This window comes from Schistocerca americana, chromosome X (genome assembly GCF_021461395.2).
Source record: "Schistocerca americana isolate TAMUIC-IGC-003095 chromosome X, iqSchAmer2.1, whole genome shotgun sequence".
Classification (NCBI taxonomy): Eukaryota; Metazoa; Arthropoda; class Insecta; order Orthoptera; family Acrididae; genus Schistocerca; species Schistocerca americana.
Window position 1 is genome coordinate 377,589,693 of NC_060130.1, and position 72,089 is coordinate 377,661,781.

At 42.1% G+C, this 72,089-nt stretch overlaps 1 non-coding gene across 1 annotated transcript; it reads left to right on the top strand.

Moving 5' to 3' along the window:
* Positions 1-37,075: 37,075 nt before the first annotated feature.
* Trnat-cgu lies at positions 37,076-37,148 on the top strand. Its single transcript has one exon. It is a non-coding gene; the product is annotated as a tRNA-Thr (tRNA).
* The last annotated feature ends 34,941 nt before the right edge of the window (positions 37,149-72,089 follow it).

Consider the following 72,089-nt stretch of genomic DNA (forward strand, 5'->3'; position numbering starts at 1 on the left):
CGCCAGCATGCTTTAGGAAGGAACTACAAGAATTTTTACGTATGCATGCAGAGGTCTACTCAAATGCATCTGGACTAATGAAGGGATGTAAATATCAACTTAAAGTGCGACCACACAACCCGTCAAAAATTAAATCGTATTCAGTATTACCCGCTAGAAGAGAAGCTGTATGTGAAGAAATCAAACAAATTACAGAAAACGACGTAATTGAGAGATCAGGTAGTGAATATTGCAACCCAATTCGCCCAGTAATTGAGAGGGACGGATCAGTTAGACTTGTTTTGGATGGTCGAGCAATCAGTCATGTCACTTTGCCTCAGCTGGATCAGCTAGAAAGTATAGAAGAGTTTCCGCAGAAGTTCACTGGCACTTCTTGTCTTAGTAGTCTAGATGCAAGGAGCTACTGGTGGTTACAACTGCAGGACTCAAGACGAAAATTCACTACATTTTTATACAACGAACGTTGCTTACAGTTTAAGAGGAATCCGTTCTGTTTAAATATTTCATCATTAAAATTTGTGAGAGCGTTGGATGAAATTCTTGGGGACTAGCTTTTGCAGAATGTAAGTTTGTAAAGAGAATCACTCTCAGTCTGAACAGAATGGGAATTTCCGAAGAAGTATATACGATTCTTAGGACATGTTATATCTTCAGCCGTGTTCTATCCAGATCCGAAAGAAACTGCATGCAATTTTAAATTTAAAGGTACCGACTTGTAAAAAACAATTTCAGTCGTTCTTGGGTTTCTGGAGATACTATCGTCGGTTTCTTAAAGGACATTGTTCGTCATAAATTGCATTGTTGATTCTATTCAAATATCCCCGAGAGATGGGATAACGAACTGCCTGAGTATGCACCCTCTGATTTGTTGGAGAAGTATTAGTAACAGTGAACTTACCAGTAGACGATTACCTTGTGAGTGCTGTGGAAAATATTTCATGTTTACTTTCGAGTGGTATCAATTTTCAGAACTTTGAACTGTTGAGGAACGTATTATTATTATCGTCACAAGTGAGTGTATTTCAAGTTACATCGTTGCAACATCTTAAAGTAACCGTTTGCGTGTGGCTATTTATTCATTACGGCGTGGGGCAAATTTTTGTTTTTAAATGATACTGCCACTGTCCTCTACTGTGTTTTTGAGGTCATGGCAGAGACTGATCACGTTACGTCATGGCGACATCAATACTACAAGAAAGTGGATCACAAGTAATTAAGTTTCGTGAGTATTTACAGGGTTCGTCAGGTAATTCTCAAAAAACAGAGTCTTCATGGGTACATTGAATTTATGTGACCAAAAAGCTAAAACGAAACGAGTTGACAATAGATGCAATCAGTGCGAAGGTATTATGTATTTCATCTGTGCCTTGGATGACACTGATTTAAACTTAAATCTTCTGGCTTTCTTTTTTCTCTTTAAATCGATTGATGCTTAATTCTGTTGTGTTTGACGTAAATTATTTATCTATATTCTGTGCATATTTCTTCAAGTATGTGATTACTTTAATTTTTTGCTTCCTTTATCTATACGGATGTAAGATATTGTTCATAAGCAAATTACAAACTGGGTTATTTTATTTGCTATTCTCATGCAGGACGAAACTGGCATTTTTAAAAGGAATTACTGCTAGGGTGATACAACGATGGGCATTTACGTACCAATGACAGTTACATTAATTAATTTTGTGCATTGTAGACACTGATAGTTATATCTTTTATCTTTATTTACTGATTTTTTTCATGGAACTTCCATGAATAATTGCTTGATAAAGGGAGATATACATCATTTTTGGTAAGATTTTCGGATAGTGACATCAAGTGAGCGTATGCAGCTTCAGTGTTTACCTATTTAGAATTAGGTATTTTGGCTTCAGCACTTGCTGTCGGTTAGTTATTAAATTCATGGAGAAAAACGAAGCAGAAACCGTAATAGTATAACAGCCAAATTATGTAATAACGTTGTAGTAATCGACTTGTCGTGCAATGACGCTGATACCAAGAAGAAGAAGAAGAAGAAAAATGGAACATTCCTTTTCAATATGGTACACGAGCGCGCCTATACATAAAGTTTGCCAATCACAAAATAACATCGTCTCCTACCATTCCATTGTTGTTTTACAATTTCAAGCTCGAACCTATTCGTTCATTGCTGCTTCAGCTGGTACAGTGATTATTTGAGTTGCCATACATCGAAGTGAGCAGTAGTAATATAAAATAAACAGTGAGCTAGGGGAGAAAATTTACGATCCGTGCAAGAAAATTACTACGATTCCGAGCTAGCAGCACCATCCCACGATGTGGAAATTATCTACGACGTAATTAGTATTCAAACAAACTGTTGGCAGGGATCTGACACAAATTTGCTGTTTAATGCTTGAAGTGGGTTATTACTGTGGGGTAAGACATTTACACGGCAGCAGAACAGTATAATGAAAGTTTATTTTATTATTGTTTAATGGAACAATGATTTAGCTCATGTTATGTAAGTTTTTTTATCTTTGTTTAATTAAACTAAGTTTAAACTGTAATTTTCTCATACTTGTTAACCGTGGTAACAGAAAGACAGATACTTTCTATATGTGTACAAAGTACGCTACACTCCAGCTCGTGTTATGAAACATAGCTCGCCTGCTCCAGGGTTAATTGTCGGACCTTCTGACTGCCGGGGATAATGTTCGTTCACCACTGTTAACAGATTCATCCTGAGAGGGTCTCCTTCGAGCATGTGCACGTATTTTCCAAAACATTATTTCAGCTCAAGTATTGAGGATGGGAATAACTGACCGGTTAAAACTGATATCGGTATTTTAGTTGTAAATATCCGGTATTTTCGGTATTTGTTTGGTCACTGTTTAACAGGTTTTTTTATTTTTTGTTAATAACTGTCTAAAAAATCGAAATATCAATTAGCAGCAGAATTAAAATTAACCATTTTTAAATAAACCTTTCATTCAAAAAAAGGAGTAATTTTTATTCGTAAAATATTCATTGGTTTGAAATATTGTGTTATTATGGAAAATGGGAAAAACGATCAGAGCTATTTCAGTAACAATTCCGACAGAAACGAGTAACAAGCACATGGCATACGAACTGCTACAGCAGTGCCGAGACAAAAATGTCCCTGTCCCTGTGTGTCGTGGCGACAGGTACGAGTGTACGGGCAGCGTGCAGGACTTGCACCCACCTGGTCTATACCGTAGTTCCTCGCAGACCTCGCTGGACATACGTTGTATTGCATAATGGCACCAACTCTAGATGGGAAATATTTTTACGGCGTGCAGTAACAATGATGCACAATGTTTCAGTTGCATTAAAAGTTTAAAGATGTATAATAAAAGAGGAATGAAACTACGCTAACGGCAATACATCAGAAATTTAACAACAATTTATTCACAGTATATTCGTACAATAAAAATGGAAAGTAGCTTGTCTACTCCCCGTGTTTACATAATATGCCCTTATTTGTATGTAACCCACGAAAAACAGAGTTATTTAACCTCAATTTTCATCCTGCAATTGCGACTAATCGTTATGGCCCAAATAGTGCATGATCCCCCATTACAACATGATTTTTCAGCAGAGTTCCAAATAATTGGCGTAATAGGGACATACTGATGATTTTTTGTACTATTCAACTAGATATCGCTTTTCAAGAAAAGCAGCGAACGCTTAACGGACTGAGTAGCCTTTTATTTGCCTGTTGTATTAGATAGCTCCTCTGGGTTAGTATGAGTAGAGGTCATTTTTGGCAATCGGAATAAAATAATAACAAGATCGTTTCACCGACCTCCCAACTTAGATTATATACCTGTTAAAAGATTCAAAGAAATTTAAAACACGTATCGGACTTATACATTCATAGTTGTTGCTGACTTCAATTTACCCTTGATATGTTGATGAAAATACGTGTTTAAATCCAGGGGTAAGCATAGAATATCACCGGTATTTGTGCAAAACGGATTCTCGGAACATTATGTCGAGCTATTTGTTCATGTGCCAACTCGAATAGTAAACGGCTGTGTAAACACATTTGACCTCTTAGCAGCAAATAATCCTGAGATAATAACAAACATCAGAACGGATACAAAGATTAGTGAACACAGGGTTATCGTAGGGAAACTGACTATCTAACTCCTAAATCCACAAATATTAGTGAAAAATACATCTATGCAAAAAAGCAGATAAAAATTCCCTTTACGTCTTGCTGAAAGACAGTGTCCACTTCTTCCAAATTCACAATGTATGTGTAGGACTAGACGTGGCTTGAATTCAAAGAAATAGCATCGACAGGAATTGTGAGATTTATACCACGTAAATTAACAAACGACGGAGGTGGACCTTCATGATACGTAAGCCAGGTCACAATAGTGTTGCAGAAACAACGAAAAAAGCGTACCAAATTTAAACGAAAGCAAAATCCCCAAGACTGGAGGTTTCTTATAAAAGCTCCAATTTTAGAGCAGACTTCAATGTGAAATGCTAATAATAGTTTTCGTTACGAAACTTTGTCTCAGAACCTGACAGAGGATCCAGAGAGCTTCTGGTCGTATGTAAAGCATGCTAGCGGCAAGACATAATCAGTGCTTTCTGTGGGTGATGGCAATGTAAATACTATCGATGACAGTATTACTAAAACAGAATTAGAAAACCCAGCCTTTCGAAATTCCTTCATCAAAGAGGACGAAGTAAATATTCCAGAGTTCGAATCAAGAATATCTGCTAACATGAGTAACTTAGAGCTGGATGACGTCGGACTAGTGAAGCAACTAAGATCACTTAAGAAAAGCAAGTCTTCCATTCCAGACTGTATACCAATTAGGTTCCTTTCAGAGTATGCTGTAGCTCATACTTAAGAATCATAAGCAACAGCTAGCTCGACAAAAGATCCATACCCAAAGACTGGAAAGTACCACAAGTCTCACCAACATTCAAGTAATGGAATAGGAGTAATCCATCAAATATTCGACCCATATCATTAACGTCGATATGCAACATGATTATGGAACATTTACTGTGTTCGAACATTGTGAATTACCTCGAAGATACCTCTAATGATACACAGTCAACACGGATTCAGGAAAAATCTTTCTTGTGAAACACAACTAGCTCTTTACTCACATGAAATGTCGAATAGGCCTACTATCGACAAGGGATTTCAGACTGATTCCGTATTTCTAAATTTGCAGAACGCTTGAGACACCGTGCCTCACAAGCGGCTTGTAATCAAATTGAGCACTTATGAAATAGCGTCTCAGTTATGCTACTGGATTCGTGATTTCCTATCAGAGAGGTCACGGTTCGTACAAATTGACGAAAAGTCATCGAGTAAAATGGAAATGATTTCTGGTGTTCTCCAAGATAGTGCTATAGGCCCTCTGCTGTTTCTTGTCTGTATAAACGATTTAAGAGACAATCAGGGAAACCGTCTAAGTCTGTTTGCAGTGGACAACGTCGTTTAACGTCTAGTAAAGTCATCACAAGATGAAAACCAATTGCAAAACGAGTTAGATGAGATATCTGTATGGTGCAAAAACTGGCAATTGACCTTAAATAATGAAACGTCTGAGGTCATCCAAATGAGTGGTATATGGAATACATTAAACCTCAGTTACTCGATACATCAGTCAACTCTAAATGCCGTAAAATCAAATATATACCTAGGAATTACAATTACGAGCAACTTAAATCGGAGTGGACTCATAGAAAACGTTTTGAGGGAAGGTGAATCAAAGACTCCGTTTTATTAACGACACGCGTAGAAGATGCAACAGTTCTTGCAAAGATACTGCCTACACTACGCTTGTCCTTCATCTCTGGACTAGTGCTGCATGATGATGCGGGATCCTTATCACATAGGCTTGACTGAGTACATAGAGAAAGTTCAAAGAAGGGCAATCACTAACTTCCTCCTTCGAATGCGAAAATATTTTGTTGTTGCCGATCTACATAGGGAAAAACAATTATCATAATAAAACAAGGGAAATAAGAGTTTGCTCGGAAAGATATAGGTGTTCATTTTTCCCGCAATCAGTTCTAGAGTGGAATAAAACAGAATTAATGTGAACGTGTTTCCATGAACCCTCTGCCAGAAACTTCAGTGTGATTTTCAGTGTAGCCATGTAGATGTAGATAATTAATTTGATATTTTGATTCTATGTATCTTGAAACAGTGTGTCCTAATTTTCCATTCTTTGCTAGATTTGTACAGTTATTACAGGAAAGAGCAGGAATAAAGACCTGAAAATCGGTTATTAAAGAAACCGGTTATTTTGAGTGGTTTCAACGGTCTGGTAAACTGCCTTGGAAAAGCACGATACAATTTAAAACTAAATTACAATGAAATGAGGCGTTGATATACGTCAACGGGGACAGATGAAAATGTGTGCCCCGACCGGGACACGAACCAGGAATCTCCTGCTTTTATGGCAGACGCTCTATCCATTTGAGCCACCGAGGACGCAGAAGATAGCGCGACTGCAGGGAATTTATCTCTGGCACTCCTCCCGCGAAACCCACATTCTCAACGTATTGTCCCGCACTATATTCGTAGTTCCCCTTCAGATTATACTCATTACTCGCGGTGCGTTGCCGATTCCCGTAAGAGTTCGAGCACTATTTGTGCATTCGCACAGAAGAAAAAGATGGTCAAGTGGCCGGTGAGCCTTAACTATTTATATGTTAAGATGACATCTGTTCTTTCGGACATGTCCGAAAGAACAGATACCATCGGTGACCAAGCAGCTCGTTAGAATGAAATTACAATGAAATGAACACCCTTAGCTGCTTACAAGCGTTGACATACGTCAACGGGGACAGATGAAAATGTGTGCCCCGACCGGGACTAGTTGTTTCAGCGATAACCACCAGTACTATCAAGTATCACCTATTGCAGGACACTCAGCTTGGGACTGATGGAGTAACGTATCACACATTCAGAAAAGCAGCAATATTGTAATATATGAAGAAGAAAAACCAAACAGTCTCTTCATATTTGACGACTTTGCGGTCCAATAGCAAGCAAATGACATGACATTCAACGAATTTCTGACGATATGTGGAGACTGCCGAATTACTCAAGGTATGAGTATCTGGCAATTGACAAACCAACAAAACTGAACGATGACGTATATAGAGGAAACTTCCAAGATTTTCTGTTTACAAGATAGTATCCCAGTAAGCAGCTGCTTCAGTATATTTCTTGCCATCAATAAGTTCGCAAGAATGTTATGCACTCATTCTGAGGGTTGTACGTAGGTCAGACATTCATATAAATGTGAATACAAAAATCGAAACAGGAATGAAAGTCCTATAAGATCTATGGAAGACATCACCAGAAGTCTTAAACATCGTACTGCTGAAATGCACACGTTGGGTGACGCTTTGCGAAGATTAACAATAAAAGCCCATAACAATGAAAGAAACATTAGAAGTTATTAAAAAAACACCTCCTCTAAAAAAACGGAGGAAAGAAAAGCACAAGAAGAAAGCACTAGAACCATTCTGCGGTTAATCGATATAGTAACTTGAAACGTTGATGAGACTGAACAAGTTTTAGAAAAAAAAACACTGTGTACTATCTCGAAGTCAGTTAAGTACGCAGCAGCGTGTCAAAACAGACAAAGTCGTAGAGGCATGTAATTGTTACGTTTGAATACATTATTGGAGTGACAGTGATCAATGTGTTACAGATATTTACTATTAAAATAGTCTTGATCACGATTTATTTATTAAGGTGACCGGTTTCGACCACTACTGTGGTCATCTTCAGACCAATGAGTAAGAACCTCTTTCTGTTGGTGAATCACTACTAAAGTGTAGCGATTCTCCAGCAGAACGAGGTTCTTACTCATTGGTCTGAAGATGACCACAGTAATGGTCGAAACCGGTCACCGTAATAAATAAATCGTGATCAATACTGTTTTTAATAGAAAGCATGTAATTGAATTTTAAGCAAATTACGGTTGATGAAATTGAGACATTTGGAGGAAGATCATTCTGTCTCAGTGACTTAAGACCAACGGCGCCCACAAATGAGGTATGGAAGCAGAAGAGGAAGATAAGGAGAAGGGGGAAGAAGAAGGAGAGAGATATACTGTTTACATTAACCATCACAGTGCTAGCAAAATAAACAGGACATACAGTGTCACCAGCTATAAACTGCATATGCTTAACCAGGCATTTAATATGCGGTGCAGAGAAGGAGTTTCAGCAAACACCTGATTTAGTGGATCTGATATTCTTAAAAACTTTGAGTCCTAGCACGTATCCCCTCAAAGAGACATTATTGTATGCTGAAATATTACCTATTGCATATAGGCTAAACAACATGCTGGATGGACGAATAAAGAGCCCGAACAGCAAGGAATATATGAATATCATTAGACCTGCATTATGAGCTCTACATAGTGTGAGTGAAGGCCTCGGCATCCAGCATGAGAGAATGGACACTCGACCTCTGGGGTACATACAATGTGACAATCCTAACGAAATTACTGGATGTTTATGGCTGCTCACAGAATACTGCTCTCATGAACAAAATCATGTCATCGTTTTCGGACTTTTGGAAAGACATGTTATCGAATAATTATGGAGATGGGCATCTGAGAGCTCCATAACCAAATGCGAAAACCATTCCATCTCAAACGTTTCATTATCTATGGTTTCGAGGATTTACTGCAGGCAAATCTCATAGATACGTATTAAAATGATTATAGTTACCTACTCCAAATTCGCCTGGATCCTTCCAAATAAGGAAGACTAGTAGGGAGTTACACTCGTGTTTAAGGACTTGTTGCTGACAGGGAGCAATCACTCCCTAGACCACCTTCAAATACACTCCTGGAAATGGAAAAAAGAACACATTGACACCGGTGTGTCAGACCCACCATACTTGCTCCGGACACTGCGAGAGGGCTGTACAAGCAATGATCACACGCACGGCACAGCGGACACACCAGAAACCGCGGTGTTGGCCGTCGAATGGCGCTAGCTGCGCAGCATTTGTGCACCGCCGCCGTCAGTGTCAGCCAGTTTGCCGTGGCATACGGAGCTCCATCGCAGTCTTTAACACTGGTAGCATGCCGCGACAGCGTGGACGTGAACCGTATGTGCAGTTGACGGACTTTGAGCGAGCGCGTATAGTGGGCATGCGGGAGGCCGGGTGGACGTACCGCCGAATTGCTCAACACGTGGGGCGTGAGGTCTCCACAGTACATCGATGTTGTCGCCAGTGGTCGGCGGAAGGTGCACGTGCCCGTCGACCTGGGACCGGACCGCAGCGACGCACGGATGCACGCCAAGACCGTAGGATCCGACGCAGTGCCGTAGGGGACCGCACCGCCACTTCCCAGCAAATTAGGGACACTGTTGCTCCTGGGGTATCGGCGAGGACCATTCGCAACCGTCTCCATGAAGCTGGGCTACGGTCCCGCACATCGTTAGGCCGTCTTCCGCTCACGCCCCAACATCGTGCAGCCCGCCTCCGGTGGTGTCGCGACAGGCATGAATGGAGGGACGAATGGAGACGTGTCGTCTTCAGCGATGAGAGTCGCTTCTGCCTTGGTGCCAATGATGGTCGTATGCGTGTTTGGCGCCGTGCAGGTAAGCGCCACAATCAGGACTGCATACGACCGAGGCACACAGGGCCAACACCCGGCATCATGGTGTGGGGAGCGATCTCCTACACTGGCCGTACACCACTGGTGATCGTCGAGGGGACACTGAATAGTGCACGGTACATCCAAACCGTCATAGAACCCATCGTTCTACCATTCCTAGACCGGCAAGGGAACTTGCTGTTCCAACAGGACAATGCACGTCCGCATGTATCCCGTGCCACCCAACGTGCTCTAGAAGGTGTAAGTCAACTACCCTGGCCAGCAAGATCTCCGGATCTGTCCCCCATTGAGCATGTTTGGGACTGGATGAAGCGTCGTCTCACGCGGTCTGCACGTCCAGCACAAACGCTGGTCCAACTGAGGCGCCAGGTGGAAATGGCATGGCAAGCCGTTCCACAGGACTACATCCAGCATCTCTACGATCGTCTCCATGGGAGAATAGCAGCCTGCATTGCTGCGAAAGGTGGATATACACTGTACTAGTGCCGAAATTGTGCATGCTCTGTTGCCTGTGTCTATGTGCCTGTGGTTCTGTCAGTGTGATCATGTGATGTATCTGACCCCAGGAATGTGTCAATAAAGTTTCCCCTTCCTGGGACAATGAATTCACGGTGTTCTTATTTCAATTTCCAGGAGTGTGATCATGGAGGCGAAATCTACAATCAGTAATTCAGGACAATAATTCATCGGTACAGAATACACCACTACCGGATATTCTCTCTTATGAAAGCGAATAGAATGTAATGTGTGAATAGAAACGTAGAAAACCCTATATGGATACTGTTTAATCGTCAAGGATCATTTCTGTGTCTCATGATGGATCGACATAAACAAAAATTTAACGTGGGTGGTTTGGTGTATATTTCAAAATACAAGACAGCGTATGAGAAACCTTACCTACATAACTGGTGTACAGAGATAATTACATTTTCCAAAGTGCGATGAACGAACCTAAGAATATACATGTTAAAAAACGGTAAAGGCAAAAAAATTGCTGGTAGTTCCTACACAGAGAAATCAAAGAGAAGTTCTAAACCAGATCTTTTTCTCTTAGAGTTCGTCATAGGATGACGACGGAGCAAGGCTGTGGTTAAATTACTCGGGTTTCCGTCCTTCCACAACAACTGGGTAGATGCTGCAGACGTGGTATATAATAATGTCCAAAGTCTCCTAGCACGCAGTAGCACAACATGTCTCATAGGATGAGCATTATGCGGCGGTAAAGGTAGTATTCTTTCAGTTTACTAGTTGGATTACATACACCCAGGTATATCTGTTGCAGGGCTGGAACAAAGCTGCAAAAGAGCTTCCCACATTGTGAAAAGGAATTTAATCTACTGAATAATGCCAGCAAGAATTTCGATTGTACGTATGCTGCATATAAAGGTTTAGCAGAACGTCATATTGTAGATAGATTTCTGCCATTAAAAGCAAGCAAATACATGGGAGAAGGGCTAGAGGCATATGTCAATGTATTGTGGCATTCGCAGCTGCTAAAGAAAGACGAATTGGTTTCTGACATAAAGTTCAAATGGATTATGAATTCCACTCCTAGCCCACTTACGAACCCGAAGACGAAACCTGAAGGAGTTTTAAAAAATGCAGCTAGTCATCGTTATTGGTGTCTAAAAGTGTTGTGAAGAGGAAAAGAATAAAGAGAAAAAGATGAGCTGAGACTCCTAGGTTGCTACCAATACCCAACGCATGATTTGGAACAATGCCATTTTCAATTTCAATACTGACCAAGTTCTGGCATAGCATAGATAGTGGAGAATGGACAGAGCACAGAAAAGCTACTTCAGGAAGCCAAAAGATGTAACAGGTTTATAGAATGGGTCACTATCAGGAATGAATCATATTTAAAACAATACAAGGAAGGGCTTAGACTGTTCATGAGAAAAAAATCTCAAAGCTGTACCACGCGATTGATCACATACAAATACAGATCTGCTTATATTCGTCAAAGCATTCTGCATCCCAAGGTTTGCGTAGTGTTTACGACGGATACAACCTAGAAGACAATCTGTAAATGTAAAGAATAAGGCGTTGTGAACTCAGATGTTGCAAGAGGACCTGGGAATCACTAGGCTGTATACGTGAAGAAGAACAGGAATGATGTGAGCTACTTTGACTCACATTGTGATTTGCAATGACTAGAAGAGTTTACTAACAACAACGACGTGTCTTACAATTTTAGACGCTACCAAGACTTTGATCTATATTTCTGTAGGAGTTTAAGTCTAATGTTTGTCCTGACGACCACATGCAAACAAACAGCATATAAATCAGTATATCAGTTGATGCGTGGATGAGATGTCTTTCACCAAAATTTTGAAATAACGACCTTCAGCATTAAATGCAAATTCCTTCCTAAAAATTCATGTAAGCAAGGGAGAATAGAGTATTGTATTGATCGGCATTCGGAGTATCACTGAGGCAAACAATAAACTACAGCTAGGAAGTGGTAAATTTCTGGAACTGCCCCCTGGCTCATGCACTATTGACGATCTAAATCTGTTGGCAAAACAATTTTTAAAAGGTCTGAGTTATGTGCAAGGGTTACAATCACTACTTGGTTTCTCAAGTGGTCACGCTTTGGAAGTGTTACCGGTAAGCACGATCTGTGTCGAGTGTAATACGGCAACGAATTCGTAACTCAACGGCCGGCTCATTCATACTACCTACAGGTTGTATCCTCTAGTAAGCCCAGGATTAAACATTTTTCGGGTGACTATCCACACATTAGACCACCTCGAGATTAGTATTCTAGATCAGGATGGGAATTTAGTCGGTTTTCGTGATGAAGAGGTAGTTATAAATCTCCACCTGAAGCAATATGGTCATGAAGTACAAAGTTGACTCACACAGCAATCAATCAGTTCCTTGGCAATGAAAGTGTGGTGGATTAAGAACAGAGAATTACGTTTTTCAAATCGAATCATTGGTCAGGGTGTTAACAAAACTATCCAGTATTTCAGGGAATGATATTATGCATCAAAACAAGACAAAAACATCTTATGACCGTAAGACCTACAAAGCATACGTTCTGACATACGACCACTTGTCCAGAGGAGGTGCTCTTGTGATGTCATCAATGGCAAAGCATTACTTGTCCTACTACAGACCACTACCCGATAATTAACGTTAATTACAAACCCTGGCTCGGAATATTACGAGGTAGGCAGACATCGCGAACGGATGGTTGCGGATATGAGAACAGTTGTTGCACTGGCACTCCGTAACATAACAGAGTCAGCGGCGTGCTGGGATACTTTCGTGCAGTATCGATTTCCATATTAGCTGGCTCAGTGATCTGCAGTGTGTTGTTCCGTTCACGTTGAGTCATTTTAGTGTAGTCTTGTTACTTCTGTTTACGTTCGCGTACATTTCTCGTAACTCCGGATCGCACTGTGATGTTTGAGCTACTTACAGGTCACGTTTAAAGTACATGTTACTGTGACGTTTTTGGTGCGGTAAAAAATGTTTTTTTTTCTTTTGCTAATACTTTGTCACAATTTAGCAGGGGAAGTCTTTTATTCCACAAAGGAAGTGCAGACATGATTTACTGCTATGGTTTAGCACGTCGAGTTAATTTGTACACTGAATGATTTACAGCACGCAGGATACAATCTGTTAAGCTGTTCAGCCGATTGTTCCATCGCCTTGGGGAAACAGGTTCCGAAGCACCCAACAAAGCAGACAGTGGAAGGCCTCGTTTAGTCCGCTCGCCTAAAGTGGAAGAGCGTATTCTAGGTGCAGTGGGCGACCATCCTGCAACGAGTGTGCTACGAAAAGCAGCAGCTGAAGGTATTAGTCATCCTTTAGTCCAGGCGGTACTTCATGAGTAATTGTTGGATCCGTATCATGTTAAGAGCGTGCAGGCCCTTACGACAAGACCATCCTAGCAGAGTGCAGTTCTGCCTATGGTTCTTGCGGCAGTGTGGTGCTGATCCACAAGATTTAGTTTGCTGATGAGAGAGGGTTTACACGAGATGTCACGGTAAATTTCCGTAATCAGAATGTGTGGGCTGATGAAATCCCCAAGCGGTTCAAGAAACAAGGCATCAGGATCGATTGTCGGTCAGTGAATGGGTAGGCGTTCTTGGCGATAGATTACTAGGGCCATATATGCTACCGCAGAGATTAACCGGGGCTCGTTGTCACCGCTTTCTGAAGAACGTACTGCTGGAGGATGTGCCATGCCAAGACGGACTACAGATGAGGTTAATGCATGATGGCGCACCAGCACATGTCATCTGCATTGTGCATCAGCACCTGATAAGGACATTTGAAAAGCGGTGGATTGCCTGTCCTGCTAGTTCTCAGGACCTAAATCCACTAAACTTCTGTTTATAGAGACACATGTAGCAATTGGTCTACACTATTCCAACAAACGATGTGCAGACAACGCACAATCGTGTTTTCCACGTATCTCAGCACATTCAGAAACAACCAGGGCGATTTCAAAGAGTGCGGGAGTCCTTACGCCAAAGGACAGAGGCATGTATTGAAATGAATGGACATTATGTTGAGCACCTACTCTGAACAAGCGGTAATATGTCAGAATATATGCTTTGTAGGACCTATGGTTGTAAAACACTTTCTTCTCGTTTTGATGCTTGCAGTGATCCCCTAAAATACTGGGTAGCTTTTTAACACCCTGCATTTTCCACGAACCTATTTCTTTGCAATATTTAATACTGGTGATGAAATACGAATTCTGATTCAACATCACGAAATGCTGATATTCAAAAGAAACAGTGTCTTTTACCTACAATGAGGTTTTTGAGGAAGGATGAGAAACCTACAATCATTTCATGACTCGCATGTAATGCCTTAGCCTTTATGTGTCAAAACATAAGATACGAATCAAATGGCGTCAAAAATTATTGCAAGCGCAATGTGGATATCAAGAAATAATTTTAGTGAGAAGTGGGACAGATAAGAACTCGTATCTTCTGGGAGAACATAATCCTGAAGAGAATAAAATAGTACTAGAGAAGCTCATCTCGAAGACGCAGCATGTTTCAGAGTCAGACGAAGAAAACCTGTGATCCCTGAAGGTGCTGAATTTCTCTGCTATGCTGCCATTATCTTTCCGTTTATGAGAGCTGTATGAACATCCAGCTCTCTTGACTACGTCAAGACACACCTGGTTTATAAGAACGGTTGTTTGTGTAGAAACACTTGGTTCATAATATTGGATCTGCAGATGAAGAGGAAAGGAAACTTGAAGAATGATTCAAGGGTATTCGACAATTGTAAATTAACAAATGGTAAAGGGTTTGTAACAGTGAATTTTTACACACAAAGTAACTTGCAGCTGAACTGGAGTAATACAGCTACTGTCTGTTAGGCGACATGTATCTGAAGTTTCATCCCTCCAACTGTGAGTGCTACGACGGATGCAGATGCATACTGACCTCAGAGACATTTAAAGAACTAGTGCGTATTGTCGTTAAAGGGTGTTCAAAGCAAATCCAACTGGTCAACGGCGTACAGATTAATGTTTGTATAGAATAAATGAGTCACTGGGCAATTTCTCTAAAGTAACTGCTCTGTTCACATTGTTGTTGCATGTTTGCACGATAAATTATCGTCTTCTGACTGAAATACTGCAATGAATGGTATAAATTAACTAGCAATGCAGCACATCTGCAGCATTTCACAATGAGACCTCAGGGTGCGATCATTATCGCTGATACTCAGGGCTTTCACAACTAATTCGACAGTTTGTGTTAAAGGACGTGGGATTTCTCACTTTTTCGAATGTTAGATGCATACTACTGACATTCTCAGCGAGTGCTGGAGCTTCTAAACTATTCAGAACTGTTAAATGTGCGAACACTAGGAGGATTATGTTTTGGCTGATGAGAAATTACCATTCACAGAACTAGAACGAACTTGCTTTGTTTCTCGAACATGCGCTGATGGCGTTTTGGAACTTCGATCACGTCGATAGTGTTATTCGTGTCAAATGAGGTAAGAACTTATGTTGGATCAGAGAAATATGCAACAGCACTGCAGTCCATGATGTCGAGTTGCATGGCTGCCCAGAAACCCGCCAACTCATGAAGATGTATGAAGAAGTAGAAGAAGAGGAAGGAAGAACCAATGATTCTATTTTTGCTTTAATTAATGTGAAACTACTCTTAAGCTGGGTGACCTATAAATGACTTTTTAAAAATATCATTATGTATTCGACTTATTCTCTTACCCCTCATACATCAACAGATTTTAAATGGTAGTATGTAGCTTCAGTCACGTACATAACCTGTGGTTTGGTTCCAGTATTGGAGACAGCATTTCAGTGAGTTTTCAAAGAAATTCATCCAAGTGATTTCATTCAAGTACGTGTATCTCCTACATTCCGACATGAACTGCCTGGTAAGTATATGACCAAACAGTCACCCTATGAATATTATTGTGTTCATCTGCCAATCAAACACATGGCTTCTTCACTTCCATTACAGCAAGCAATAGCACTGGCCCAGCTTCCGTACTGTGTGTGTTTACCATGACAAATGGCGTGTGTTATTAGGATGACAAGTGGTCCGTAGCAGCAGTATTGCTTATCACTCGTCTGGACTAAGACTATTATATAGACAGTGCATTTGCTGAGTGATGTTGAAGCGTGATATATAAGGTAGAGATAAGATCAAATGTAGAGCAAAGCGTTAAGGAAGGACCAGTCGCGTGAATGTATTCCAAGTGCCAGTGTTTAACTTATTGCATCCTACAGTGCTAAGATGCATGCTTGTGTAAATACGAGTATAACAGGTCCAGGCGACATGCTGTATGGAGCATTTGGCAGAAGATATTTGTATGTATCTGGTATAAAATTCATTGCACAGTACACAGGATCTTGTTCTGCCTATATAAATGTGCTTTGGTGGCAATCATCTGCACAGAATTTATCATATATACCACACACGACTTTACTGTGCCAGTACTGTGGAGCAGTGTCTCCTCTGGCAGACACTGACTGGTGTAAAATTTATTGTGTACCACACACTGCACTCTCTCTATCAGGGACAAATGTGGCTGCTACCCGATACAGTATTTGTCTGGTAGGGAAATTTAATATATAGTGGAGGAACCGCTCCGCAAGACAGATCCAAGCTTTCAAGCACATTATGTCTGTGTCTGGTCTGTATTAAATCTTCAAAATACAATATCAGTGGTAAGAAGCAAAAATACCTGTTTCAGTTTTCAGAGGCGTCACTGACCTCTGCTGCAACTGTTCGAAAAAGTAAGGCATCAACGTCCACTGCTCTTGATGATCGAAAAATATAGCGTCAGCGTCATCTCCTGTCATTGGCTGAAAATATAGTGGTGGGACAGCACTATTCGTCAGATCTGACCCCACCACAGACGCTATCTATCCCCAGTAGTGGAAGATTAATAGGCCATTGGCAGCACTGCACTTCAGTCCTATACAGACAGCCGCCAGAGCACCTGGAGTGATGATGCACCAACTGTTTACTCATTCTTCCTTGGTTGGGGAGGCAGTCAAGTGATCTCGCATTGATCGCGGTACATATCATGAAATTTGCATGCATATATGTACCCGTTCATTCTTCATGTTGTTACAGTATTGCCAAAAAATAATTATGATCATTTTCTTCTGTTGCTTTTAATGGGAAGTGGCACAGTTAATTTCCTGTTCTCTGATTCCCCAGAGGGGGCAGCTAGCTGATTTAGACCTGTGTATGTATATCTCCATAAAAGTGCGTATATGTCTACATTTTTGATTCCTCTCCCATTTTAAAATTTTAAAATACCGCATCGATTGTCAAAGACAACAAAAAGTGATAGCTGCATTAAATCCTATATACCAAAGAAATCTCTATACTGTATCAGCTACATATACCAACAAAAATTCTAATTAATATTTCATTTAAAAAAAAGATGTTTGTTTTAGATCACCTTGGGAGACATATTGGCAGTTTGAAAAAGATTGTAGTCATCGAAGCATGTATACCAAATCAAATATACGTCTGTAACATTCTTTCTAGTCATTAAGGCATCTGCCAAAGAGTAATATATCTCTTTAATTTCTAGTCAATGCTATATATTTCTGTACAAAATATAAAAAATATTGTGTAGCTAGAGAATAAGCCAGAATTTATCAACGCACATATTAGATACAATCCCGAGTAATTCAACATATCTGAATATATGGCCGATAATCCTCATGGTATTTTTACTTAGAAAAAATTTATCACGTATTTGTGTAGTTCAACTGCATGTAAAAATGTACAGTTGTTATAGCTTAGTGTCAGATGGTAATAGAGGCACTGTAATTTTTTCTTTGTGAAAATACACTACTGAACGAGCTACAATGGCGATGCATGTTTACTATGAATAAAGTACAAAATGTTTTTCTGTATATCGTTTATATTCTCTTTTCATTTCGGATAACATTGTGGTGAATATGAACATAAGTAAGTATGCACACATTTCTTTGTCAACATCAGTTAATGGTGATGCACCATACATAATGCGTACAGCACTATAATTAGTCAGATCTGAAAGAGCATACTACACATTTCCAGAAAATTAGTACACATAATCCCACTACCTGACATGGTTATTCACTGCACAAATTTCACAGAGGTGAAAGCCCAGTAAAACATGTGGGGAGGGGGGAGGGCGTTTCACTGTTGAACTGAGAAGCCACCTTTGAGGAATTTTCACATAACTGCATGTCTGCCACCACGTATAGAGCGCTAAACTCATGTCCAGGGGACATGTACACCACTCACATTTAAACTGTATGAAACTGTGAGGAGAAACACTTCAAGTTTTTATATATGCCAATGCAATCACGCGTATGGTGTTGTCGATGTCAGTGGCATCACATCATGGACACAGCAGAACAGTTCTTTAATATAGTCCTTATATTTGTCACCGGTGGACCACTGCTGCTGCTGTGCTGGAGTCTCAAACTTGGACAAAACAGGTGGTGTAAATGTGAAGTCTCACAAATCAGGTAAGCGCTGCAGAAAACTGAGAGTCCGACAAATCAGGCAGGTGAACAGCATTATCATCAGGAGTTCTCTGCATTGTAAGAGAATGAAAATGTTACTAAATAGCAAATAACAATAATAATAATAATAATTATTATTATTTTTATTATTATTATACACTTCTGGAAATTGAAATAAGAACACCGTGAATTCATTGTCCCAGGAAGGGGAAACTTTATTGACACATTCCTGGGGTCAGATACATCACATGATCACATTGACAGAACCACAGGCACATAGACACAGGCAACAGAGCATGCACAATGTCGGTACTAGTACAGTGTATATCCACCTTTCGCAGCAATGCAGGCTGCTATTCTCCCATGGAGACGATCGTAGAGATGCTGGATGTAGTCCTGTGGAACGGCTTGCCATGCCATTTCCACCTGGTGCCTCAGTTGGACCAGCGTTCGTGCTGGACGTGCAGACCGCGTGAGACGACGCTTCATCCAGTCCCAAACATGCTCAATGGGGGACAGATCCAGAGATCTTGCTGGCCAGGGTAGTTGACTTACACCTTCTAGAGCACGTTGGGTGGCACGGGATACATGCGGACGTGCATTGTCCTGTTGGAACAGCAAGTTCCCTTGCCGGTCTAGGAATGGTAGAAAGATGGGTTCGATGACGGTTTGGATGTACCGTGCACTATTCAGTGTCCCCTCGACGATCACCAGTGGTGTACGGCCAGTGTAGGAGATCGCTCCCCACACCATGATGCCGGGTGTTGGCCCTGTGTGCCTCGGTCGTATGCAGTCCTGATTGTGGCGCTTACCTGCACGGCGCCAAACACGCATACGACCATCATTGGCACCAAGGGAGAAGCGACTCTCATCGCTGAAGACGACACGTCTCCATTCGTCCCTCCATTCACGCCTGTCGCGACACCACTGGAGGCGGGCTGCACGATGTTGGGGCGTGAGCGGAAGACGGTCTAACGGTGTGCGGGACCGTAGCCCAGCTTCATGGAGACGGTTGCGAATGGTCCTCGCCGATACCCCAGGAGCAACAGTGTCCCTAATTTGCTGGGAAGTGGCGGTGCGGTCCCCTACGGCACTGCGTAGGATCCTACGGTCTTGGCGTGCATCCGTGCGTCGCTGCGGTCCGGTCCCAGGTCGACGGGCACGTGCGCCTTCCGCCGACCACTGGCGACAACATCGATGTACTGTGGAGACCTCACGCCCCACGTGTTCAGCAATTCGGCGGTACGTGCACCCGGCCTCCCGCATGCCCACTATACGCCCTCGCTCAAAGTCCGTCAACTGCACATACGGTTCACGTCCACGCTGTCGCGGCATGCTACCAGTGTTAAAGACTGCGATGGAGCTCCGTATGCCACTGCAAACTGGCTGACACTGACGGCGGCGGTGCACAAATGTTGCGCAGCTAGCGCCATTCGACGGCCAACACCGCGGTTCCTGGTGTGTCCGCTGTGCCGTGCGTGTGATCATTGCTTGTACAGCCCTCTCGCAGTGTCCGGAGCAAGTATGGTGGGTCTGACACACCGGTGTCAATGTGTTCTTTTTTCCATTTCCAGGAGTGTAGTTATTAGACAGAGGTGGAGTAATTAATACTTACATTCAAGTGAAGAAGTTTTCATGTTTTTATTCTCCTCGGAGGCAGAGGATGATCTCTGCCAATGCACGGTGCTGCTTTTACTCGGGTGATGTGCCGACTACAAGTGCCAAATCCCATTTCAGGACGCAGGAGGGACTTAGAGGGGTGGGGGTCGGGGGCTGGACCAGTAGGAGCATGCTGCAACACTGGCGGAGAGGAAACGCCGTTTTAGGGTAATAAATTACCGCCTTTGTGATGACAGTTATCACTTTAGGCTAAAAGTATTTGACCTTTAACTGGCATCTCTGTATACATGAGGGAAAGTGTGATACTTGGCAGCAATCTTGCTTATAAGTAATTGCAATTTTAATGACAGTTATGCATCATTAACTGTAATTACAATGACCTGGTACTTCAGTGTTAAATACACCTAACAAAGGCCCAAGTGTGCGGTTTGTGTACGTAAGGGGAAATTGGTCATGTGGCCGGTTTGTTTACTTATCGAGAAAAAGGGGCCTTTTGTCCCTCAACTTGTACAGCAGCACAGTTTACCTCCTCATTAGATCTGTCTCATCGTTAGCATTCTTCAATAGAATCACATCTCCCAATCTGCTATTCTTTTCAAGTCTGAACTACCTACCTTCGAAGTTTCTCTGTCATACAAGGCTGTATCCCAGACCAGTGGTCGTCAGAATATTGTGTTGACTAGTAACCTACATAAATTAGTATTTTATGGGCCCCCAATAGACTAGTTACATTAATGACATGATAAGTTGTCTTACGATACCCAATTACATCTATATCTATGTGATTACTCTGCTATTCACAATAAAGTGCCTGGCAGATGGTTCAATGAACCACCTTCATGCTGTCTCTTTACCGTTCCACTCCTGAACGGCGCGCGGGAAAAACGAGCACTTAAATTTTTCTGTGCGAGCCCTGATTTCTCTTATTTTATCGTGATGATCATTTATCCATATGTAGGTGGGTGCCAACATTCTGTTTTCGCAATCGGGGGAGAATACTGGTAATGGAAATTTCATGAGAAGATCCTGTCGCAACGAAAATTGCCTTTTTTTTCTAATGATTGCCACTCCAATTCACGTATCATGTCTAAGGTTCTATCTCCCTTATTTAACGATACCACCAAACGTGCTGCCCTTCTTTGACCTTTTTCGATGTCACCCGTCAGTTCCAACGAACGCGGATACCACACCGCACAGCAATACTCCAGGATAGGGCGGGCAAGCGTGGTGTAAGCGTCGTTAGAAGTCGGCACCATTTGGAACACTTCGTGTTGGCTGTTCTCTGCTTCAGAATGCTGCCACTCTCAAAGACCCGCTAAGTTGTGACACTGCAATTGCCTGACACAGTGTTTCTCTTATGTGAACACATGAGTAACTGATTAATAATAGTAAAATGGTTCTGAGCACTATGGGACTTAACATCTGAGGTCATCAGTCCCCTAGAACTTAGAACTACTTAAACCTAACTAACCTAAGGACATCACACACATCCAAGCCCGAGGAAGGATTCGAACCTGCGACCGTAGCGGTCGCGCGGTTCCAGACTGAAGCGCCTAGAACCGCTTGGCCACGCCGGTCGGCCTTAATAATAGTAATTATATTTAAATAAATTACTGTATATGCGACACAATCACAAATATTTACTAACTGTTCTGAACGTCGTTTTTCTTCTGCTCATTGCGTTGTATTACAATAGGTTTAATTCCTTGCTAAAATCCTGTACCACGTCTGAAGACGATCTTCTTTATGATGCACGTTCACTACTGCAAGTTACATTCGCTTTAAATTTATACCATATCATGTAATCGGTATGAGGTACAAACAGCTATGAGTTGTCAGCAATAGATGACTAACAATAAGCTATAGCCCCTCTCACTTAGTGTAAGTCCACAGCGGCCACGATACTTACCCCTCTGCCACTGAGGTAAGCGACTAGCTCAACTTTGCTCGGGCTGAATTCGCCAATATCAATTAAAATGAAACTATCGTAAAATATAACAGTCTTTTTATGGCTCTGAGCACTATGGGACTCAACTGCTGAGGTCATTAGTCAGTCTTTTTATGTGTTTTGGTTTGTTACTGGTTGTGATCACAAGAAGTACACAATAAAAAAGCTCCTAATGTCAGCTGCCGTTTATGAATTCAGCTGTTAGTTGCTATATGCATAGTGTTATAAAATACGGTCGAGAACAGTGGGCCGCTCGAACACTTGATTCAACCAGCAGGCTGCAATTTGACGACCACTGATCTAGACAAATACCTTGAGAAAGAAATTCAGAAATGCTTAAAGTTTTTATTAGATATTAACAAATTCCTCTTTTTCAGAAATACTTTCCTTGTACTACCCATTCCATTCAAATGATCATCGAAGTCGTTTTTAGTCTCTGACAGAATTACAATGTCAGCAGTAAATCTTATGATCTTTATTTCTTATTCCTGAACTTCATTCTCTTCTCCTAATTTTTCCTTTGGTTTCCTTTACTGCTCGTTCAGTGTACAGACTGAATAATATCTACAACGCGGGAGATGAGGCACTGATGAAAGTAAGGCTGTGAAGATGTGTTGTCAGTCATGCTTAGATAGTTCAGACGACAGAGCACTTCCCCACGACAAAGGCTGCAGTTTCAAGTCCCGGTACGGCTCATAGTTTGAATGTAACAGGAAGCTCCAAATTCATCTTCTTCGAGATCGACTTTTGTAAATAATTCATGTCTGTAGTTTGTAACCATGAGTTAGTAAACTAATAATATAGTAATATTCATACATGACAGCAAATTTTTTCTTTGGAATTTCAATTATTATACTCTACTTGAAGTGTGGGGGTATTTCACCTGTCCTATATATCTTGCACAACATGTGGAATAGTTCTGTCATGGCTAGTTCACCCAAGATTATCAACAGCTCTGAGGAAATGTCGTCTGCTCTAGAGATCTTGTTTCGACTTACGTCATTCAGTACTTTGTCAAATTATTCTCACAGTATCATATCACCCATCTCAATCTACTTCCTCTTCTCTTTCTTTGATATTGATTTCAGGGTATAGCATCTCCCAAAGTAGAGATACAGTGTATATCTCTATAAATTCCTTCCATCTTTCAGCTTTCCCTTTTTGCTTAGTACTTGCATTCCATATGAGCCCTTGATATTCATAAAGCTGCTTGTCTTTTCTCCACAGACCTCGTTAAATATCCTGTAGGAGGCATCCGTTCTTTCCTTAGTTATACATGCTTCTTTTGTCTTACATTTGTACTCTAGTTTTTCCTGCTTAGCCATTTTGCACTTCCTGCCAGCTTCATTTTTAGACATCCGTGTTCCCTTTCGCCTACTTCATTTGCTGCATTTTTATCATTTCTCCTTTTATCAGTTAAACTGAGTATCTCCTGTGGTATCCAAGGTTTCTAGTAGGTCTTGTCTCTCTATCTATTTGATCCTCTGCAGCCTTCGCTATACCATTACTCAAAGCTACCATTCTTCTTCTAATCTAATGTATTTCTTTCTCCCGTTTTAGCCAATCGTTGCCTAATGCTCCGTTATATACTCTCAACAACCTCTAGTTCTTTCAACCTATACAGGTCTACTTTCCTTACTTCAGTTTTAACTGTTTAATTATTTCTGTCCTCTTATTCATTATTAGACTTACTGCTGCATTTACCATATTTCATTTCGCACTCTGTATTCACCTGATCGGAAGTTCTTTCATCCTGTCACCTAACTTCACTAATTCCCACTGTATCTAACTTCAAGCTATCCATTTCCGTTTCAATTTCTCTAACCTACTTATTCTATTAAGGAACCTAAAATTCCTCTCTCCTACCCTCATGATGACAGTTTTGTTTTTCTTGATGAGGACATCCTCCTGACTAATCCCCATCCAGAGATCCGAATCAATAAAAAACTGTAATGGACGAGAGAAATACAGCTGGCATTTCAGCAGCACTAAATACTGAGCCAACGTTTCAACACGAGACCGCCTGAATGTACAGGTAGTATCAAAAGTTCACTGCCACCAAACTATGGACAGAGTCTACATCTTGTCTGGAAATGTCATACAGTTTAAAATCTAGTTGAGAAAACGCAAAATCTTCCAATGTCGTCGAGTCTGTTCCACGTATGCAGAATTCTTCCACGATTCTTGAGCCACGTGATAACGACAATTAAATCATGCTCTGTGCAAAATTCTACCAGGCACGTTCCTCTTTCGTTTCATTTCCTTAGCCCATATTCTCCTGCTATTTGTTCTTGTCTTCCTTTTCCTATTATCGATTTCGACTCCACATCGGAATAAAGTTTTCCTCTCCCTTATTTATATGAGCAATTTATTTTATCTCACCTCCAATCTTCCAATCTAATCATCCCCAGTGGTCGTTGGCATATAAACTTTTGTCAATTTAATAGATGTAGATTTTGTGCACTTTTGGCCTGTCATAACGCGCTCATACGCTGTTCATGGTACCTTAACTGCATTCCTGTTTTTTTAATTTATTATTAAGCTAACTCCTGCATTAACCATATTTAACTGGAAGCTCATTTCATCTAACTTCATTAATTCCCAGCATACTTAACTTCATTCTAAACATTTCCCTTTTTAAAAACTCTAATCTACGTACCCCTTAAGGAATCTGACATTCCACAGTCCAACCATTAGAACGCCAATTTTGTTTTTCCTAATGACAACATCCTTCTGAGTAGTCCCCAGCCGGATATCCTAATCAGTAGAAAGAAAAGCCAGTGATGAGATAAATGCAACTAACATTTCGCAGCAGTAAAACACAGTCCACATGTGTTTACGAGGCAACTTGAATGTGCAAGTGGGACCGGAGGTGTGCTCTATAAATACACTCCTGGAAATGGAAAAAAGAACACATTGACACCGGTGTGTCAGACCCACCATACTTGCTCCGGACACTGCGAGAGGGCTGTACAAGCAATGATCACACGCACGGCACAGCGGACACACCAGGAACCGCGGTGTTGGCCGTCGAATGGCGCTAGCTGCGCAACATTTGTGCACCGCCGCCGTCAGTGTCAGCCAGTTTGCCGTGGCATACGGAGCTCCATCGCAGTCTTTAACACTGGTAGCATGCCGCGACAGCGTGGGCGTGAACCGTATGTGCAGTTGACGGACTTTGAGCGAGGGCGTATAGTGGGCATGCGGGAGGCCGGGTGGACGTACCGCCGAATTGCTCAACACGTGGGGCGTGAGGTCTCCACAGTACATCGATGTTGTCGCCAGTGGTCGGCGGAAGGTGCACGTGCCCGTCGACCTGGGACCGGACCACAGCGACACACGGATGCACGCCAAGACCGTAGGATCCTACGAAGTGCCGTAGGGGACCGCACCGCCACTTCCCAGCAAATTAGGGACACTGTTGCTCCTGGGGTATCGGCGAAGACCATTCGTAACCGTCTCCATGAAGCTGGGCTACGGTCCCGCACACCGTTAGGCCGTCTTCCGCTCACGCCCCAACATCGTGCAGCCCGCCTCCAGTGGTGTCGCGACAGGCGTGAATGGAGGGACGAATGGAGACGTGTCGTCTTCAGCGATGAGAGTCGCTTCTGCCTTGGTGCCAATGATGGTCGTATGCGTGTTTGGCGCCGTGCAGGTGAGCGCCACAATCAGGACTGCATACGACCGAGGCACACAGGGCCAACACCCGGCATCATGGTGTGGGGAGCGATCTCCTACACTGGCCGTACACCACTGGTGATCGTCGAGGGGACACTGAATAGTGCACGGTACATCCAAACCGTCATCGAACCCATCGTTCTACCATTCCTAGACCGGCAAGGGAACTTGCTGTTCCAACAGGACAATGAACGTCCGCAATTATCCCGTGCCACCGAACGTGCTCTAGAAGGTGTAAGTCAACTACCCTGGCCAGCAAGATCTCCGGATCTGTCCCCCATTGAGCATGTTTGGGACTGGATGAAGCGTCGTCTCACGCGGTCTGCACGTCCAGCACGAACGCTGGTCCAACTGAGGCGCCAGGTGGAAATGGCATGGCAAGCCGCTCCACAGGACTACATCCAGCATCTCTACGATCATCTCCATGGGAGAATAGCAGCCTGCATTGCTGCGAAAGGTGGATATACACTGTACTAGTGCCGACATTATGCATGCTCTGTTGCCTGTGTCTATGTGCCTGTGGTTCTGTCAGTGTGATCATGTGATGTATCTGACCCCAGGAATGTGTCAATAAAGTTTCCCCTTCCTGGGACAATGAATTCACGGTGTTCTTATTTCAATTTCCAGGAGTGTATTACTTTCCTATGCGTTTAATATTTTTACACCTCTCATCACACAGCTTCATGGGATAAACTTTCAATAATTATTACAATTATCAGAATGGTTCTCATGAAAACTGTAAAGTAATGCCACTCTTCCGTGCAAGATTTTATTTACGAATGGATCATCATTTTCAAATTATGGGCATATTAAGTTTTGTAGTATGCACTTCTCATCAGTTGAAAGTCCAAGTAGGTTGAAAGAAGTGGATGTACAACGACTTTTGTCCGTCAGCGTGTGGCATGTTATTTTAAAACATCGCTTCATTATGGCGTTTGGTTGATGATCGGTACTCACAAGAGAACCTCCCCATCGAACCCCCTCATATTTAGTGGTCAAGTGGCCCAGTGGGTAGCCCGTCAGAAACTGAACACAGATAAAGCATGAAAACTAGAAGAAGGTGTACTGAACTGTGAAAAAAGAAGAAAAATAGGAACAGTGAACGGCCCAATCTCAAGATATGCAACATTGAGAGACTCGCAAGAATAACGTCGTCGTGGTTGTGCGGTCACAATATTGGACTGCAAAGCGGGATATCTGTTTTCAAACATCCATCGTGTCCCTGTTTTTCTTACCTTTTTGTTTTCCGCCACAAATTTATGAACTATCCGTCCGGCCATTGACGTGTCTGTTCTTTTGTAGTCTTGGCAATTGTAATACTGGTCGTTGGTTATAGAATATGAGTAATGTGGTAAGAATATCTTACCGTCGCAAGTAAATGTGATGAATAGTGAGAGCAGGCGAGATGCCTCGTAGACCTCTCACAGAAATGAGTACAACAAATAAATGGGTGTCAACTATGTTACAACGAAGGAATTGTAGAGTCCAAACTTCCAAAGCGGAACGCAAGAGGCATAACATGTAGCAGTTGTGTAAGAGGAATAAGAGGTACGTACGTCTGGATGTCCCTTCGTTACACGGCGCTGTTGCAAACGGACGTTACACCACGATACAGACACAAATTTGAATACGTCGAACAGGCACGTCAATGACCGGACGGATAGTTCACAATTTTGCGGAAAATGAAAACACCAAAGTGGGGCCTAAGGGAGATTTGAACACGGATATCCCCATTCGCAAACCAACACCTTCACCACATGACTACGACGCCAGGTCAGCGGAAGTCGCCCAGTGTTGTACATGCTGATCTTGGACCGTTCTCTTTTCTACTTTGCTTCTTTTTCCACAGTTCAATACACCTTCTTCCTGCTTCCATGCTCGATATGTGTTCAGACTTTGACAGTCTGTTCAGTGGGCCATCTTAGCACTAAATCTAAGGGGGTTTCGATGAAGAGCTTTGGTTGGCAGCATTGTTTTACGTCCTATACTTTTTCACTGTGATCTCTCTCTAAATTTGCCAAGAATGTCATTTGTAATTATTTATTCTTGAATTCAGACTTCGTATTATTTTATTGTGACGAACAAAAGTAGACAGATTTCATCTTAACTACCGACTGTTACGTATACAGTGCGAAGATCTAAAAGTTCGTTAATCAGTCAGTCAGAAGTGTAGGAGATAATGAAAGTCAGAGAGAGAGTGTGTGTGTGTGAGAAACCTGTTTCAAGCATAAACAGGAAGGCCTACTGTGCAACCTTCACACAACTGCAATGAAGCTGTTACTGCAGTGACTAATATTGGGCGGTATCAGAGAGTTAAAACTGGACGCATCAGGCAGACGTTTTCCAAATTGCTAACACGTTGATTTAGTCCGCTGGGAGATCTGTAGTTCAATGAGGTCACCGTTTCACAGAAGTGTGAGTTTGATATAAAGGAAGATACACTTTTACTGTACAGTATTTTCTTTTCAAAGGGAACTGTTCATTTGTTAGTGTGTCATTCATTTGATTTACAGGAACTTGTACTTAGCTTTCACATATGCTTTCTAATGATGAATTAGGTAATAACTGTGTGGATATACCACTTTGTGGTTCTTGGCATTAGAACAATTATTTACTGTGGCAGAAAAGTACAGTGCAGAATTGATTATCCGGACCTTGTTTTTACGGATTCGCGATAATTCAGACTGTCACCCGCGAGCAAATATCTTTGTAGTGTGCGTGTGTGCACGGACATGCGCTGGCGCTACCCGCCCGAGGGTTTCGTGTACGCACGCTTCATTTTGTTTGAGTTAAACAGCGCACATTTCGCTATTGTTTGAGTTAGACAGCTGCCAATCGATCCCCAATTTCGCGTCTGTGCTTAAAGATGTCAAAGTGCAAGAGAGTGGTGTTCTAGCTTAAAGGTAAAATAAACATTATTGATTCATCAAAAATAAGGTAAAACTGGTCGTAAGTTAGCCGATAAGTATGCTGCAGATATTTGTATGGTAAGTGATGTTAAGAAGAACATCGATTCAGTTTTGAAAAACATCTGACGGGAGTAAGCATCGAAAAATGATGACGAAACCGAAAAATGAAATTTTGGAAGAAGCTTTGTGCTGTAGGATTTTACAAAAACTATCAACTGTGAAACCACTATCTGTTCCTTTACTCTGTGAAAAGGCATTACAGTTAAAAAGGTATGTGGCCATGAGTCGTTTGTGGCACGTAATGGATGGTTGTACCTATTTAAATCTCGCCATGGAATTCGCGAACTGAAAATCCAAGGTGAAAGAAATCTCAGCTGCTGCAGTTGCACCAACTTCTTTTAAAAAGAGTTTTTAAAAATAATAGGACGGATATCACTATGACTCGGACTTTGTTTACAACACATGAAACCGAATTAAATTGGAAATCATTAACGTCAAAATCCTTAGCTTCTTGGCGAGTGAGTTCAAATCTAGTATGTAAAAGGAATAAAAAGTGAGAACAACAGTAGTTTGCGCAAACGCTAACGGGGGCCATAAAATGTTTTTGCCCCTAATCGGAATATCAAAAAAACCCAGATTCTTCCAAAACATGAGGGTTCCCTTAATTCATAAAAATCAAAAATGGACATGGAATGCAGTGACTGGATAGAGATCAAATGAAACAAGTAGAAGAGAGAAAGTAACCTGGACGACTGAACCCAATTTTAAAAACTATGCCACAGTTTCAGTAACTACGTGCATTGATGGGGAAGGGGGAATTATATGTATCAACGTTACAGTTAGCTGAACCATAGGTGGAGCCATGTCGTGAGGTTATGTGTTGGGAGACCAGACTAACACACGATTCTTGAAGACGGCCAATAAAGTACCCTGCATGACAGCTGCTAATGAACAACTGACACGTTCTAAGGAAAAACTGTCCGCTGGTACTGAAGAACCGACAACTGCAACGGAACACCCTCTCAATCATAGTAAAAGGTAATGTAGGGGGTGGGTCGTGTTAACTGCAGCGAAACCTGTGCAAGGACGCTCTGTGTGCATTCTACAGTTCACGCAGTATGGTGTTTGACAAATATGGTTGTGGAACTGATTAGTGCGACGTTCCGTGGGGAACAGCAACACGTTTGCAAGATATCCTTTGAATGCCTACGTTCGTACATGAAGAGCTGGACTTCTCGAAGTCGATCAGAGTCTCAGTACTGTGGGCACAGAATGGATGTGCCAAAAAGCCTCATCTCATGAGTGTGAAAGGTCGCTGAAGGCGGAAATCGTATGTGAAAGGGTGCCGCTGGTCGAAGACGGACAACGACACGGAAAGAGGATCGAAACGTAGCCCTAGTGGCGAAAAGGAACGGACATCTCTCTCCTAGGTAGATCCTACAGACCTTGCAACCGCTTCCGGCACACTTGTCTCAGCCAGAATCATTTCGCGGCGCTAATCAGGCTTATTTGTATGGTTGGAGGCCTGTTAGATGCATCTCACTTCAACAAGGACATAGTCGATCAAGAGTTTCGTTGATTTTAGGAGCACGTTGACTGGGGTAGTAACATTTGTCCAGAGGGATGTTCTCTGACGAGTCCCGCTTCACGGTGGCAAGTGATTCTGGCCACCAGTTAGTGTGGGAAGAGAAAGGTTACACGCTACACATGACAGGCGCTGGCAACCTCGCTGTTTAGGGCCCTTAAACATCAACCAAACACACGATAGGATGTTCTAGAACTTCATCGGTATGGTCTAGGCGTTATTCTGCCAGCAGTCATTATGAACAATGTCCGAACAACGCTGTGCGAGATACAGTTACTGCTCTGCGTTATTTGCAGGGAGGCTATTCTGGATTATGGACGTCTCTTTAGCGGTAAATAAATGTAAATGTCGTGTGACTAGGGCCTTCCGTCGGGTAGACCGTTTGCCGGGTGCAAGCCTTTCGACTTGACGCCACTTCAACGACATGCGCGTCGATGGCAATGAAATGATGATGATTAGGACAACACAACACCCAGCCCGAGCGGAAAAAATCGTCGACCCAGGCGGGAATGGAACCCAGGCCCTTAGGATTGACATTCTGTCGCGCTGACCACCTTTTCTTTTTTTTAAATAATCTTTATTGAACAAACTAACAGTACATATATATACACAATGCAACAGTTCTTCAAGGTACCATTTAAATAAATACAAATAATTGTTAGTTAAACAAAAATATTAGAAAAACATTGAATACAACAAAATATAACGTATTAGACCTATTCTTTTTTCTTTCGTTGCATGAGAACGTGGATAAGGGTGTTGCATCATGTGACGGGTAGGCATGGCCTACCCCAACTTCGAGTGGGGTCAAGGAAGACGTTGCGGAGATAACTGGCAAAAGTTTGCCGATAGGGTGGTTTTCGGGTGAAGGTGCTATGCGCGGTCACTACTTTGTACCAGAAGTCAAGGGCTGTATGCGGACCACTCTGAAAGAGGTATTCTAAAGCCTGTCCTCGAAACCAGATGAGTGAATGGTGCTTAGAGAGAAGGTAGTGAAATGTCTGGGGCAACAACAAGAAATCTGGGTTTACCGTCGTTAGCGGGGCACGGAGGTAAAAGCCCACGATTCGTTGAATGAGGAGCCATACGATTCGTTAGAGGGGGCACGTAAGACGGTGCTCGTCGGTGTCTTCGAGCTGACAGTCAGGGCAGAGTGGCGAGGTGGCCAGTCCTATGCGATAAAGATGACTATTAGTCGGGAATTTGCCATAGACTAAAACATACCAGAGTGCTGACACAGAAGACGGTAAAAAGGGTGCATGCACACCCCCCAAACCGTTCGCCAGTTAATGTCGGGGTGCTGTAGCACCATTCGGTCGCAAGGGTTGGAGAACATACACAAACGATAATAATCTTTTGTACGGGGAGGACGGGTGACTGGAAGATGGGCCCGAACGTAGCTGAGTTCTATGAAACAATTGGCGACGTGGTACAATAATGGAGAAATAGGTGCCACGTTGATCGGTGGATCGAGAGAAGCTGGTCGGAGGATATCTAAGAGACTGCGTGTTTAGGTCGGGACAGGCCCCCGCCAGCGCCGCAACATCGTATGGACAAAGAGTGCAGAAGATCGTGCCCGACCGCTGACGAGTCCGAGGCCACCTTTTGCAGGAGGCATGTTAGCGTGTTGTAGCGGACTTTGAAAAGTGCCTCTGCTGACACGAAATATCCAAAGGCTGTTTGGATGCGGCGGCCAAGGAGTAACGGCATTGGGAGGATCTGGGCGACGTGTACCAGTTTAGGGGCGACATACATGTTGACATAGGACACACGTTGGAGTTGGTTTAAGTTACAGTAAACTTTACCGCAGGCATGGTGCAGAATCGACTGCAGAAGCCGCTGGTAAGCGAGGGCCACTGTCCGGTGTGTGGAGCTTGTAAATTCGATACCCAAGTAACGAAGGGTGGTCCTGACTGGGAGTGCGGTCGGCACCATAGCCGGGAGGCCGCACTCAGTGTACATCATAGTCCATTTACGGACATTATGAATGCTACCAGAATGACGTCCATAATGGTGGATGTATTGGATGCCGTCATTGAGTTCCGTGGAGGAGCAGGTGAGAAAGAGGAGGTCGTCCGCACCACTCAGCTACCGTGGGCTGACTCTTTAGGGGTGAGGTAGGTACATACTTTCTATATACGGACGGCAGTGCCCGCACACACAGGACCACTGAGGTGTCGGACACACTGGAAAGTGAAGGTATTGAACGTATGGAATGGTCTGCGTACTCCTCAGACCTAAACGATATGAGCATGAATGGGATGATCTTGGCGGATGTGTTTGTCAACGAACACAATATCCTGAATGGTGCAAGAAGTCAAAACCATCTTGAGAGATGAATGTTAGAATATCCCCAAAGGTCTCCTGAACAATTCATTACTATTCCCATCGTTTTTCTTTTGTTTGTATTATGTTTTAAATTGTTATTTTTCGTTTTACATTCAAATTTTTTTAGTTAGTCATTTCACGTATATGTATTTTGTTAATTGAAAATGACAGTAACTCATTTTTATACCAAGTCATTAAAGTAACGATAGTCTGTAAAGATATGCTTAAAACATAACGTTTTTACACCGTGCACATAAAATGAACGGAATTTCTTCACCCACGACGGAGAACACAATATAAAACAAAATTCAGCAGGATTTCAAACTACCACGAGTGATCCGCTAAATATCCTGATTTGTATCAGACATAATTCATTACATTTCTAAGCCTTGGTGACGATAATTGGTTCTGTATTAGCAACGGCAGCTTGATTATAGTGTTTCTCAAGTGGAGAGTGACATCAAAATCAGTTAGCAGAACTAGACCCGAAAACCTTCTCATAAAGCATTTGTCTATTCTGTCAATATTTGGTTTCAAAAAGCTAAAGTTCTGCTTATTATATTCCTAAGAACACGGATAAAAATTTAGAACAAAGAACGTATGCTTCGTGATAGGTTGTGGTTATCGGATGTCTCCTGCATATATTGTCAGCAATGTGTCGCCAAATGTATATAGACCAAACCTGCAGAATTTTTTCAACTCTGTTTAAAGACCATATAAACGGCTCGAATTCAGGACCAGCACTAAGAGCGCATTTACGCGACACCGAAGATCATACCACGGAAATGCACGAGAATATGCAAATCATACACTGAGAAACCAAAACATTTTGACCACCTGCTTAATAGCTTGTTTGTCCGTCTTTGGAACTAAATACACCACTGACTCTGATCATCATGAATCTGACGGTTTTTTGGTAGGTTTGTGGAGCTACGTGGAAGTAGATGTCTATGCACAGGTCATGCAATTTGGTCAAAAACGGGTCGCTGATTTGCGTACGCAGTGATAGCGCCCGATAGCAAACCAGATGTGTTCCATAGGATTTCCACCAGGTGAATTTGGTCGCTGAGACATCAACGTGAATTCACTGTAATTCTCATCAAACCACTGTAGCACGGTTTTGGCAGCGAGACACGGATAATTATACTGCTGAAAGACGACATCGCGGATGGGAAAGACATCAAGCATGAAGGGATGCAAGTTGTTCGCAGCTGTTAAGGGTGTCTTCGATTGCTACCACAGGTCCTATGCAAGAGCAGGAGAATGTCTTCCATGGCATAATACTACTCCCACCAGCCTGCGTCCGTAGTGCGGTAATCGTTTCGAGCCGCCGGTCACCTCGATGACTGCGTTCGTGAAGACGACCAGCGACCCCAGTGTAGCAAGAATATGATTCACCCCAATAACCAATACGTTTCCACTGATCGACGTTCGAATCCCGATGGTCCCGTGCAAAGTGCATTCGTAATTGACGATGTCGTTGGGTCAGCATGTGAACAGTTAGGGGTGATCTGCTGGAGAGCTACACGTTCAGCAATGTACGATGAACGGTGTGCTCCGAAACACTTTTGCTTGCACCAGCATCGAGCTCTTTCGGCAGAGACGCCATACATCACCATCTATCCTACGTTACAGAGCAGATAAGCCTCGGAACCCCATTTTCTGTGAAGAGTGTGAACAGCCAATCATTTAGTGCCTAGTAGTTGTTACACTGTCCTTCTACCTCCATCCATAGATGCTTACGACGGTAGCACTAGAACATTCGACCAGCTTTACCGTTTGAGAGGTTCTCGTTCAAAGTCTCAGCCTAATAATAATCTTCTCTTTGTCAAAGTCGCTTATTTCAATGGACTTCCCCATTTGCAGGCCATATCGTCGCTGGGGTGATCCCTCATCCGTGTCTGCTCCGCTTACATGCTTTTGTTACCGCGCTGCGTGCCCACAACGCCACCAGGAGGCGTCCAAGGGCGTGGTGGGCAGTAGTCATAATGTTTTGGCTTATCACTGATATTTCAAGAATGAGGGTAGCAGTCTTAGTATTTTAGAATAAATGGAGATATTCCGAGCCTTAAAAAATCTCCTGGGCCCACCTTAAACACTCAGACAGAACTGAGACGTAGGAATAGTTTCGAGAACCTTTACTACCTAAGCAGGTAGCCTATTGTTTTTATTTTTCGGTAGCATATTTTGCTGCATGTAAAAACTTTAACTGTTTATAATTTCTGAATTGATTTCCAAACTGCGTGGAATAAAATCCACTGTAAATGTTATTAGTGTGTGTCATACCGTTTGAAGAAACTAGCGCTTGAGAGATACAGAAGCGAGCGAGTGTGCCTAGACCTACGCCAGTTCACTACAAGTAGCGCCACATCTTCGTAACGCATCTGTGCGAAGCGTACAAAGTATAGCGCTATAGTGTCAGAGTGAAATTTTAAAATTGAAAATTGAAATAACTTTTGCAAGCTTTGTATGCTACAGGATATTAATGTTACAATGATTATATCTCAAAAGGATCAGATGCAAATGTTTCGTTAAATATATTATTTGCACAAATGAAAGTAGGAAACCAAAAATTATTCATAATGTGCAAATGTATGTCACAATCAAATGTTATTAGTCTAAACTTAATCGGAGGATATTCTGGCCAAAATCGGCATTTTTACGAAAAATTGTTGGCGCTAAATATTAGACTCGGAAAGTTGAAAATTCGAATGATTCAGTTTGATATAAAAACACTAACAATGTGACTCTTTTTAGCTACCTCCAATAGTTTTGTCGTTACCCACTAAAAACAAAATTAGGAACAGAAACGTCCCTATTCATATCAGATTAAATGTCATTTGTAAATGTTATAGAAAGTTCTAATTACAGCACTAGATTACATTAAGGAAATAATACATCTGTACCATGTTTCAATATTTTATTGTAAATAACAATCAGTACAGGTACTCTTAAACAGGGAGTTCAGAGGTCATGTTCTACTATCATTTCCGTTCTAAATATACTAGCTGGCGTAGTTTAAATACATTTGAGTTAAGACTTTTTCAGTAACTTAGTAACAATAACCAAGTTACCTTCATTCATATAAAAATTATGAAGATTGTAAATTGTTGCACAACAGGTTTATTAAATAATACGTGTCTGAGAAAACGACTATTTAGATGCTGCCTAGTGCAGCTGACAGCAGATGTTCCGTTCGGCGGTCTGCGACCACACATAAATTCAACCAGATAAGCGGGAGGAGAGCTATCAAACTGTTCGGGTCAGTCAAACGTCGGCATATGCTCTCCATGGATGACATCACAGCTGGACACCTACCAAACGCACGTCTTCGGTAAAAGTAGAAAGTTCACTAACGAGGACTGTACACCGTCCTGGATCGCTTCGATTTCATGGAAGTAACTGTTTGTGTGCCGCCCGTAATCATTACAAACCTCCGTGGCAAGCAGTGAGATTATTTTCGACTTTTGTGGCGATCAGTTAACTATGATGATTAAAAGTTAGGTTCAAATGGCTCTGAGCACTATGGGACTTAACATCTGAGGTCAACAATCCTCTAGACTTACAGCTACTTAAACCTAACTAACCTAAGGGCATCATACACAACCATGCCCGAGGCAGGATTCGAACCTGCGATCGCAGCAGCAGCGCGGTTGCGTACTGAAGCGCCTAGAACCGCACGACCACAGCGGCCGGCTAAAAGTCAGGGCGATAGACCATTTTACTTGGAACTTACCACTGTTTCCTCTGAACTGCTAACAGGGCTATTCCTGATGGGCACATTATTCAAATGGTTCAAATGGCTCTGAGCACTATGGGACTCAACTGCTGAGGGCATTAGTCCCCTAGAACTTAGAACTAGTGAAACCTAACTAACCTAAGGACATCACAAACATCCATGCCCGAGGCAGGATTCGAACCTGCGACCGTAGCGGTCTTGCGGTTCCAGACTGCAGCGCCTTTAACCGCACGGCCACTTCGGCCGGCGGCACATTATTATTATTAACAGGAATATTATTATGTTTGTGCATGTGAACTTTAACTGAATATATTAATCAGTTAGGACTCAAAACTTTTATTTATAATCATAATTCCTGATCCTGCTGAGTAAATAGCAAGTAGGAACATTTTATTTCAGTGAGAACAAGAAGAATGTGGACTTGCAGACTGAAAATTATGGCCAGTATGTTCCCAATCGCTTTCTGGCTGACCGCAAAAATAGTTTTTAAGCTCTTCTAAATACGGCGACTATACTCCTTAATTAGAATCCACTAATCGCCCCACAGCGGGATTTCTTGTATTACTTTTCCATCCACAAATCGCCCATATTTTATATCACTTGGTGATTTAAATTGGAATTTACTTTTACGTACAGTACCTCCCCCTCTTTCACGACCGAGCGAGGTGGCGCAGTGGTTAGCGCACTGGACTCGTATTCGGGAGGACGACGGTTCAATCCCGTCTCCAGCCATCCTGATTTAGGTTTTCCGTGATTTCCCTAAATCGCTTCAGGCACATGCCGCGATGGTTCCTTTGAAAGGGCACGGCCGATTTCCTTCCCAATCCTTCCCTAACCCGAGCATGAGCTCCGTCTCTAATGACCTCGTTGTCGACGGGACGTTAAACACTAACCACCACCACCTCTTTCACGCTTCGCCCTTTAATGAACTAAACCCAAATTCCGTTAGCTTTTGTTAGCTTTTTCGGAAATCACCGCCAATACGGTTTTCCTTATGGTTGCTTGCATAGTCCTCTAGTTATTTCTGTGTTACTAATAGCTATGTCCACATAGCTGCCAGTTCATAATATGGTATGTTTTTTTCTGGTAGGGCTTATTTTATTAACCCTCAACCAAATACTCGTTTTATTTGGTCTTAGGGAGACTTCCTTGTTGTCAGTTTGACAGACGCTTGTAGCGGGTTTTAATTTATCAATAACAGGAAGGACGGCGAGAGGCTTGAGGACAGCATAAAATAATGGTATAGACACTATTTATGTAAGTACACAATGTACAGGAGTTTTCTTCTCCGTATAGAAATAATTATTATGCCAGTGAAATAATTGTAAGATTTTTCCTATCTAATCTCTGTTTAGATCACCTAGATTGGCGTGAAACCGGTTGTGGTTCTACAGCTACGATTTTTTTGCTTTTTATAAAGATGTGGACATTTGTTTGCGGTTGAAGGTAATTCATAATAATATGTTGAAACTTTAATTCCGAGGGGGATTGTAAGTAGAGAGTAAAAAAAAGGAAGATTAGGAGAAATAGTATGTAAACATAAAGTAGGAGACAGGTATTGACAAGGGAAATTTCGGATACAATTGTATACGGAGCACTTATCAGTCATAAGAAATTGTTAATTTAAGAATGAAAAGAAGGTTCTATACGCTCGAGACATTTGGAAAGTCTCATAGAGTGAAAAGTCGTAATATAGAGATTTTAGTGGAATGTTTGAGTTTCCATGCATTTGCAAAGGTAGATGTCGACACTGACCACACTGCATTAGTTATAAAATGTAGATTAAAATGTTAGAGATTGGAAAGGAAAGTTATAAATTAACGGTCTGGTACCTGGGTACGCTAAAACAACCAGAAATTGTTAAGAGTGGTTAAATACGCCGTACTGTATGTTCAATGGTCTTTCACAGTGTGCAGTTTCAACCGTATTATGTATGTTCAATATGCACTCACGTCCTATAATACGACAACTGATCTATGAGACCAGAAGTACGTTTTTCGGTTGGTGACATTTCACAAACAGGTCACACATATTTTAACACTTCAACATTCACTTTGGAATGAATATAGACTCGAAATAATGATTGTGTAAAGTAAATGAACAATTAACAATCAAATGGGGGAAATTTATTTCAAAAAAAGTTTAGTTGTTCATCTTGAAATTTAATTTCTTTCCCAATTTATTCTTTGGCTTCCTTTACTACTTGCTCAGTGGACATGTTGAATAGCATCGGGGATGGGCTACAACACTATCTTACTCCAGTTTCAACTACTACGTCTCTAACATGTCTTTCGACTCTTACAACTAGCGTCTGGTTTCCGTACAAGTTATATATTAACTTTCGCCCGCTGTATTCTACCGATGCTACTTTCAGAATTACAAAGAGTATATTCGAATCAACATTGTCAAAATCTGTCTCTAAATCTACACAAGCTGTAAACATTGGTTTGCCTTTCTGTAAGCTACCATCTAAGATAAGTTGAAGGGTCAGTACTGACTCGCGTGTTCCAGCATTTCTCCGGAACTCAAACTGATCTTACTCACTGCTATCTTCTGCCAGTTTTTTCCCACTTTTCTATAAATAATTCGTGTGAGCATTTTGCAACCGTCAGTTATTAAACTGACAGCTCGGTAATATCAATGCACGTCAGCTTCTGCTTCCCTTAGAATTGTAATTATTACATTCTTTTTAAAGTCTGCAGGCATTTACCCTATCTCATACATCCTGCACACCTGGTGGAGCAGTATCGTCATAGCTACCTCCCGCAAGTACACACATCAAAAAAGTTTCGCAGCCCGGTTCCCAGAACTCCTGAAGATAGACGTTGACTGTAGATATTGCATCACAGACATATGCCCTTTGACTGTTCAGAGATGTCACTATACCCGCCCAAAGATGTAAACAACCATGCACGAGCAGCCCCTATTAGACGGACGTGGTCCGACAGCCGATCAGTTCCAGTCATTCCACCGGGAAAGAGGTATACGGCTCTTGTTGTCTGTAGCTCAACCATGAATAGACAGTCAATACCGCGGTTCGATCGCGTCCGCTTTGTTATTTTGCGTCAGGAACGGCTCTCAACAAGGGAAGTGGCCAGGCGTTTCGGAGAAAACCAAAGCGATGTACAGAGATAGGAACTGTCGATGACATGCCTCACTCAGGCCGCCGAAGAGCTACTACTGCAGTGGATGACCACTACCTACGGGTTATGGCTCAGAGGAACAGTGACAGTAACTCCACCATATTGAATAATGCTTTTCGTGCAGCCACAGGACGTCGTGTTACGATTCAAACTGTGTGCAATAGGCTGCATGATGCGCAACTTCACTCCTGACGTCCACGGCGAGGTCCATCTTTGCAACCACGGCACCATGCAGCGCGGTACAGGTGGACCCAGCAACATGCCGAATGGACCGCTCAGGACTGGCATCAAGTTCTCTTCACCGATGAGTGTCACGTATACCTTCAAAATGGCTCAAATGACTCTAAGCACTATGGGACTTAACATCTGAGGTAATCGGTCCCCTAGACCTAGAACTACTTAAACCTAACTAACCTAAGGACATCACACACATCCATGCCCGAGGCAGCATTCAAACCTGTGACTGTAGCAGCAGCGTGGTTTCGGACTGAAGATCCTAGAACCGCTCGCGCGTATACCTTCAACGAGGCAATCGCCGAAGACGTGTTTGGTGGCAACACGGTCAGGCTGAACGCCTTAGACACTCTGTCGAGCGAGTGCAGCAAGGTTGAAGTTCCCTGCTGTTTGGGGTGGCGTTATGTGGGACCGACATACACCGCTGGTTGTCATGGAAGGCCTCGTAACGGCTGTACGATACGTGAATGCCATCCTCAGACCGATATTGAAACCATATCGGCAGCGTATTGGCGAGGCATTTGTCTGGGATAGATTGAAAAGGACTGTTTATGGAAGACACGACCAACGAGTCACTCTGAGGGATCTACGCCGAATCGGCCTTGAGGAGTGGGACAATCTGGACCAACAGTGCCTTGATGAACTTGTGGATAGTTTGCCACGACGAATACAGGCATGCATCAATGCAAGAGGACGTGCTCCAGGGTGTTAGAGGTACCAATGTGGACGACCACCTCTGAAGGTCTCACTGTATGGTGGTTCAGCATGCAATGTGTGGTTTTCATGAACAACAAAAAAGGGGGAAATGATGTTTATGTTGATCTCTATTCCAGTTTTCTGTACAGGTTCCGGAACTCTCGGAGCCGAGGTGATGAAAAACTTTTTCGAAGTGTGTATATCAGCTGCTGTAAGGGACTTGTTTTCGCTTAGGCCTTGTACCGAGGCCTTATATAATAGCAAAAGTAAGGGATAATTAATATAGACAAGAAAGTAGAAGTTTTTCAAATGTGATGCCGCAGAATAATGCCGAAGATTATCTCGGTTGATCGAGTAGCGAATGGAGGCGTACTGAATGAAACTGGGCCGAAAAGAACCGTATGGCCCAATACGGAAAGTACACGTAAACAGGATACATTTGAGTCATCAAAGAATGTTAACTTAGCAGTGGAGGAAAGTATGGTACGTAATAGCTATAGAGTTGGATCATGGCCTCTTTACACTACGGTAAGCAGCTTACGCATTTAGAAAATTGCGCACAATGGTTTCCTATGTATATGAAACTCAAAGCTTCCGATCAGCATGTTTTTCCGGTTTATTCTTACATCTGTGACACATAAACTCGTAAAGAGGAAACCATTCAAAAACTGAGCATTATAGAGGGGGAAGTAGAGCAGCTCCTATTGGGAATTCGAAGAGATACAAGGAAGTAAACAAGTAGCTCATAGAACAGACTGGAGTAGAAAACGTATTTTATGACAGCAATGAAAATAAAATGAACGTGGCCTGGAGATTTATATAGAATAATGATTGGCAGATAGTCCAGAGAAGCCCTTTAACTGATTTCCGAAAATAAGAAAAAAACTAGCGACGTCATAATGGAGGTGGGTAGGTAAATTAGAAAAAAATCAGAAGTAACATAAATAAATACAGCTAAATGTATGGAAAAGTCTTGATGAGGCATTTATACAGCAGTGGATGTGAAATTACAGTGATGATAATCATGATAACTTGCTTCTGCACAGTCAGTGCAGTAAACCACTTTAAGGCAGATAGTTTCTGATATGTAACCAGCAGACAAGTTAGCAGTTGCCATTATTAGGTGATATGATTAATATTCTGATTTCTTTTTAACCGGATCCTAGGTAGGTTTCAAGCGGTCAAGTATGTTATGAACTACGTAGTTTCGATAAACTCGAACACGGCATGAGGAAATGAGCGTTGTTTTCTGCGACGTCGCTGAAAAAGAGAAGATTTCGCAAATTTAGTCATCATGAAGTACAGAAACACATTTTTTTATTGCTTCGTTGAATGTATGTCTGGGAGTGTTTACTTTCTTTTAAAAATCATTTATTCATGAAGCTCACCTGCCTGACCTACTCACACAGACTTGAATTCGCATGTGTAGAAATGCCTGATTCACGTACTCATAATATCAAACGGTCGGTTCCGGCTGTGGCCACTACGGCAAAGCTTAATTTAGATTTACAAGCAGTCTATAGAGCAATTATAGCCGCTGTTGCCTGTCCCCATTCACAGAGGTTCTTAATAGCTGTAGCAAACTACTGCCGCTGTACGCATAATCCTGTTTCCACCGTTAAGCACTCTAGGCTGAGTTTGCACATGTAACATGTCTCCTCATTCAATTCCTCACGTTTCCTCTTCCTATGCATATCATCGGAACTTAGTAGCTGGGGCTTGTGCAAGTATTACGCCATTTTCTTTAAGCTGGTATTAACTGTTCCCACTACACTGTTTTTCCTGAAAATCGTCAATATGATGCTAACCTAGTAGGAGTAGTAGCCCTATACACCTGTGGTGGATCACTTTCAGAAGGATACTGTGAAACGTCCCCTTTGAACAATTTATATACGACTGTGCTTAACCTGACACACAATATTTTTAGCGCAACGCAATCTGACTTTCAGAATTCTCTACAAAAGAATGGCCCTGACTAACATTAAACTATACCTTTCACAAATCACTTACCTCACAAAAAATCTTCGCTGCTCAAGCTACTGCAATACAGCAAGCGCCACTACTGCCAGCTAAATAAAAGATTCAAACTACTAAAGGCACTAACTACTGATAGGGATAGTTAGCAAATGAAAGATATTAATAGAGAACAAACAATGTATTTACCTTAATATCATGACAAGTCATAATATATATATCAGTTCATGACAAATTGCAAACCTCCGCCATCTCTCTCCCCACATCCACCACTGCTGGCGGCTCACCTCCAACTGCGCAACGCTACGCGCTGTTCACATCCAGCTGCTGCTGCCCAACACTACAATGGCAGACAACAACGCAAACTAGCCACAGACTGCCCACAGCGCAGCCAGTGATTTTCATACAGAGGTGGCGTTACCAATGAAAAAACCTAAACAGCCTACTTACATAGCCCCCATGCTCCCCACAAAAATTTTTACAAATAGGATTGGGCAGTGGCCAATACAGAATTGAAAAAAATTTTTCATAATTACAATAACAAAGAAATCAAATGCACACACTTATTGATACAACGTTGGTCAAAAGCTAAAAATTTCTCACAGTCCATAAAGACAGTCCACATTGTTCATCACAGTAAAATAGTGTTTTTCTCAAAGTCTGAGCAGTAGAAGAAAATGCACACGGAAGTAGTGGATTTCCATGCAGTCTTGAAGAAGTAGTGTTGTCCTTCCAACGGAAAGTCAGTGCTGACTCTCGACATGCTGACAGGTAATGGGCCACAACAGAGCAAACCCACTGCAGAGTCAGTCGAAGTTTTGATGAATATTGGTAGGTAGGTCATCACAGAGCAGACCCACTGTAGTCCTGGTAGAGATTACGGTATTGGTGGGCCACCAGAGGTGCAGACCCCACTGCAGTCCTTGTAGAAATAATGGTATTGATGAATCATCAAAGATGTGGACCTACTGTAGTCCTTGTAGACACGGCCAGCAGCCATCTGTTGCGACTGTGCAGGTGCACAATCACCATCGAAGAGTCTTGCGGAGAATATAGCAAGTCCATAAACCACCCCTTGTCCACTCACAAAAAATTTGTTTGACATGTCCTTAGAACCAGCAATGCTGTTATCCAGTCCCTTGCGGAATTATTAACACATGTGCAAACACTAACAGTCCCAACTTCTCACATATTGTCCATATACTATGACCAACAGAAACGTGTGCAGTGAAATGTAACTAACAAGTTAATAATATCATGAACTGGTGACAATTACAATTTTATAACATAAGAATACAATAACAAAGGTACAAAATACATCATTAAAAACATAACAATATAGATAACATTTGTAGAAATAGGGGCTTTACAAAAAAATAGAAATATACATATACGTCAGTGTTACAGGAATTATGACATGAGTACATACATAGAAGATCAGAATAATTATTGAAACATCAACTTCACACATGAGCATTTAAACAGAATAAATAATGTGTAAGCATATTTATAAGGTAAATAACATATTATGAATGCCAATTATATTTGAGGATGACAGTATTCCTCATCATAGTGAATGTAGCTTAATATTAATAGAAGAAAAATTCTATGAAACTACACAGAGACAGGAAGAAAACAAATACACAAGGGTACACAAACACGTACTGGGATAACACAAAAGGAAAGGACAGGGTTCGTTTTCAGTGTAACATTTGGTACTGCAGTCCAACCCAAAACTTCATATATCTTTCCTCTTATTTCATCCTTTGTTTCCACCAAAAAAATCTTATCCAAGCATGCTTTCTGTATTCTGTTCATATTTCTTTCAAAATAATTATTTCTGATTGTACAATACTCATTTGGGCCCAAATCCTTTTTATATAACTTCGCAATGCATTCTTTACCTATTCTCCATAGTCAGTTTCTCATATAGTCTACCCCCTCTTAAGCTAACTTAAATCTACTGAGCTCAGATGCTAAACTAAGGGACGAGGCAATGCAGCAGCACGTAAAACAATTATTATAAACAGCAATGAAAAAAAATGGAAAATTGCAAAGCAAGCTACAGTATAAATTAGCAAAAGTCAAATTCAATAACACTATGCCTGGCAAACAGCAGCAACTTATACCTAAACATGACATAGCGCAAGCAGAAAAAATATTACACTAAAATGGCCATGTCTAATACCTATGTCACATCTTAACATTAGAGTGATGCATCAAAATTTATTCTACAAAAGAAATTACCAAGTACTTGAAAAGAAAATTATGTGTTACTGTTATTAGTTCCTTCTTATTGTTCTTTCCTTTCCAAGTGCTCCTTTTTTTAAAGAATGTGGATCATAAAATAATTATTTAATAGATCTGTTGACAGAAAGTGTTCACATTAGCAAATGCATTTTATTTTATAAAAGCAATGCTGCAACACAGCTGAAACCAGATATCAAGTGAAATAAGCAACTACGAAAAGCAAAGTATAGAAATATCATTCAGTAGTCATGTGACATTTCATAAGTTAGTAGAAATTCTCTCAACTCTCGTAGAAAGACGCTTGTCGTAATCAGGTGTGCAGATGTAAAAATATTTCCGAGGATAATGGCCTCCCCTTTTTTTTTGTTCTACCTGTGCCGCTGAAAAGGGCTCGCAATAATGGCTTTTTCTCCAGGCGTCTGACACAGCTGGGTGCCCGCGACGCATTACGTGCAGGTGGTCACTTAACTTTCTTACGGAAATATTTACGACAGCAGTTTCCGCTACCGTGGCAGTCATATAAAAATATTTCACAGGTCAAGAATTAGCGTTGCAAATCTGTAGAAACAAAATGCTATTGATATAACAGTGTCCAAAAAATTTTCGTCTGCATTGTAATACATTCATGCATATACACACACATTTCATAACTCTTAAAGTACGATTCTTGGTTTCCAACAACCTTTTCATAAATCAGAGTCCCTAACCCCTACTCCTTATTCCTTACCTTATTACACATATACATATTCATATTCATCAACACGTCTTCAATATTTCATCATAATAGCTACATAGCATAATCAGATTCCTCATATAGCATCAGCTTATTTATCATAAACATACCTCAACAGCATAGTACACATCGTCGTCGTAATAATAACATCATAACACTTCAGTCAAATCTCAAAATCGTCGTAACTTCCTCCAATAATTTCTAAGCCTAAAAAAATTCTCTGCTCATGGTAAAAGTGTCAGCTGCCTCAAACGTACTTTAAAAATCATGAATCCATTACCAAATATATCATTCAAAGCTCTCATAGTATCACAATGATTCCGAAAAATATGAGCGTTTCTCAAAGTGCAGACAAAATACAGTTTCATAAGTGTGAAGTTACCCAACTGTGTATTGCGTAAACATGTGTCACTGATGTAGAAAAAAAATTTTTATCTCTCAGTTAAATGATCAGATAGCTGTGTAATTTGTGTGTTAGAGAAATATGGTACCGATGTGTAAAGTTGTATAAGCAAATACCATATTAGCTAGGGCTCCTTGTGCTTGCCAAACACATGGTACATAAAGTAAGCATGTACCCCCCTGAGGATTAATGTAATTATACCCTCAGGTGTTACAGATTACAGCAATGAAATGAAATGTATCACTGAAAACTTTCTTTGTAATTCAAAAATCTTTAAAAATAAATGTTTTAAGTACAAAATTAATCACTGAAATGCGTGTCCTGTAGCGCTAAATGTGCATATTGTTGTAAGATAATCTCTGTGAAAGTGTCGTAGTTATTTTCCTCCAAAAGCTAAGTTCTGCAGAAGCCAATGTACTTACCTCATGATAAACAAAAGTGAAATGCTTTGCATAGAGATATCTTAGTTATTACGCTTATTGTTGTGATGATGAAAGTACTGTGCTGTAACGTATTGTTGTGCTATGGAAAAGGCTGTCTCCTTGTAGCTATACCACAAAAGTTACTACTAAAACATATTTTACTTTGCAGAAGAATTCAGAAAACTGTGCAGATATAAAACAGAAACACCGCAAAATCAACATTGTAAATTGTCACTCATTAGTAGCGTCGTGATAAAATCGTGTAGCTGTCACATAAACTAACTATTGTCTCATCTGGTATCTCACAGAAAGTACTTTAAATTCAGAATGTATTTTCAAATAAACCTAAATGTTGCATTAAAATCTCATTAGCAGTACTGGTAAATGTTCTAAGTATGTGAGCCTTATAGTCGTTACGTAATCGTGCAAGGAACAAGCAAGAATGTACACACACAATAACACTGTGACGTCTGTATGAAACGTCCCCTTTGAACAATTTATATAGGACTGTGCTTAACCTGACACACAATATTTTTAGCGCAACGCAATCTGACTTCCAGAATTCTCTACAAAAGAATGGCCCTGACTAACATTAAACTATACCTTTCACAAATCACTTACCTCACAAAAAATCTTCGCTGCTCAAGCTACTGCAATACAGCAAGCGCCACTACTGCCAGCTAAATAAAAGATTCAAACTACTAAAGGCACTAACTACTGATAGGGATAGTTAGCAAATGAAAGATATTAATAGAGAACAAACAATGTATTTACCTTAATATCATGACAAGTCATAATATATATATCAGTTCATGACAAATTGCAAACCTCCGCCATCTCTCTCCCCACATCCACCACTGCTGGCGGCTCACCTCCAACTGCGCAACGCTACGCGCTGTTCACATCCAGCTGCTGCTGCCCAACACTACAATGGCAGACAACAATGCAAACTAGCCACAGACTGCCCACAGCACAGCCAGTGATTTTCATACAGAGGTGGCGTTACCAATGAAAAAACCTAAACAGCCTACTTACAACTGAACATGTCATGGTACCGCAGTTTAAAACCAAAGAAGTTAAAAACGTTGTCAATATATACATGAATTTACATTTTAAAAGGTCTAGTTTCACAAGGATGCGACTAGTCGTCGGCCATGGCGTTATAGTAGAAACCATCCTGGCATTGGCTTGAAGTAATTTAGGGAAACCGTGGAAGCTGTAAATTAGGATGGCTGGATGGAGATCGAAGACTCCATAATCCTGAATAGAAGGCAAGTCTGTTTAAATCTGCGCATCCTCAAATGGTTTATCCACAGTAAACAAAAATTTTTTACACAGAAGTTATGTCATAATGTAAAACGTTAGTGCTATCTGGCATTTCATTTCTTATTACCAGACACTGCGAACGCTAACATACACATTACACAAATTATTGCATAATGTGACTTTATATATCAAGACCACAGCGAAAATGTTTTGTTCCCTTTTTCAATACCGCAACTTCCCATCTTCTTGCCTGAAAGCTGAGTCTCAAAAGCCTGAGCCTAGGGGGTACATTACTTAATCTCGCAACAGCAACAGGAGGCTGCCGCAGTTAAACTGAGAGCCATTGAGCCCCCAAAGTGAGGTCGTGGACCGAGATGACAGGCAAGAATGCCGTCAGTATCTAGGCATTCTCACCAACCCGTCCGGTGCGACTCACGCGACCGCCTACCTCACCCTCCAGCCCTCCTATTGGTGGGTAGAGGGCGCTTCAGTGGGGTCTCTTCGTCAGCGATACTCAATTACGCAACATAGTGGCCCTGTTCAGCTGTACTACCGTGGGATCATGTTCACGTGGAGAGAGCGGGGGCGTTATGCAAAACATCCGGTACTATGCCTAGCCTGGCTCAGCCACTGTCCTACCAAAGAGACACCACCGTATGTCATATAAAAGACAATTAAAATTGAGAATTCGAAAAAAAATTTGGAAACCGGCTTTTCCTCTCATTAAAACTGCTTACCTCGCACATTACCTACCTCTTCCGTGAGAGCTACAAATTATAGAACTGGATCCTAATGTCAATGACTCTCGCAGAAAGTTCTGACGACTTTTACGGTAATATGGGACCTTAGAAACTTTTGGGGAATTAAATTATAACAAATCATATAAAAGGGGCATTGTTTACAAGTCATATAATGTTTACGTTTATTTGGTTTAGACATTTGTGGAAGTCACGAGTAGAATGGCCACATACAACTTGTTACAAAATCAAATAAAATGAAGCAAACTGAAAGAGAAGTGGTCCTCTGAGTTGGGTTTTGATGCGGGGTTGCTCGAGGCGGGCAGGCGCAAAGTGGCCTTAGAGCGCGCGGCAGGGCTCGGGCGCCGCCGTGTGGGCGTGCAGTCGAAACCGACAGTGGTGGTGCTGCAGTAGGGGGTTCGGCAGCCTCGGTGAGTACGCCTCGCGGATTGTAGGTGACTTCAATACTTAAGGACGCGGTTCGCATCGGTGGAGGGCCCACGGAAGAATTCAGGGTGCGGAGCCATTTAAAAAAATAACATTAGAATAGTTAGTTGTAACATAAATGCCACGTGATGGCTTTGTTGAACAAATGAAAATAATGTGACTGTAGTTTACAAAACTGTATAATCATCTACGTTTCTTAATAAAAACTGCAAGATAATCGTTGTCCCTGATACGTAGAGCATTTAATGTTGAAATACAAATATTATTCGATACACAATTATCCACTATAGTGACACTGCATGACTCCAAGGCAAGACACAAAACTTAACCAATTAAAAGGAACATCAATGTAATAACACAAAACTTTAATCTCTGCGTCGTAACACAAGTGAGGCGCATTCCTGAAGCGTTCCTAGGTATATACGTGATATTTGCTGTTCGGATATTGGTTGCGTCGGGTTTACAAAATTCACAATAGCCAAGGGTATTACAGCTCTATTCAATACGGCAAACAAGGATTACAGTTACAGGGAAAGTTTTAGCGCTGGGAATAGTCACTCGGTGCCTGTAATCTGTATCGTTCATTCAATGACACTTGAAACTGCGCGATCAAGCGTGAATTGTCCGTGTTCTTTAGCTAATAATTCGTTACAGTCGAGTCTTACAAGGGAACCTCCCCATCGCACCCCCCTCAGATTTAGTTATAAGTTGGCACAGTGGATAGACCTTGAAAAACTGAACACAGATTAATCGAGAAAACGGGAAGAAGTTGTGTGAAACTACGAAAAAAATTAGTAAAATATACAAACTGAGTAGTCCATGTGCAACATAAGCAACATCAAGGTAATTGTGAACTAAGGAGTGCCGTGGTCCCGTGGTTAGCGTGAGTAGCTGCGGATCTAGAGGTCCTGTTGATACCATTCGTTGTTTAGGAATAGATTTTTCATCTGATCTCCGGCGTTCAGCCACCATCAACTGCCGACGCCTCCTTTTAATGATCAGAGCAGGTCTTATGGACCATCGCCTTCGATCCCTAGATATTCTCCAACGAGTTCGATATGTCAATATATATATATCGCATCCCGAGTTCCCCATGTAGCACAAGTTCTACCTTTCCCGCTTACTGCGGCACGTCGCATGTTGGCAGCGATGGCATCTTTCGTCAGCTCTGGGCTGTTGTTCAAAGTTAACTATGCAACCCTTACTCTTCCCCGTGAACAAGGTGGGATAGATCTGTTTCACGTGCCGGATAGAGCTCGCGCCCTATTTGTCAGCTCCCAGATGACGGTATGGACACGTTGCCCAAGGAGCCTCACTGCTCTCCTCCTGTCGGTATATTCGCCGGTCTCACTGTCAGCCCCAGTGATGATCTCGGATGTTCCGGCCAAGTTCCATTATATACGGTACTTCTTTCTGGAACTCAGTTATCTACGCCTCATCTTACCAAGACAGCTGTTACTCAAGACGAAGGCAGTATACAATGTCCTCCAATTAGGTCGTCCACCTAACCCGATTGAACAAAAGTTCCCCCAGGTTGACTGGCGTCATGTATGGCGCGCGGTGTTCGCCAGTTACCTTGACACGAATGTTCAATCTGTCTGGTCCCTAACTGTCAGTGGTAAGCAAATCAACCAATTTCGCCTTCATCGTATCCACCTCGTCCAATCACCTCTATGCTCCACGTGTGGAGTGCCAGACAATGATGAACATCGGTTTGTTTGCGGACCGGCGGCGGAGGTTTGCCACTTGGTTCGACGTATTGTGGCTTTTCTAACGCGGGACATTCCGGACCGGATTACTCCCCTTTCATTATTATTTCCGGAACGTGACTATTTTCCTCGGACAAAGACCAATGCTGTGAATTGGATTCGCGGACATGCCATTCACTACTTATTTGTACAAACTGTAAACTCTGTACTCGATTTTTGGACATACCTCAATGACCGTCATTATGTCGTTGTCCGCCACCCAAAATACAGACAATTTTTCTCGAACTTCCTTGGGAGTGCTTTCCACGAGTCGCCTCGCAGCTGGAATGTGTTAAGCCGAGAGAGAAGAAGGTTTCCTGTTTGAACCAATGAACATTTCTGAACAATTGAACGGAACACATCAATTTCGAGAAGACGTGACTCAACATATTACCAGCGGGGCGCAGAAGGCCTCAGATCAATTACACAACAAAACTAAACAAAAAAAAATAAAATAAAATAAAATAAAAAAACAATAAAAATAAAATTCAGAAAAAGGAAGATTTTGTTTTGTTTGTACGGATAGCCCTAACCTTGATTTCCCATATTTCCCCTGGTATATGGGCAGCTCTCTGGGGTAGGTTTAGTCAGGAGCCAACGCCTGAAGTGGCCCAGATTTTTTTGTTATAGGATGAAAAGTGGCGGTAGCACTTGCCTTTTTTTTAGTTCCATTTTATTAAAGGGTAAAAAAAGAGGGTTAGCTGCCCTCTGTACTAATAAAAAACTGAGTAAAAAAACAATTAAAATAAAAAAAAGGTTCAAGTCTTCCCTCGACTCAAAATTTTAATTTCTTTATTTTCGCAAAGTTATGATCTGTCCGATCGTTCATTGACGTCTGTGTTCACTGTAATAAGTTTAGTGTCTGTGTTTTGCGACCTCACCGCAAAACCGTGCGATTAGTAGATGAAAGGACGTGCCTCTCCAATGGGAACCGAAAACATTTGATCGCAAAGTCATATGTCAACAGATTCCTCCACAGAAAAACACATCTGATATATTCTATACGACACTGGTGACGGCATGTGCGTCACATGACAGGAATATGTTGTCGACCCACCTAAGTTGTACACTCAGCGAATGGGTAAAAAGATTCTTCTACCTTGCCCGATTTAGGTTTTCTTGTGGATGTGATAATCACTCCCAAAAAAGTGATGAAAACATAAGAGTTTGTCACATAAACTGAAAATAAAAAATTAAACTTTTCACTCGAGGAAGACTTGAACCTAGGACCTCTCATTCCGTAGCTGCTCTCGCTAACCACGGGACCACGGCGATCCTTGACCTCCATTGTCCTTGATGTTGCCTATCATCGCACGGACTACTCAGTTTGTATATTTTACTAATTTTTTTCGTAGTTCCAGACAACTTCTTCCTGTTTTCTCGATTGATCTGTGTTCAGTTTTTCAAGGCCTATCCACTGTGCCAACTTATAACTAAATCTGAGTGGGGTGCGATGGGGAGGTTCCCTTGTTAGAATTGTTGGGTAATACCGGCAATCTGTCTGCGTGTGGTAACACAGCAGGTACTTCAGGCAGGTATAACACAAAAATGTTTAAACAATAACCCACAGCTATATGTGACGAACCGGTAGGTCTGGGACAAGAATGTAGACTGATAGCAAATCAAAACTAACATAGGTTATGGCACAAAGTATGACACACTGTTTGCGACAGGGGCGAACCAAGGTTCGTGTATCGTACGGACGGTACGAGGGGTAGGAGTGGTTTTAGTATCTTCTAGGAATAGTGTGACTTCACAGTTCCTTACCCCAGTAGTAAGTGATAGCGTAGAACACGTTCCTTAATTGGTGTGTGTACAGGACTGAAAGGCATTAAGAGATATCGCCGCATGTTTGTCTGAGGATGTGTTTCTGGGTGGACATTTGCATTAGCGACAATAAATAAAAAGAAATGTTAGTGAGTGTTTGCAAGAACAATTCAGCGGATAATAAGTTAGGGCTAAGTTTTTGTTGTAAAGTTAGCTGAAAAATAGCATGCAATGTAAGAGCATGTAACCGGGTTGCGAGGGTGTTACACGATTTTGTAATACCTTTGTTACCTCTAGGTAGCGGTTAGGTTTGACAGTTCCTGGTGTATAGTAAGCAATTCATGGTGGATTGAATTCCTCAATTCTTCATATTGTTGTATTAGTTCAGTAGCTACAATACTAATTTGTCTGATGGTAGGCACAAGATTGTCATCGATATGTGCAAGCCTCACATATTGGCGTACAATGGTTTCACGGTTTTGGGTAGCAAAGGAAGTGACTTGTCGGAGAGTTTTATCCCAACGACCAACATCGGCTTGGTCGGGGGTGCCGAATATTGTTTTCAGTGCACCACCACCCGCGTTGAACCAAGCTCGCTTGGTGTGTTGCAGCGGAAAGGCGTCCGAAATGCTTCGCAATTGTTCGTGGGGGGGGGGGGTAATGTCCCATAAGGTACGAGGCGTTCCGCTTCGGCCTGACCTTCGCAACAATGTTTCACACGCCATTGATTGATTGGTAATTTTTTGTAGCACTACTTCTTCTTCTTATAAACCGGGTAAATCCAGGTCACCCACTATACTGACTTGGTGAGACGTGTGCAGTACATTATACAAATGCTCAAACATTAAACCCGATGACAATGGATGGTATTGGAAAGGTGGTGCACTCGCATCACTAGTAAGAAGAGCAAACACAATACAGCACCTCATGGTATGGGTCGGTGGCAACTGATGAGTGCCCGATGGTACTGAAGAGTCTCGGCGAATGTGGTTATCATTTGTTTGTAAGGCTTTAATGGCAGCGCCATCTAATACTAGCCGGGGTGCCTATAATAATACACATCGTAATTTATTAGGACGAATAAGTTCTAGCACTGTTTCCGTTAATCAGCTACATTACTGTCCATTACAATTGCTACGCCACGAAGATGACGTGCTACAGTCGCGAAAATTAACCGACAGAAAGAAGATGCTGTGATATGCAAATGATTAGCTTTTCAGAGCATTCACACAAGGTTGGTGCCGGTGGCGACACCTAAAACGTGCTGACATGAAGAAAGTTTCCAACCGATTTCTCATACACAAACAGCAGTTGACCGGCGTTGCCTGGTGAAACGTTGTTGGGATGCCTCGTGTAAGGAGGAGAAATGCGTACCGTCACGCTTCCGACTTTGATAAAGGTCGGATTGTAGCCTATCGCGATTTTGGTTTATCGTATCGCGACATTGCTGCTCGCGTTGGTCGAGATCCAATAACTGTTAGCAGAATAAGGAATTGGTGGGTGCAGGAGGGTAATACGGAACCCCGTGCTGGATTCCAACGGCTTCGTATCACTAGCAGTCGAGATGACAGGCATCTTATCCCCATGGCTGTAACGGATCGTGCAGCCACGTCTCGATCCCTGAGTCAATACACGGGGACGTTTCGAAGAGAACAACCATCTGTACGAACAGTTCGACGACGTTTGCGGCAGCATGGACTATCAGCTCGGAGACCATGGCTGCGGTTACCCTTGACGCTGCATCACAGACAGTAGCGCCAGGGATGATGTACTCAACGACGAACCTGGGTGCACGAATGGCAAAGCGTCATTTTTCCGGATGAATACAGCTTCTGTTTACAGCATAATGATGGTATCATCCGTGTTTGGCGGCATCGCTTTGAACGCACATTGGTAGCGTGTATTGCCGGCCGGATTGGCCGAGAGGTTCTAGGAGCTAGAGTCTGGAACCGCGCGACCGCTACGGTCGCAGGTTCGAATCCTGCCTCCTGCATGGATGTGTGTGATGTCCTTAGGTTAGTTAGGTTTAAGTAGTTTTAAGTTCTAGGGGACTGATGACCTCAGAAGTTAAGTCCCATAGTCCTCAGAGCCATTTGAACCATTTTTTGAAGCGTGTATTCGTCATCGCCATGCTGGCCTATCACCCGGCGTGATGGTATGGGGTGCTATTGGTTACACGTCTCGATCACCTCTTGTTCCCATTGACGGCACTTCGAACTGTGGACGTTACATTTCAGATGTGTTACGACCCGTGGCTCTACTCTTCATTCGATCCCTGCGAAACTCTACATTTCAGCAGGATAATGCACGACAGCATGTTGCAGGGCCTGTACGGGCCTTTCTGGATACAGAAAATATTCGACTGCTGTCCTGGCCAGCACATTCTCCAGATCTCTCACCAATTGTAAACGTCTGGTCAATGGTGGCCGAGCAACTGGCTCGTCACAATACGCCAGTCACTACTATTGATGAGCTGTGCTATCACGTTGAAGCTGCATGGGCAGCTGCACCTGTACACGTCAACCTAGCTCTGTTTGTCTCAATGCCCAGCCGTATCAAGGTCGTTATAACGGCCAGAGGTGGTTGTTCTGGGTACTGATTTCTCAGGCTGTATGCACCCAAATTGCCTGGAAATGTAATCACATGTCAGTTCTAGTATAATATATTTGTCCAATGAATACCCGTTTATCATCTGCGTTTCTTATTGGTGTGGCAATTTTAATGGTCAGCAGTGTAATAACTCAAAAGTTATATTCACTCCATAATTGGCAGCAGGAAGCAAGTTGGCAGATAGTTCCCTGTATCTCGTTGAACGAAATGAGGAATGCGACGGCGTGAAACGTCGAATTTGGACAACAGCCTATGGAATGTGACATGTTCACATGCGTAACAATAATACTTCGCGTCAACACAGAAGTGGAATGAGGGGAAAAATAAGACGAACTGTGTGGTAATGAATGCTGACGAGTCACAAGAGCTGGTGTTCTTGTGGAACCAGGTCCAATCAGGCACCTGGAATCACTCATCTTACGACCGATGCATTCGGTCACCAAAATCGATCCGACGGCGAAAAGTGCTGATTCGGAATGGCAAGTAACGGAAGAAATCCAAGCAGGCTCAGCTGCAAGATTGGGTGTACAATCAGACAATAGTATATATAGTATATATAGTATATATAGTGGCTAGGAGAGATGAAGCAGGCTAATACATGTAGCTCAGCAAAATGAATACCAGGTGTAGCATGAGAACACATTAGTACTCGTGATTGCTGTTGTTATAACGTTGAGGATCCAGAAATTCAGTTTTCGGTTCCTTTAACGGTATGACTGTAGCAGTGAAGCTAAATTATTTTCTCTGAACAAATTGAAATGACTTGTTAATGTAAAGTGTTGTGGTGAGCACATAGTGTGAATATTAGGGTTCTAAGTAATAAGACATAGCCGATAATTGCCGAACGACGCTACAAGGTATAGTAGATAAAATTCAGATGGCACTCCCACTTCACACTGCAGTCGGTTTTGCGGAGGATCTGGCTGAGGTGTACTTTATTGTACGGCATAACAGTACCAAAATTAGTCAAGAAGGAAAATGTGTGACATCACGTTAACGTATAATTGTCTTGACATACGGAAAGCATAAAACTGAAGGCACGTGTCGCACCAAAACAATAGAGAAACCCAAGGGGCAAGACTATGAGCGTATGCGAGCACATCGAGCCTTGCGCATGAATAGAGGGCGCCTGTGTACAGCTGAAGACTGCCTAGCGCATTCCGTATGTAGATAAGGGACACGGCGTGTGTATAGGAGGCCCAGTGTGGGCCACAAAGAAAGGATTTTCTTTCTAGAGCTGCCCGAACATTTAGTGACTGATCATAGATACGTGTTTTGTTCTTTAAAACATCGGTCGTCTGCTTGCTTGACAGACGGAGACGTCGCCCATGCCTTGCGATAAACAAGGGTGAAGCTAAGTATGAAATACTGCGGCAAGGGAGGATCAATATCTCGTTGTTGTTGGATGGAAAATATGAGATATATTACGTATTGACGAAGCGACTCAGTCCATATTATCCTGGCCTGGCCGCCCCTCGACACAAGAAGGCGGTACAGAATAGAATTGGTGACATGACGGGAGGGTAGGAAATACTGCAGCACCATGCGGTTACTGGTACCCACCAGCTTTTCACCTGCAGAATGTACCCCCACATATCGACCAGCAAACGCTGTGTCATCGAAATTGACCATTCACGTAATACCATGCGTCATTGTCACTCAATGACGTTACAGTAAGTTGATAGATCCCGTACGGTGCCTTCAGTGCAGTAATGTTATTAATGGGATCACCCTTCGTAGACTTCCCTTGTCACAGTGAACTACAGCCAGTTCTTATGGAAATAAACTACACTAACTCATGCTCAGTTTGAATTGTTGCAACAACCCATATGAAAGTGCAATACGGTAATTCGCGTTAGGGTGCGCGTGTTTCATTTCAAATCCAACACCCAAACAAGTTATGTACTACCGCAATGGGAGATAGTAAATCATTGTATCAGTTACAGCAAGGAAAGTGACAAAGTTAGAGGGAAGCTTTTCCCTTACAGTGTTATTTGCAAATGATCAAATAAGAATTGACACTTTCTACCTACTTTTATCAAAACATGTACACTCGTAATGAGCAATACCTAGCCGCCTTAAGGCAGTTACTGTCATTAATTGTCAGTATACACGTGACACAAAATATACTTAAGTCTATGGCCAAACTTAGAGCGACGAGAAAACTGTCACTCTTTATATAACAAAATCATATAATCTAACACACACAAATGCAAAAACAGCAAGGCGGAGCTGAAAAATTTTATACTAAACATAATAATCATTATTAGTAGCCAGAGCAGCAGTAGACATAGTCAGCTCTCCCATTATTAATTCTGATGCAATTTTCTCTTACCTGATGCTTCTCAAACACTCGAACTTGTGAAGGTACTTTGAAAATGTCTGACTCCCACGAGGGGACTGACTGACAGATTTACATTTCGTGTTATTATTGCTTCTTGAGGTTTAACAGTATAGAAAAACTGTTTGACTGTATCTGTTTAAACGATTACTAGCTCTCTCATACGCTTCCTTATGAAATCTCAAATTAACGTCAATGTAACTGAGTCAGATTGCCTCTCTTTCAGACGTTAATGATCGTGTGTTTTCGCAGTTCAATTGATGGTGCTCAACTTACCTGCGATTATAACAAACGGCTGTGGTGAATCAACGACTCTCGTAGGCAGCGTCGACAGTCCTTCAGTGACGCACTTACCTGTATAGATGGAGAATTTCATAGTGGTGCGACGAATAATGGGTTGGGTTGGGTTGATTTGGGGGAAAAGACCAAACAGCGAGGACATCGATCTCATCGGATTAGGGAAGAATGGGAAAGGAAGTCGGCCGTGCCCTGTCGAAGGAACCATTCCGGCATTTACCTGAAGCGATGTAGGGAAATCACGGAAAACCTAAATCAGGATCAACGGGAGAGGGATTGAACCGTCGTCCTCCCGAGTGTGAGTCCAGTGTGCTAACCACTGCACCAATAATAGGAACTCAGTAATAAACATAATATGCAATGCGGCTTCTTAAAGCAGTATTATACTGACTTGTTTCATAACGTATAAGTTGCATCTACCTTTAGGCGAATAAATCAAAATGAATTGGCTCACAATATCTAGTTCGTGTTCAAGTGTAAAGTGTATCATGATGCTAATAATACCGTAAGACTCACTATTGGTTTTATGTGTAGTACTGCAACATGTGTTTCATCCTCAGTATTTGCAGTAGTTACGTAACTCTTGCAACGTCATATTGTACGATGTAATAGGACAGAATGTACAAATGCAAAGAGTATCTCCAGTGTTGTGGTACACAATACTAACCACCAAAAATTTGCAACAGCTTTGGTACTTTGTTTGATGGTTAAAGGTCGATTATGTCTCCAAATGTATTATTCCAGTGTGTTGTGCTAGTGTTCTTTTCTTCAAAAGGTCGATCTAAACCGGCGTGATTGCCCGGTAGGGATTGCGTAATTGCGGCGTGTAAGGGGCAGGCTCAAAGACTGTAAAATCTCCTTAGTCATGGTTCCTCCCAGTATATCCGGTGTAGGTACTCCAAGGTGCCTAGGGATAAGCATGTTAAGAGGGAATGTTGAGTCACTTGAGTGTTAAATCGTGTACAATAACTTGTATTGGCGGAGTTTTTTTAAGTCTATTGCACTGGGTCGCCAGTGTGATTTACAGAGCCTTGCTCGTGGCGCAGTGTGTTGTTCATCGGCGCTCGGTATGTGCGATCTCAGCAGCGTTCGAAGCGGTGCGTCACTGCGGCTCCACAGGCAGCTGTTACGATGAATATTCACAGCTAATAGGCGGCAATATTCCGTCTCATTAGGCGACATCAACACCTATACTGATTTCCAGTACACGCAGGAGGCGTACATGTAATTCCTGTTTATGCTAATATGAAACATATTCAATCAATGGCTTCGTAGAGCAAATACTCAAAACCACTTCTGGAAGTTTAGATTTTCAAAATGAAACTAATAATTACACAATCTATTTCATCTTGGTCTTATGGTGAAATTAAGGACGGTAGTCGGTAATATGTATTGCTCGGATGGCAGCTTGAATAAGATTTCACATAACCGTAATTTTATTTACAATGCTGTTAAGGGTCCAATATTTCATGCATGAATCGGATATTTGCCTATCTTCCTCCTAGCTGACGAGTCACGAAGACACACATAGTTGCAGGGCACTTGCTAATGTATAGACCTACGCTACGATGGTAATTAAGACAATCCAAGCCAACTGAAGGAGTGGCATTCAGGTGTCTTAGCCGGGCAGACAAAATTATGTTTAGCCATCAACTAAATTGACCACAGTATCAACGGCGAAATCAAATTATTTGTGGAACCCAATAAAATCTTTCCGAGAATTATGGCTAGTGGACATTATTATGCAAAAGCCTTACACGGATCTCTCAAAAGAATGCTGAACATTGCAAGAAATGGGATACGATACCATACGTCTGGCTCTCGGCACGAGTCGTGCTCAGATAGCCTAACTGTAAGGCGACCGCTCGCGATAAGCTCGAAATCTAGGTTCGAGTCCCGGTCCGGCACAAATTATCACTGTCGCCATTCCATTATACAGCTGACGGTTGTCCACATTCGCAACTGCGAATACATTTCATGTATTCCGGGAAATAAGTCAGGAAAAGTTTATTTGGTATATGACAGTGGTAAAAGGTATTGATTTGATGACTGTCTGTCGACTATTGTTCTAAATGTGTGATCAGTTCATCATTAAATCTTGGCATTTTACTGTTTCTTTTCCATTATTTTCGAAGAAGAACCTTACGATGTAACTGTAGTGGGATCGAAGTCATGTTTTTTCCTATTGGATGGCAGTATTCGGAATGAATTGGACGGAATGAGTAAAAGGCTGTGTCGCAGTTTGTTTATCCCGTAGTCGCACACGTGCGATTTTAGGACGTGGCCGAACAGACACGCACTGTCTATTGTGCCGCGATTGGCTACGTTCCGCGAGACGTTTACAAGCTTCGCGATGGCCGCGGTGCAATGGAAGGAGGAGAAGCCGTGCAACACAAATTCGTGCTCGGTGTGACGTATCTGTACTACGTCCATCAACGATATTTATTTGTATTCTCAGCTTATAACAAGAGTGCTGTGGCCTAACGGGATAACATTACTGCGTTTTCTAGGCAATTCATGGAGGCAGAGCGCGAACACATGTTTCTCGTAATATTCCTTATGATACTGTAGTACATCTCTCGGCACTAGCGAAAATAAACTTACGTTGATTTACTCCTTAGTTCAGAAACACGTTCCCGTTATTGCAAGAACACACATTACTAAGTGTGGAAAACATGATCAAGACTAATTCCGTGCAAAACAACTTGTTAAATAGTGTTAAATGGTTGCAGTTGTGTCACCTACTTCAGAATCGATTTCCTAAATAACTTCAACATTGCAATTACTTTATATAGTATTAGTTGTTTCAATGATTGTACTTCAATTAATTGTCAGTCTTCCTGACTGAAGTTGCTATTTAGATGTGGCTGTCAGCTTATTCAATTAATGAAAAATCCTAATTCAGCAATGTAATCTTATTTTCTCAATGTTCTAGATTTTTCAAGAGGTCATTGCTTAACTGTACAGTAGATTCACTGAGAATGAATAGCTAAGTGTGCCATGGTATAGTGTCAAGCTTCCTATATATCAGCGGAACCAATGTGAAAGCTCAACATCCTGTCTTCCTGGATTAGTCTTATTCAACCACTTCATTACAATAAATTCGTTGGGTGTCACGGAGAATTGCACAAAAACATAAAGATGGTAGACTTCCTAGCATAAAGTAATTCATATCCTTTCCGTGTACACAGACACTTGAGTGAGGCTGGTATAGAACGTAAGTGTTCTTGTCGAATTAATTACTAGTAAACAGTCGTTAAAGGTCGATTAAGTCTCCAAATGCATTATTCCAGTATGTTGCGCTAGTGTTCTTTTGTTCAAAAGATCGATTTAAGCCAGCGTGATTGCCCGATAAGGATTGCATAATTGCGGCGCATAAGGGGCAGGCTCGGAAGTCCGTAAAATCTCCTTAGTCGTCGTTTCTCCCAGTATATCCGGTGTAGGTACTCCACCATGTGATATTTGAGCAACTTGCTTATATTCATCAACTCTACCTAATATCGGTCTGTCACTAAATTTTATTGTGTTCTATTCAAATACATTCAGACCAAACGGCAAAAACGAAGTTAAACTTGTAAAAACCAATCCCTCTAAGTAGAGAGCTTTGATACACACAATCTACGTCATTCATAGCTTACCAGTTTCTATCCGTTTGACTCGATAGCTAATGTTCTCATAAGCCTAATAGTACCTTCACAGTTTTTTTCGACTGCTTGGTACAAATTGCCACAGTTGTAACAGATTCTACTATTCAGTAGATCATCACTTTGCTCCTTTCCTCCTTTAAAACAACATAATTCATTTTCCACTGGTCTACTTACTAATCTCTAACGCAACAACTTATTCTACAGTATAGCACACATGTGTGTAATAAAGTGGCGCAAGCATCTTCTTCCATCATTTTGAGGGGTGTCATACGTCTCTATTGGAAATAAATCTGTCAATCTGATACTTGTTTATAAAAAAATTCAATTAACAGTGCATATTTGTAATCCTGATTTCCTTATACGTGTACATAATTATTCATCACATTTTTATACTCTACTATAATTCTGACAATGTATTTGGTCCTCTGTTTACAAAACAAACTTAGTCCCTAGACCTTAGGCCATAGGTACGCCTATTTCTTAAGTTGTAGCGAGGAAGTGCGGGCTGTGGATTGTCCTTCTTTTTCTTTACTTTTTAGACTGCCTTGTAGGAAGAATACCCAGTTGATTCGTGCATACGGCTGTTACACGCCGAAGCGACATAACCGACATATTTATACCAGTCTGTATGAGCCTTTCCCACGTAATAAGACAGCGTTTGAAAGATCCTCTAGGGACTGATGACCTCAGCAGTTAAGTCCCATAAGATTTCACACACACTTGAACATTTTTTGAAAAATCCTCTTATGGACGCGTTCGAGGCAGTCGTTACCTTGCGGGTGAAAGGGTGTTGTGCGCCATTTCTTAACTGTTAACAGTTTACATACACTGTACTTGTACAAATAGGGAAGACATAAAGTTGGAACCTTGTTCAGTTAATATAGCGTCGAGGCTTCTGAAAGGGAGAACCAGTGACTGACAAAGGAGCAAGTGACCGTTTCGGCGGTCATATCCGCAAGTGGTACCAGAATGAAGTACCGAGAAAAGTGATCAAGAATAGAAAAGATTTACTTTTTTTGGGCACTTTGTGAAAAGAGGTGACAGTGTCTAAAGCGACGATTTGAAATTGTTTTAGTCCGCAGCTCGTGGTCGTGCGGTAGCGTTCTCGCCTCCCACGCCCTGGTTCCCGGGTTCGATTCCCGGCGGGGTCAGGGATTTTCTCTGCCTCGTGATGACTGGGTATTGTGTTCTGTCCTTAGGTTAGCTAGGTTTAAGTAGTTCTAAGTTCTAGGGGACTGATGACCATAGATGCTAAGTCCCACAGTGCTCAGAGCCATTTGAACCATTTCTCGAAATCGTTTTTTAGCCTCACACGGTGGAGACTGACATTATTTATCCTGGAAGTGGCCCCCTCGTGGTTGTTCCAGCTTGTGTCCCAGGGTCGTCAGGTCTAGCAATGGGGCGTAGGCCAGCAGCTAGCGGATAAAGAGGCGTGGACGTAGACGAAGGTGATTGGCCCACATGAGGCTACTGACAGGGGTAGAGTAGGTATCGGCATCGGAAGCTGTCCAAGACAAGATAGTGTTAGGTCTGAGCGGAGAGTATCTGCAGTGGCTCTGCGTAACTTGGTTGTGACGAGGCCCCACCTACACTCATGAAGAGAACCAAGGCAGTGCCGCATAAGGAAACTCACTACTGTGGCGGACTGCGGTCTCGCACCCTGCTATATCAGCAATATTCCAGCCCAGGCAGCAGGATTTCATAGGCAGCTAGCTTGCCAGTCTTGCCACGGGTTTCAAGCCTGCACGAAAGGGTGTTGCAGCAACACTATAGCGGTACCATCTACATTTAATTTAACAGTGTGGTTTACCCTCATGAAATTGAGACAGTTCACCCAGAGTAATTCATATCAATCAGCTAATCAGTAACAAATTCTTGACATTTCTTTTCTTTATGTTCAGTGTAACTCTGTTACATACTGACCAATAGTAAAAATCCTTGAAGGTGTCATTTGCTTTCTCTGCAAGCAGTTTTCTTGTTTCCTCAGTCGCTATAATATTGCTTTCATTAGCAAGGAAAATTGTTCTCACAAATAATACGAATAGCAAAGTCATTTATCTATACAGGATCTACATCTACATCTACATCTACATCTATACTCCGCGAGCCACCTTACGGTGTGTGGCGGAGGGTACTTATTGTACCACTATCTGATCCCCCCTTCCCTGTTCCATTCACGAATTGTGCGTGGGAAGAACGACTGCTTGTAAGTCTCCGTATTTGCTCTAATTTCTCGGATCTTTTCGTTGTGATCATTACGCGAGATATATGTGGGCGGTAGTAATATGTTGCCCATCTCTTCCCGGAATGTGCTCTCTCGTAATTTCGATAATAAACCTCTCCGTATTGCGTAACGCCTTTCTTGAAGTGTCCGCCACTGGAGCTTGTTCAGCATCTCCGTAACGCTCTCGCGCTGAGTAAATGTCCCCATGACGAATCGCGCTGCTTTTCGCTGGATCATGTCTATCTCTTCTATTAATCCAACCTGGTAAGGGTCCCATACTGATGAGCAATACTCAAGAATCGGACGAACAAGCGTTTTGTAAGCTACTTCTTTCGTCGATGAGTCACATTTTCTTAGAATTCTTCCTATGAATCTCAACCTGGCGCCTGCTTTTCCCACTATTTGTTGTATGTGATCATTCCACTTCAGATCGCTCCGGATAGTAACTCCTAAGTATTTTACGGTCGTTACCGCTTCCAATGATTTACCACCTATGGCATAATCGTACTGGAATGGATTTCTGCCCCTACGTATGCGCATTATATTACATTTATCCACGTTTAGGGAAAGCTGCCAGCTGTCGCACCATGCATTAATCCTCTGCAGGTCCTCCTGGAGTACGTACGAGTCTTCTGATGTTGCTACTTTCTTGTAGACAACCGTGTCATCTGCAAATAGCCTCACGGAGCTACCGATGTTGTCAACTAAGTCATTTATGTATATTGTAAACAATAAAGGTCCTATCACGCTTCCCTGCGGTACTCCCGAAATTACCTCTACATCTGCATATTTTGAACCGTTAAGAATGACATGTTGTGTTCTTTCTTCTAGGAAATCCTGAATCCAATCACAAACCTGGTCCGATATTCCGTAAGCTCGTATTTTTTTCACTAAACGTAAGTGCGGAACCGTATCAAATGCCTTCCTGAAGTCCAGGAATACGGCATCAATCTGCTCGCCAGTGTCTACGGCACTGTGAATTTCTTGGGCAAATAGGGCGAGCTGAGTTTCACATGATCTCTGTTTGCGGAATCCATGTTGGTTATGATGAAGGAGATTTGTATTATCTAAGAACGTCGTAATACGAGAACACAAAACATGTTCCATTATTCTACAACAGATTGACGTAAGCGAAATAGGCCTATAATTATTCGCATCTGATTTATGACCCTTCTTGAAAATGGGAACGACCTGCGCTTTCTTCCAGTCGCTAGGTACTTTACGTTCTTCCAGCGATCTACGATAAATTGCTGATAGAAAGGGGGCAAGTTCTTTAGCATAATCACTGTAGAATCTTAAGGGTATCTCGTCTGGTCCGGATGCTTTCCCGCTACTAAGTGATAGCAGTTGTTTTTCAATTCCGATATCGTTTATTTCAATATTTTCCATTTTGGCGTCCGTGCGACGGCTGAAGTCAGGGACCGTGTTACGATTTTCCGCAGTGAAACAGTTTCGGAACACTGAATTCGGTATTTCTGCCTTTCTTCGGTCGTCCTCTGTTTCGGTGCCATCGTGGTCAACGAGTGACTGAATAGGGGATTTAGATCCGCTTACTGATTTTGCATATGACCAAAACTTTTTAGGGTTCTTGTTTAGATTGTTTGCCAATGTTTTATGTTCGAATTCGTTGAATGCTTCTCTCATTGCTCTCTTTACGCTCTTTTTCGCTTCGTTCAGCTTTTCCTTATCAGCTATGATTCGACTACTCTTAAACCTATGATGAAGCTTTCTTTGTTTCCGTAGTACCTTTCGTACATGATTGTTATACCACGGTGGATCTTTCCCCTCGCTTTGGACCTTAGTCGGTACGAACTTATCTAAGGCGTACTGGACGATGTTTCTGAATTTTTTCCATTTTTGTTCCACATCCTCTTCCTCAGAAATGAACGTTTGATGGTGGTCACTCAGATATTCTGCGATTTGTGCCCTATCACTCTTGTTAAGCAAATATATTTTCCTTCCTTTCTTGGCATTTCTTATTACACTTGTAGTCATTGATGCAACCACTGACTTATGATCACTGATACCCTCTTCTACATTCACGGAGTCGAAAAGTTCCGGTCTATTTGTTGCTATGAGGTCTAAAACGTTAGCTTCACGAGTTGGTTCTCTAACTATCTGCTCGAAGTAATTCTCGGACAAGGCAGTCAGGATAATGTCACAAGAGTCTCTGTCCCTGGCTCCAGTTCTGATTGTGTGACTATCCCATTCTATACCTGGTAGATTGAAGTCTCCCCCTATTACGATAGTATGATCACGAAACTTCTTCACGACGTTCTGCAGGTTCTCTCTGAGGCGCTCAACTACTACGGTTGCTGATGCAGGTGGTCTATAGAAGCATCCGACTATCATATCTGACCCACCTTTGATACTTAACTTAACCCAGATTATTTCACATTCGCATTCGCTAATAACTTCACTGGATATTATTGAATTCTTTACTGCTATAAATACTCCTCCACCATTGGCGTTTATCCTATCCTTGCGGTATATATTCCATTCTGTGTCTAGGATTTCGTTACTGTTCACTTCCGGTTTTAACCAACTTTCCGTTCCTAATACTATATTCGCACTATTTCCTTCAATAAGAGATACTAATTCAGGAACCTTGCCCTGGATACTCCTGCAGTTTACCAATATTACGTTTACTTTTCCTGTTTTTGGTCTCTGAGGACGGACGTTCTTTATCAACGATGATAATGTCCTCTCTGGTAAGCCGTCAGGTATTTTATCGTTTCGCCCAAGGGGGGGTCCCTCTAACCTAAAACACCCCCGTGTGCACGCCACACGTACTCTGCTACCCTAGTAGCTGCTTCCGGTGTGTAGTGCACGCCTGACCTGTCTAGGGGGGCCCTACAGTTCTCCACCCAATAACGGAGGTCGATGAATTTGCAACCATTATAGTCGCAGAGTCGTCTGAGCCTCTGGTTTAGACCCTCCACACGGCTCCAAACCAGAGGACCGCGATCGACTCTGGGCACTATGCTGCAGATATTAAGCTCAGCTTGCACTCCACGTGCGATGCTGGTTGTCTTCACCAAATCAGCCAGCCGCCGGAAGGAACCAAGGATGGCCTCAGAACCCAAGCAGCAGGCGTCATTCGTTCCGACATGTGCTACTATCTGCAGCCGGTCACACCCAGTGCGTTCAATAGCTGCCGGAAGGGCCTCCTCCACATTACGGACGAGACCCCCCGGCAAGCACACCGAGTGCACACTGGCATTCTTCCCCGACCTACCCGCTATTTTCCTGAGGGGCTCCATAACCCGCCTAACGTTGGAGCTCCCTATAACTAATAGGCCCGCCCTCTGTGACTGTCGGGACCTTGCCGGAGAATCGGCCACTGGCCCAACAGGCGAGGCATCCTGTGGTGGCTCGGAAACGATGTCATCACCACTAGGAAGCATCCCGTACCTGTTGGAAAGGGGTAAGGCAGCTGCCACGCGGCCAGATCCCACCTTTGCCTTTCGGCCAGGCACGCGCGAGCCCACCACTGTCCGCCATTCACCCTGGAGTGATGGCTGACCGGTAAGATGCTCACTGCCGGAAGACGCAGCGACATCAGGGGTTCCATGTGATTCCAAGGCCACCGAAGTAGGCATAGGTCTCACCACAGTTGCCCCAACGCCACTACGAGCCGACGCCTGCGCCTCGAGCTCGATAAGCCTAACAGACAAAGCCTCCACCTGCCCCCGAAGAGTGGCCAATTCTCCTTGCGTCCGCTCACAACAACCACAGTCCCTACACATGACTATGTTTACCCTACTCTATACGGTGACAAATTCCCAAGATAATCTTCTGATGAGCTACTCTGATAATCAAGAAACACTCACTGAAATACGAGACGCGAAAACTACGCTAGGTTTTCCCAGAAAAACTATTTAAAAGCTAAGCGCAGCAAATAAGTACAAAAACGCTTTATACAAACAGTACTCGCTGCTGCTGGTGCTCTCGGTCTGGCTGTCACAAGACAACTGCTGATTCAAGTGACTAGTGGCTAACGGCCGCGAAACAAACAAAAGACGGTTTTAGGGCGCTTTCTGTTCTAAACGATCAAGAAAACACTAAGGAATCTAACACGAAAACTACGTAAAGTTTTATCAAGAACTGTTAGTTACTATGCAGAGCAGATAAACACAAATAGAATCCCTTCCTTAGTGGATGGTCGTAAGCAAAATGCAAAATAAACGCTTTATACAAACAGTACTCGCTGCTGCTGGTGCTCTCGCTCTGGCTGTCACAAGACAACTGCTGATTCAAGTGACTAGTGGCTAACGGCCGCGAAACAAACAAAAGACGGTTTTAGGGCGCTTTCTGTTCTAAACGATCAAGAAAACACTAAGAAATCTAACACGAAAACTACGTATAGTTTTATCAAGAACTGTTAGTTACTATGCAGAGCAGATAAACACAAATAGAATCCCTTCCTTAGTGGAAGGTCGTAAACAAAATGCAAAATAAACGCTTTATACAAACAGTACTCGCTGCTGCTGGTGCTCTCGCTCTGGCTGTCACAAGACAACTGCTGATTCAAGTGACTAGTGGCTAACGGCCGCGAAACAAACAAAAGACGGTTTTAGGGCGCTTTCTGTTCTAAACGATCAAGAAAACACTAAGAAATCTAACACGAAAACTACGTAAAGTCTTATCAAGAACTGTTAGTTACTATGCAGAGCAGATAAACACAAATAGAATCCCTTCCTTAGTGGAAGGTCGTAAACAAAATGCAAAATAAACGCTTTATACAAACAGTACTCGCTGCTGCTGGTGCTCTCGCTCTGGCTGTCACAAGACAAGCAGTGGTCCTAATATACCCTGATGACCTCCTGTGTTAATGAACTGTGGTTCTCACAATTTTTTACGTAGGATTTAGCGTCATTTGATGGTTGAGTTATGTCTACACTTCGTACACTATCAGCTGTGTATGATTCGGATTAGTCATTAGCTACGCTCCTTATTCCTAATTATTGCAGGCTATTTAGTAGAATATTATGTTGAACAATACCAAAAATCTTAAAAAGTTCTAAGAATACTCCCGTGACACACTCATCCTCATCAACAGCATAAAGTACCTCTTTTGTGCTGAGTAGTGCCTTCGAGTACGCTGCTATGATAGTTAAATGTAGTGCTATGCCATTATCTGTGACTTATTGTCACTTATTGTCACTTATTGTGCTCTTAGTTGTGATAAAAATAGAAGATGAGAGTGGTGGAGTAACATTTAATTTTTACAAAACGGAGTACATTAATGATTTAGCACATTACTTAGAGCGTAGATAGATTCAACCAGAGAAATAACTTAAAAATTAAAAATAAAAATTATCCTTCACAGGAAGAAAAATCGTACTACTTTAGAGATATTTCACTTTTAACATCTCTGTTTTAGGAAGCGTTTCACTTTACGTAGAAAACTTTCTTGTATCTAAAATTTGTTCCTATTTCTGAATGAGTGAATTCAGTATTGCTATCTGCATCAGCAAGCGGCAACACTCGCCACATGAAGAGCACTAGGCTTCAGTACGACCGTAGCCCAATTCTGAAAAACGTTCCTCCCTTGCTAATAGTTTCACATTATCATTATTGTTGTTTCGTTTTTTTCGAGTAGGATATTGCCATCCTACAGAAGCTACTGTTCTTTTTACAGTTAAAATTAGTGGCGCCAACTTATAAACATCAGTTATTATTCTATCTGAATACCAGCTCCTTAATTAACACACTAGCTGCTAGAAAAGTCTGTCTATGAAATCTTCAAGAGATTAAACTACAAAAAATTTATTGTTGAGCTAGACAAAACGCAGGATCCATTACGAATTTTTGTTATTTTTCTTCATTTGCAGGAAAAGGAAAGATAGCACTGCGCAATTGGTACTTACAGCGATCAACAAGAACTGTAAATTGCAACTCTGTTACAACCAAGGTTAAAAGTGTTCATGTTCATACTTACACATTCACTCAAAAGTAAGAGAAAATCATAAAATTGTTGCATCGCTGACAAAGATAAAACGAACAGTTCTTGCTGATTGTTTACAGACCTCTTTGTTCCCTTGAGGTACTGTTTATAGTACCGAAAACATATTTTCTAATACTCGAGAACAATTAAGACATCACCTATGTAACAGAAAGTTTTTGAAAGTGTCGCTAGTTGGAAACATAGTGACTCTAAAAGTTTCCCAAGCGAAGTGATGTTCCGTCAATTTTCAGGCATGCCATATTTCGCCTAAAAAGCTTACAGACGACTTTTATGACCAAGTTTGTAGCATTTCCAAGCGAAATATTGGAAGCAGAGTGCGTCATTACTTTGTTGTGCATCAGAAAAGTTACTAAACTGTAGAAAAAAATTGAGATATACTTACAAAAGTAAGATAATACATGGTTGAGTCCGTTCGAAGTTCAATCAGACACATTTTCTAAGAAATGAACTAATGAGTAATAGCATTCTCTCTCTTTTACTCACATAATAACACTATTTCCACTTCAACGTCTATATCTCTAGCGCCCCGTAATGACTGTTAAACTTATCAAGTGTTAGACGAATTTTGCATTCGCTATTCCTTCCTCTAAATGGTTTAGATGAACGAAAAAAAATTGTGAGCCAGCAGTGGATTTCTTGGCGGCGGCCAGCGGAGCGAAACTGTCTTCTCTTTATCTACAACAATTCTAGGAAAGCCGCGAAACCGTACAGACGTTGGCGGAGAGTAGCCGTCAGCTAACTGCTGCTATCTGCAAGAAGCTCTCGGAAATTCATATGGCATGCGATAGCCATATAAACTCTGCAGAAGGCTTCGCGGCTATGGGGCTACGTTCCAAATGTGCAGAAGCATACAATCAAAAAGATGAATATACCCACGGAATGCTGGTGGGTAAGTGAAGCATAGCTAGCATACCGCGAAGCGTCGGAACTAGGTGGCCATGTATTGAGTACGTGAAAAATTCGTGCACCAAACCAGAAAGACTTTTTCTGTCCCGTACGACAGACTAGTGTTCCCTCTATGTCGATTGCCGGTAGAGGGCGTCAACGCACGTGTAGATCACATTGTCACGTTACACAGTGATGCACACTGGTTGCTATACAGTAACCTTTCATTACTTTGAATTGTATTATATTTGTTCATTTCAAAATCATTTTGACATATCGTTATTACTTTGTGAAACAGTTCAGACAGCATAACTAATTTCCTTCAGCCTGTCAGTAAGGATTACGCATGCAAGAATATGACTCATATCGCATCCAAGGTAAGGCTCGCCTAAGAAATAACTTCATAGTGAGTTTCGCAGCATGTGAAGCATAGCCTTGTTTTCATCGACGGGAGAACAAACGAATAAAAATCTGTAGTAGTAATAATTTGTCGGCGATCTCCGGAATTAAAAAAAAAAATTAAAAACAGAAAAAAGCCGTAGAACGTTCTCTGGTGGTCAGCGGAATTAGGTGACATATAAAGACCAAATTTGGCAAACGAGTTAGAGATATTGCAGAACGCAGTCTGTAGAGGTGATTTTGTGATAGCTGAGATTTTTCTTTTTGTAGCAACGTATACAATTGCAGATTGTAACAAAACCATACCGACAAACATAAAGAAATTGTAAAGGGCGTATTGAAAAAGATTGAAAAAGACATAGAGAATGGGAACCCATGTACGGAATTGTCCTATGACGTTATACAGAGTAAAATTTATTGTTGTAGGCCCCCCTCTCCTTCTAGCCTATCCTCCACCCCCGGGTACTTCTTGGTAACAAATCTTGAGATTGAATGCTGACAAGCTGACCGACTCCATGTGTTCACGCAATGGAGCTGACAGCGTTCAGGACGTTAGACAGTATCGAAAACATTTATTTCTATTACAACGCTGGAAAGAGTGCTAGGCCGCAGTGTCGGTAGTGTAAAACCTTACATTTGCTGTCACACTGGTCGTCAAGTTGCAGCCAGTCACCCATGTACACTCTACAGCGAAAAAAGTGGGTCACGCCTGAATTCCAACGTGTAGGCTGCACTTGAATGTATGCAACCAACATAGCATACCTGTGTTGCACATCGTCGCAACTCTCCACAGTACAGTCGTTGTAAGATACACAATGGGTACCGCTAGAGACTACTAGAGAACACCGGTCTTTACGACAGTCCGTCCAGATGTAAAGAAACATCACGATAGTACAGAAGAGATCAGACAGTCCTTAGCGTTTGTAAACTAAACTTAATTACAATAAGTGACATTTCAAATGTTATGGGACAACTAGTTTTGTCACATAAATCGTTCAGTAATCCTTAGGCACAATTAAATATTTGAGACAGTATATGGATTTATAAAGTTGTATGGCAATTGGAAACAAGTTCTTTGCTGTCTAAAATGTTTACCTAATACATACTGACCGTCGTTCAACGTTCAACGGGGAGTGGTTTTGCATCAACATTATATGATACTAACCAGTTAAAACAAAAAGTGATTAACGACGCCAAGCACTCTACGGAAATCCCAACATTAACAGCGAATCACAAGTAATATCATTGTTCACATTACTCACCAAAAGTTACTTGTACACAATGTTGTACTTTAAATAACATGACTAACGTCTTCGTTCTGGATCCGGATGCAAACCCAGAACGTAAAGCCATTATTAAGCAAGCAAAGATTTGTGCCTTATCGAGACTGGAGACTCTATCACTAGGCAGAAAGAGACGTCAAATATTGACGTTTGCACCAGTATCAGTCATCAATTCTCAACTTGAACGTAAATGATG